The sequence below is a fragment of the Elephas maximus genome, chromosome 23, assembly GCF_024166365.1.
Source record: "Elephas maximus indicus isolate mEleMax1 chromosome 23, mEleMax1 primary haplotype, whole genome shotgun sequence".
Classification (NCBI taxonomy): domain Eukaryota; kingdom Metazoa; phylum Chordata; class Mammalia; order Proboscidea; family Elephantidae; genus Elephas; species Elephas maximus.
Window position 1 is genome coordinate 20,258,627 of NC_064841.1, and position 72,089 is coordinate 20,330,715.

The 72,089-nt window shown below is 43.7% G+C and overlaps 1 protein-coding gene across 1 annotated transcript; it reads left to right on the forward strand.

Moving 5' to 3' along the window:
* Positions 1 to 224: 224 nt before the first annotated feature.
* RBP2 (retinol binding protein 2) lies at positions 225 to 24,686 on the forward strand. Its single transcript, XM_049867408.1, has 4 exons — positions 225 to 297; positions 16,505 to 16,683; positions 22,965 to 23,066; positions 24,636 to 24,686. Exons 1-4 carry the CDS (start codon positions 225 to 227, stop codon positions 24,684 to 24,686), a joined length of 405 nt encoding a protein of 134 aa, XP_049723365.1.
* Positions 24,687 to 72,089: the final 47,403 nt, after the last annotated feature.

Sequence of the window (72,089 nt, forward strand, 5' to 3'; positions counted from 1 at the left end):
GCCAGCCACTGCAGGACTTTGTGCCTGGGCTTCCTGTTGTCCTGCTGAATTTTGCATAGGAAAGCAAAGTGTCTTTGAGTTGTGCTTATGACCTTTGAAGCTGTTATCTTCAGAGTCATAAACCTGGTCCAACAGTCTATAAAAGCAGCTCATTCCCACAATTCTTCATGTAGCCTGTTCCTTGAAGTCCTCCACGCAGTCAGGCTGAACCAGAGGCTGCCACCATGACGAGGGACCAGAGTGGAACCTGGGAGATGGAGAGTAACAACAACTTTGATGGCTACTTGAAGGCCCTGGGTGAGTGCGGGGAGAGGGGCACAGGGGCAGAGGCGGCTTTGGAAGGACTGCAGTCTGGCCCCCGGAAAGGGCCACTATGGAGTTCATCAGACCCCTGGGAAAATCCTCACTTTCACTTATTAGCTGTGGAATATTGGGCAGATCATACAAATTCTCTGAGGTTCAAGTTTCTCATTTGTAAATTGGGAATAATAATAAATGAGACTGTGTCTAGCATCTGCAGCCCGCTGGCACAGTGGTTAAGAGTTACGGCTGCTAACCAAAATATCAGCAGTTTGAATCCACCAGCCACATCTGGAAAACCCAATGGAGTAGTTCTACTCTGTCCTATAAGGTCGCTATGAGTTGGAGCCGACTCAATGGCAGTGGGTTTGGGTTTTTTATGTCTAGAATGTCCTTAGCACAGCGCCTAGAAAACACTTACTAAATGAAGGACACACACATGCATACACACACATGCACGCAGAGTAAAACCAAACTTGAAAAAATAATGCAGCCGCCTTCAGTGCCTTATGATCGCTATCTCTTTGGCACCAGTCGAACCTGATATTATCCATGAATGACCCCTGCATTGCCTTTTGTCAGTCTTGTAATGGGGAAGCAGAAAAGGAGGTGGCCAACAAACCTCAGCCTAGAAAAAATAAGGCCCACAGCAGGCTGAGAGAGGCTTTGGTCATATAGATCAGACAACCTACTGCTGACCTGACTTCTGAGCTGGGCTCCAGGCCAAGGGCTACTGAACAGCATGCATCCTGAGTTGGCTGCTGGGTGTGTCTCTTGTGGGGCTGGCAAAAAACACAGGCCCCTGCCCTCCAGCCTGCAAGCTTTACATAAAACAAGAGGAAGGGGGCCAATAGAGGAATGTTCACAATTGTTAGGCAGCTCCTGTGTGCCAGGCGCTGGGCAAGGAGCTTTGGCATCTGTCCTTGTTTTATCCCTACAACAGCCTCAGGACTGTGCCCATTTTGGAGATGAAGAAAATGTCTCCTTATCACCTTTTCCAACTTGAAAGTTCTCCACGTGTGGCGTTACCTCGCTGGGACTTACCCTTGCACAGCACAAGAAAAATGGCTGCAGGAGGGATCAGAGGCCCAATCATCTGGATAGGACGGTGGGTGTTCTCTCCAAGAGTGGGAATCACGGGCTTTTCTATGAATTAATTTCTAGAATAATATTTCTACCATGACAGTGAACAAGGAGAGCTGTGACATGTTTCCCAACTTACGGAGTTTGGAGCTTTCCTCATGTGCCTTAGACATGTTTTCAATACTGAATAGCTTTCTTATTCCTCCTGGCTTTCAGAATGTTACCTCAATATACTTGGCGGGGAAGGGGAAGGGAGCAGTTCCTACCCTCCAACCATATTGCCCCTAAGCTTTCCAATACCATGGTGGTCAATAGAAATGGGGTTCTGGTTCTATACATGGGCAAATGGTTTGGAGCATAGCTCAGAACTGTAATTCTGAACAAGATTATACAGGTGAGGAAACCAAACCAGAGGGGCCAACATAGCCTGAACCAAAGCCCAGGGCTTGCTGTATGACGTTAAAAAAAAATTTTTTTTTTTTTTTTAACTTTTTGACTCTCAGTTTCCTCATCAGCCAAATAGGGTTAATAGCATCAGGCTCACATGTTTCTCTGGATGACGTTAGACATAGTTGTCATTGTGAACAATTGAAAGCACCTTAACAAGGGTTATTTGGTGGTTTCAAAGAATCAGCTGTATGCCAAATAAGCCTGTCTCATGGAATATAACCGGAGAGCAATTGCATCTTTAGCTGCTGCTTGAAAATTTTATGACTCCCAAGAATACTTAGGAGCCCTGGCGGCGCAGTGGTTAAGAGCTATGGCTGGTAACCAAAAGGTCAGCAGTTCGAATGCACCAGGTATTCCTTGGAAACCCTGTGGGGCAGTTCTATTCCATCCTATAGGGTCACTGACTTGGAATGGACTCAATGACAATGAGTTTGGTGACTTTAGGTATTCCTGAGTGGTGAAAATGGTTAAACACACAGCTACTAACCATAGCCAAAAGGTTGGGTTGGTGGCTTGAACCCATCCAGAGGTGCCTTAGAAGACAGGCCTGTTGATCTGCTTCCAAAAGGTCACAGCCATGAAAACCGTATGAAGTGTAGTCCTACTCTGCACACACGGGGCTACCATGAGTTGGAATTGACTCAGCAGCAAGTGGACTAGTGACTTCGAGGTGTAGAATCCAGTCTCAGTTCAGTTTACAATTCTGTATGCACCCCTGTAACCACCTTCCATCTTTGGGGGGATGGTGGGATGCAGGGCGTACCTTTAGCTCTAAGAAGTCCTCTCTCCAAAAACAGCCTTTCATTAGACTCTTTCACATCTCTGTGCATCCTCAGTGTCTGTAGGGGACTCACGAGTTGTGAATGCAATGTTTGGTATCTCCTTTATGAGGTTTTGGAGTGATCGTTCCAATTCTCCTTGGCGTTGGATACCTGTTGTCTCTTAGAGCTTCAATAGAAACTTCTAATTTAACATATTACACATTGACTTCCCTTTAATGATTTCCGTTTGACCTCTTTGTACCAGTGTTTCTGCAATGTAGCGGGAGTGGGTTGACATTTCCTTGATTAAGATTAATACTCTAGGTGGTACTTCTAGCTTAATTCAGAGTGTGAATGTGCTTGAGTGCCTCAGTCTACCCAACTGATAACAGCCCATAGCACCTCAGGGCCCCAGGAACTTGCCCCAGCTCCAGGCCAGACTGTGCAGACATGCCGCAGCCAGAGTAGTTTTCCTGTCATTGAGACAGGACACTTGACCCCTCTCACCTGCACTTGGGGCATGGGTGGGGCAGGGACGGGCAGTGATTGAAGACAAGTCTCCAGGAGCTCAGCCAGAAGAGGCTGAGGTGGGGCTGCCTACTCGATGTAACCTGCTAACAGCAACCCAGCAGATCTATGGATTTTCCCCACACTTTGGCCACTAGGAAGGGGATGTTGACCCCAAGTTGAGAAGTCAATGAAGCTCGCCTCCCTTGCCCTTTTGAGTACTGAGACCCTTGGCATTTGGGAAGAAATGTGAGGAGACTTTTGCAAATTCTTAGATATGTAAATACTACTGAGTATAACTCCATTCTCTGCCCAAGAACCCTCACTTTCTTAGACCTTTTCACTTTAATCACCAGCACTGGGGAGTTGGCATTCTCTGTGGACCCACCTCTCGGTTCAGTAGGGAAGGAGAGACTCCTATTGAGATGCAGGTCTGGGTGGCATAATGGCTTTGTCACTAGCTAAGAGACTCACACCTTACACTGGCCTCCCACATGACTCAGCTGCCAGCCTCACCAGAGTAACACATCATGGCAACCTTTGGATTTGCCCCAGATCATCCAAGTTATTAAGTATGCAAACTGCAAGTGCCAAAGGTTAATGGCACCTCCTTTCCCGCTACTTGGACACCTACTGTTTCTAGAGGTCCTAGGCTCTTTCTTGGCAGCAAGGAAAGCAGCTGGTGAACTATTTTGCCCTGAGAAATGTGTTGTGTCCTGAGGTCCTCGTTCAGTGTGATCGGGGGATGCGTAGTGGGAGCGGTGGTCTTCATTTTAAAAGGGAAGCCTGACAAGCGTAGGTGTGAGCATGAGGTCCCAGTCCTGAGACAGGATGCTGGGGGATAGGTTGGGACAGGGTGAAGCCAGTGCTGCATGTAGATGGGGGATCATTCAAGTTCACTAACAAAGCTTTAGAGTTGCCCACAGAGACCAGGGACTGTGGCCTCTGAGGCAGAACCAAACCTCGTCTCTGTTCTCAAGGAATTCACAGACTGGGCAGAGATAGTCCAGTCCAGCTATCGTCGTGGGTAAGTGGTGTTTTAGTTTCTATTACTGTTTAACAAAAACACAGTGGCTTGAAACAACAATAGTTGTTTTATTATTCCCTCTCACATCCTGGGGGTTGACTGGTGTCATGGATTGAAGCCAAAAACTAAACCCATTGCCGTCGAGTTGATTCTGACTCATAGCGACCCTGTAGGACAGAGTAAAACTGCCCCCATATGGCTTCCAAGGAGCAGCTGGTGCATTCAAACTGTTGATCTTTTGGTTAGTAGCTCAGCTCTCAACCATTGGGCCACCAGGGCTCCTTGGTTAGAATCCCATTTGGGAATGGGTTGTCTTTGTTTTGCTAATGAAACAACATTAGCCTACAGTGTATCTTGAGTCAATTTCTTTTGAGATATGAAAGAGGTTAAACAAGCAAACGAGAAGCAGAGGTGGGGGAAGAAGGATGCCAAGCCATATGAAGACTGCCCAAAAGCAGATCAAAAGAGACAAGAACCTTCCTCCAGAGCCAAAAGGGAGAGAAAGCTTCCCTCTAGAGCTGGTGCCCTGAATTTGAACTTCTAGCCTCCTAAACTGTGAGAAAATAAATTTGTTTGTTAAAGCCACAGATCTGTGGTATTTCTGTTATATAGTGCTAAGATAACTGGGCTCAGCTGTGTGGTTCTTGCTCAGAGGTTCTCATTTGGTTGCAGTTGGACAGCGGCTGGAGGTGGTGGAGTCTCAAAAGCTTCCTCACACACATGTCTGATTGTAGATACTGGCTGTTAGCTGGGACCTCAGCTGGGTTGTCAATCAAAACATCTGCATGTGATCTCTCCATGTGGCCTGGGTTTCCTCAAAGGCATACTGGCCACGTTGTGAGAGAAGAGGTGGAAGCTGAATGGCCCTTTATGACCAGCCTTAGAAATAACAGCATCCTTCCACTGTGTTCTATTGGTCAAAACAGTCACAAGCCCTCCCACATTCATAGGGTGGCAACATAGACCCCACCTCTCAATGGGGGGAGTGTCAAAAGTACATTGTAAGGAAGTTATGTAGGACGAGAGGTGTTGCTGCAGGCATTTAAGGAAATATGATCTGCCACAATAGGCATGGTGGGTGACTCTATCCCATGGAGTGGAAAAGGCTATAAAAACAATAGTAAGATGTGTGCACAGGGTGGTAGAGGGAGTTACAATAGGGGTCCGTGAAGGCCCCCTAAGTACTCTGGGTGGGGTTTTGAAGGAAGGAGAAGAGTTCTACATGTAGAGATGGAGTCAGGGATGGCACCATCGGCATGTGCAAAGATCCAGGCCAGTAAGAACACGGTGCAGAGGGAGACTACAGGGGTTGGTATTGTCAGAGGATGAAGAGCAAGCAGGAGGTGAAAGAAGGGTTTATAAAAGCAACAGAGATGGATTCTGAAGGTTTGTGTACCAAGGTGGACTTCATCCTGCAAGGAAAGGGTCCCGGGAGGAATTGTATGCTGAGAAGAGAGTCATCATTAGAATGCTCAATCTGACAGCCACAGGTGAATAGATCGACAGAGACTGCCAGAGAACCATAGAGGTAGTTGCAATGGCCCTGGGAAGATGGGAAAAGCAGCACTGAGCAGGGGTGGAAGAAATAGACTTGGTGACTGGGTAGGAAAGAGTAGTGATGAGTCACCCTGGAAAATAAAAAACCGATATGTAGCTTTAATTGGTGAAAATAGGGACGTATCATAGAAGGTGTGTGCCCTAAAGTTACTTGAATAATGTTAAATTTAGACCATCTTGTAGTAAATCTTCCTTCCACAAATTGTAAATCTTTGGAAAACCCCATTTCTTTCCTTAAATTACAAAAGAAGGTGAGGAGCACATACTGTAAAGACTATCTTTCTAATTTAAATGAGCAAGCACAGATTTAAAAGTGCAGTGGCCCCTACAGAAAGGCCTAGTGGATCTCCAGGCAGTTCCACCAGGCAGGTGGTACCTTGGAGGCTAATGTCAGGCAGCTCCCACCTGGGTAGTCTCTGCCAGAAAATATTTCCCGGACACCTGCATTGTTCACAACACTGTCCTAGCTGTCTCAGAGCTCACAGTGTAGAACCAGAGGTGAACATGCACACAAACGACTCTCATACCATTATGGGCATCATGCTAGAGCTTTATATACATTGTCTCCCCTAATTAATTCAGTTTTCAACAAGTGTATTGAGCACCCATAACATGTCGGGCAGTGTTCTTAACATTGGCAATGTAGTGGTGCCCTTGCTGAGTATCCCTGCTAGTTGGAGAGACAGACAATCAATGAACACACTGAGATTATTTCAGGTTCTGGTAAGTTCTTTAAGGAAATTAAAAAGTGTAATGGGGTAGAGAGTGGTTAGTGGTCAGGGAAGGCTGTCGAGGAGGTGACATTTGAGCTGAGGCTTGAATGCTGAGAAGTGTTGTTCTGGGCACAGGGGGCAGCAAGTGCAAAAGCTTTGAGCATGTTTGAGAAACACAAGAAAGCTGATGTGTGTTGACTGGTGAATAGAGGAAGGAGAGGGAGGGGATGAGGGTGGAAATGTAGGCCAAGGTCAGACCATACAGGGCTTTATGACGGGAAGACTTAGTCTATCTTATATATATTCTCTAAGGATAAAAAAAAAAAAAAAAATTTCTTTTAAGGATCACCAGGGCTATGGAGGGAGCACTGGTGGTGCAGTGGTTAAGAGCTATGGTTGCTAACGAAAAGGTTGGCAGCTGGAATCCACCAGTCGCTCCTTGAAAAACCTATGGAGCTGTTCTACTCTGTCTTATAGGGTCACTAAGAGTCGGAACCGACTCGACAGCACCTAACAACAACAGCAGCAAGGCTGTGGAGTTGAGAATGAATCATGGGAAGGCAAGACTGGAAGCAGGGAGGCGCATCAGGAGGCTGCTGTGTTGTCTAGGCAAGAAATGGTAGTGGTTTGGGCTAGGGTGGTACTTATGGAGCTGGAGAAGAGAGGATGGATTCAGCATATGTTTTGAACATAAAGCCAACAGAGCTTGCAGATGAATTAAATATGAAGCAAGAGGAAATGGAGGACTCAAAGATGGCTCCTAGGTGTTATCCTGAATAACCCAGAAGATGGTGGTCACATTGGCTGAAACCGAGAAGATATGGGGAGGAGTGAGTTTGGGAGGAGGTGGACACTGAGCAGGGGGGAGTGAATCAAGAAATGTGTTTTGCATATTTTGGTTTCAGATGCCCATTGCATATCCAAGTAGAGGATTAAAATTGGCACGTTGCTGTAAGATCTAGAGCTTAGGGGGTAGTAAGGGATGAATACAGTAGGAATCTTTCCATTTTAAGGGATGAGGAATCTGAAGCCAAGAGAAGCAGAAGGGCTTGCTTGGGATCACTTGTGACTGGGAAATGGTGGAAACCACACAGGAGCTTAGTCTGTCTGCTTCTAACACCCAAGCTCTTTCCACAGCACTATTCTAGGTAGGGGTAGGAAACCTGGAGCTTCGTTCTCAGCAAGGTTTGTTAGGATGAGGGCATCCAAAGTAGACAGGTAGGACCCTCAGAAAGAAAGAAAGAAAAATAAATAAACAAATAATTGCCTGATGACCCGAGGAGGAATTGGATTCACAAAATTTGGATTCCTGCTGATGTTCACGTGCCTATGAAGTTATGCACATAGCCAAAGCCAAATTCATTACTTGAATCTTGTGGTGCTTGATTGGACTTTTGAAAGGGGAAAGTGCTGCAGGGTGGAAGCTGACCAGGTGAAGACAGGTGTCATCCCTTCCCATGGGTCTCGCCTTCCACGCATTGTCAGCACCTCCACCCTGACCCCCAGTGGTGGGTCCTAGACTATGGGGTGGGGAGGCAAAATAGTGCAAGTGGAGTAGGGCAGCACCCTGGGTCTCCAGCCTGCCTCTGGTGGCTAGGGAAAGTTTTAAACCTAATTGGGGACATCCATTAGGGAATGAGAGGAGGAGGCGGGCAGGGGCCAGTCTAATTCCTCTCTCACTGTGTAATCTGGAGAAAGAAATGGCATGGAAAAAAGGAGAAGATTGCTCTTCCACTCTGCTTCTCACAATGGCCTAAGAGCACTGACAATTTGAAAATTAAGGAGTCCATGTTCAAAGCCCATCAGAGCTGCACTTGGAGTGGATCTCAGATTTTTTATAATGAATACATGTGCATCTCTGCTCTTTAATTTACAAACAGCGCCTGCCCTTTGTGCCTGCAACTTTAGCTTTTTTCACAAGCACATTACAAAGCATTTTAATATTGGGTAGCATACTCATATTTCAACTTTATGGCTTGTATTGTTCAAAATGCAGTTACGGAAAGTAAGTTTTCATAAAGTCACTTCAGTGTTGTTCTCCCCCGCCGCCCACCCCGCATCAGCTACAAGCTGTATATATCATTCAGAAATAGTTTGCCTTTGGACCCTTTTATCTAAGATAGAAATTCATTTCACCTGGCTATAAATCAGGCTTGGAAATACCCTTAATTCAGAAAAGCAGATAAAACATACTTGATAACCCTGGAGTTAAAATATCCTGTCAGGAAAATAATTTTCTCTGTAAAGTACAAAGAGGAAATATTTTTGTAATGTGTGTGTGTGTGTTCTGCAGCTGCAGTTAAACCCTTCCTTTTGATTAGAAATATCACGAATCTACCAACAGAACATTTGGCTCCCTTCCCTGGGGTGGAGCAGAGGCGACATGATTAACTAGCCTGTGCAAGCACGAAAAGGTGACCAAGAGGCCAAGCCATTTTTCAATCCAGAGGATAAGCGACGCTTGACCCATTTGCATAGAGCTCCTAATAAGATCCTCCCAGCACTGGTCAGAAAGATTGACTCGGGCTGGCATTTCCAGGCTAAGCCAGTTCTTTCAGCAATACACATTTTAAGCTGTGATCTACGTTTCTATGCAACCAGGGACAAGCAGGGCTTTGTATTAGGAGAACCTTAGCTGTGAATGACAGACAGAATGTATGCGTAGAGAAATTGTTGGGAGCCCTCCCTAGCTGGGTGACTGAATCCACTACTTAACTTCTCTGGGCCTCGATTTCCACATCTGTAGAGTGAACATAGACTTGCTCTCTGAGGGACGCTTGAGTTCTAATTTCTCTGTTATTTCCAGTTCTGCCTTAGTAGTGTTGCCTTCGCTTCATCTGGTTAATAGATGTCCTATGGTTTCCTTAGGGGCAGTGGTGGTTCGGTGGTAAAATTCTTGCCTCCCATGCAGGAGACTAGGGTTGGATTCCCAGCCAACGCGCCTCGTGTGCAGCCACCACGCATCTGTTAGCGGGGACTTGGGTGTTGCTATAAAGTGGGACAGATTTCAGTGGAACTCCCTAAGATGGACTAGGAAGAAGGATCTGGCGATCTACTTCTGAAAATCAGTCAATGGCCCAATTTTCCACCCATCATGGGAATGGCGCAGGATCAGGCAGAGGTTCATTCCATCGTGCATGTGGTCGCCATGAATCAGAGACGTACCCAATGACAACTAACAACAACGTGAGTTTCTTATCCCACCCCCTGTGATTCCAGTAGCATGGCTTAGCACAGCATAGGGCTCAGCACAGAAGGCTGTAGCAGGAGCCAATGTTGTTTCTACCCATCAGCCAATCTGCAGAATGAAGAAGCAAGTCAATGCAGAGAAATGTTCCCCCAGGCGGGATAAAACACCCATGTGACCAGCCAAGACCTTGAGAGTGAGGGAGTGGGTCAGCTGCCATTCTGACTGTTCCTTCAGTGTCCGGGCCCCTTGGACTGCATGGAGTGACAGATGGCTAGAGAGATGTGTAAATATGACCTGAATAGTTCACCTGGGCTGGATGCTGTTTGACTCAAACAATCGAGGCCAGCCAAGAGGTAGAGACCAAAGTGCGTTGAATACCCACAAGGTCCTTGGCACCGTGTAAAGCATTTACAACCATTGTCACCCAAACCTCACTATAAATAACCCTATGAAGTGAGCATTTTTTTCCTGATTATACCATGAGAAAACAGGTTCAGAAAAGGGAAGTGACTTTTCTGAAGTCACATAGCTGGAAAATTCAGAGGCAAGATTTATACCCGGGTCTGCCCCTTACCCTCATGCCTTTATTCTAGCAATTCTAAACCTTAGTGTGTACAGAGTCAAGAGGAAGTCTTGTAAAAACAAGCAGGACTCTGCCCCCAGAGCTTCTGATTCTGTAGGTCTGGAGGGGGCCCCAGAATTTGCATTTCTAGCAGGTTCCCAGGTACTGCTGATGCTGCTGGTCCAGGAACCCCACCTTGAAAGAAACTGTTCTAGACCACGCTGCCTCCAACAACCAATCCATACATATTTCTCAGCACCTACTGTGTGCCCAGCCTTGGGCCTGGTTCTACGGGGGTCACAGAGCAAGGAAGCAGCATTGTCCTTGTCCTCATAGAAGTAAGACTATAGAGGAAAGAACAACCCTGTGAAAAAGTTAGAGGAAAAGGCCAGATGTGTCTTCTGCAGTCTGGATAGCTGGTGAGGAAGGAGGCAAGGCCGGAGCTGGGCCTTATGAGATTTGGAGAGCTGGGATGAGAGGGGCATGGATTCAGAGAACCAACAACGTACAGGGAGTACCTGAGGAAATGCAAAGTATTCCAAGGAAAGTCGCCTGCGAGATCAGGGAGCATAATGACGATGACGATGTTGAAGATGGCAGCTACCATTTACCCAGCGATTACCAAAAGCCACTGGCCACTGGGCAAAGCTCTATACAAACACCATCAAATGTAATCCTCACAACAACCTGATGTGGTTAACAATAGCTCCACTTAAGGCCGATGGTCTCTGCTGCTTCTAGATCTAAATCTGAGGGGCCAGTGAAAGGACTGAAGTTAGGCTCACACACGTCACCTGACTCGCTAGTCTGTGTCCCTGCAGTGGAAGGATGGAAATAATTCAAGATGAAATGTTTCATGTCAGCTTCTTTCTAGCTACTCTGCCTGCCACAGGCATGAGTTTATAGTAGACTCAGAATAGGGAAGGCATTCATTGGTGGCTTTTGGTGCAGCGATGAAGAGCTCGGCTGCTGACCAAAAGATCCGCAGTTTGAATCCACCAGCTATTCCATGGAAACCCTAGGGGGCAATTCTACTCTGTCTTATAGGTCGCTATGGTTGGAATTGACTCAATAGAAACAGGTTTAGTCTATTCAGGTAGGTGGCACAAACGGTTTGTGCTCTACTACCAACCTAAAAGTTGATGGTTCAAACTGAACAAGCTGTACAGTGGAAGATAGGCCTGGCAATCTGTTCTCACAAAGATTACAGCCAGGAAAACCCCATGGAGCTTTTCTACTCTGTAACACATGGGTTTGCCATGAATCGGAATCGACTCCATACCAGCTAACAACAATAGCAATTTTAGGGAAAGATCCATTTTAAGTCAGAAATACTTGACCACATGGTTCTGTCTAATCTTTTGCCTTCCAAATAGGCCAGCAGTTGCCTGAGGGGAAAAAGATGACTCAGCGAACATTTCCATGATTGCAGGCTCAAGGTGGCTATATGATCAAAGCCTCAGAAGTGGGCCCATCAGCCTTTCCAGACAGTGTTTGGTGAAAGACTCAGCCAGCCGGGTGTCCCATCACAAAAGGAGTTCTGGAGACACATAAGACTGGGAAAAGCCGCATCTTATATGCCCCTCTTGGAGTTACAAAACATCTTTCCTATGTCCAAGGCTCTGTGAAGTTCTTCAGGCCAGAAACCAGCTTTTCTTAGTTATAATTCCACATTTCCGAAGATTAGTTGATCATGAGCCTGTTGTTTTTTTGGACCATCAAACAGCCTATGGAGCTGGAGTCTTATGGCAAACAGAGTGGGGAACCCGAGGCTCTGTGAACACTGGCTGAGAAGCCTAGAATTGTTCACGGCACAAAGGGCAGCAGAGAGAGAATTGATTTCACTCTCTGTCCCATGACCTGCAGGCTGGGTGGCTTGGGTGTGCTCCATAAGCCAGGGAGGTAAAGCTAAATAAGCTGTCAAAGAATATAAAGGGTTGGAGTGATTGCTCCAGCCCTGACTTATTATATAGAGCCCAAGGCCTAGAAAACAATTGCTGTTTGGTGGAGGCAGTTCGCAGAAGCAACATAAACTGCCCCAAAAGAGGAAGGCTCATCCAACTGGATCCACAAGCCTCTGTGGCTCCAGGGGAAATGTAAAAAAGAGTCAGAAGTTGCTAGTATCTCAGGCAGCCGTGGAAAGTGCACAAACTGAGGCAGTCTGACATTCTGAAGAGAGGGGCCAGCCCAGAGCTGGTGGAACACCACCCTGGCCCAGGGTTCAAACTCCATCTCCACCGCTGCCTCACTGTATAACTCAGGACAAACGGCAAGACTTTTCCAAGCCACTTTCCTCATTGATAAACTGGAGATAATATAATATTTACCTTGTGGGTTTGTTGGGGAAACCCTGGTGGCGTAGTGGTTAAGTGCTATGGCTGCTAATCAAGAGGTCGGAAGTTCGAATCCTCCAGGCGCTCCTGGGAAACTCTATCGGGCAGTTCTGCTCTGTCCTATATGGTCGCTATGAGTCGGAATCGACTCGACGGCAGTGGGTTTGGGTTTGGGTTTTGGGTTTGTTGGGAGAATGAAGTGAGCAACATTTCCCAGTGGAGGCTCCACCATGGGGCACCATTCCTGGCTGGTTCTGAGGAGTGACTTAATTGTCACCCCAAATATTATTAAGGGTCCCCCAGATTCGCTTTACCTAAAACTCAGCTCACTACCTTCCCCCTAAAATTAGTTCTGTCTTTCTTTTTTTTTTTTTTTTTTTTAATTAGTGCTTCCTTTTACTCCCCTTTTTCTTACATGGGTCAAGCAAGCTCAAAACCACTGTTAGCTCCTCCCAAATGATCCATCTAATTACCAAACCTTTGTGATTGCTGCTTCAGCTGTGTGTGCTTAGATAAGTCACTTAGCCTCTCTGGGCCTCCCTTTCATCACCTATGCAACGAAAAGTAGGTGCTTAAACAGTGATTTTTCAATTTTTTTAAACCGTGGAACTCTTTCTACAAACAGCCCCCTTAAGAGAAAGTCCAAGACCTAAATCCACTGGGCTCTACCACCCACAGACTCTGGGTCTGGGTTAGGGCCTAGGAACCTGTAGTTCCAACATCTCCCCAGGTGGCCCTGATGGGCAGCCAGCTTTGGGACCCATTGGTGAATCCTTACATGGCAGGTATTCAACAAATAAGTGAGCAAGGCACTGTCATTCACACATCAGCTGCTAACAGCTCTAACCCATTTCTCTTTTCAATTTAGGATAAAGGCATGTAATCCTTGTACCTTCTGGGCTAGCTAATGTTACTTAAAATTATTCTTCTATGCTCAAAACTGACTTTATACAGTTTAGGGTCCAAAACACCAGCCAGGACCCTTTGCCATGAGGACATGATTCTGTTGTAGGTTCCCAGCTATGGCCAAACCACTGGTCCAAAGCAAGGTTCAAGTGGCCAGCTCAGGCCCCTCCTCAATCCTTTGAGAGAAGGAAAGTGATAGTGACCAAGGAGAGATTGAGAAGGAATTTGGACGGAAAGGAAGTGTGGAAGGAGGGTGAAGGCAACAGAAGAGGTGTAACACAGGCAGCAAGGTGTTAACTTGAACTTTGACATCAGCCAGTATCCTTCATGGACTCAATAGTATGTATCCCCACCAGACAGCACACTGCGAAGTTTAGTTACCTACCATAGAGAAGGGACTGGAATTCTCAGAGAAACAGCACTCAATGAATTTGACCCATTCTTGCTCTTGAGGTCATTATCATCCTTTGGATTGTAATAGAAACAATCTCAATGTTTGAAAGCAACTGGCATTACCAGATGGATTTTTTGAAGAAAATGTAAAGCTTCAGGCTGGCATCCAAAGTTAGCTGGAGAATTCATGGGCATAAAGGTGGGCAAATATAATTTAGCTAAATACCTAGCGCTTAATGCTGTTCCTAGTAAGACAATAGAAAATTAACAACTCTAGAATTATCCTGTTTCTAGATCTATTCCAGAGGACCTTGACTTTTTGGCTTGGGAGATATTTCAGGCACAATCACAAGTCAGCAAGTAAGTGAGCTCAGCACTTAGCTTCTTGTTGCAAAATGCAAAGCTTAGGAAATGAAATGCAGCTGTTAGAGGGAATGCTTTCTCGTCCTTAGTGCTAGTCTCTACGAGGAACCCTGGTGGTGCAGTGGCTAAGAGCTGAGCGACTCCTTAGAATCCCTATGGAGCAAGAGTTCTATCCTGTCTTATAGGGTCAGTCTGAGTTTGAATCAACTCAAAGGCAATAGGTTTGGTTCTTTTTTGTTTGTTCAGTCTCTAAGAAATGAGTAAGATTTACTTTAAAAAATCAAGGCAAAGAAAAGATGTAAATAGAGTAAATTGTGGCAAATCTTGTAACTACTGAATCTGGATGAAGGGTATGTGGGGTCCATAGCACCCTTCTCTCTACTTTTGTTTGTTTGAAAACTTTCATAATAACAACAAGCAATTATTAACCTTTTCCTTGGAGACAACAAAAGAAATCACTAAGCAGGTGTTTATGAAGGCCCTAGAATATCTTGAAAACCGTATTGACGGCTGTAACTGAGGCAGAACAGTCCAGCTAAGTAAGCCCCCAATCTGCTTTAGAAATGGAAGTTAGTAATTATTCTTCCCTGCTGTGGTCATTCACAAAACTTTCATCTTTACTTATGACCTAGACTGGTGGTTTCCAAAGTCTTTTTTCTTTTAAACCACAAAATTTTTTGTTGTATGCAAAAGGACAAATACTGTATAAGACCACTATTATAAGTTCTTGAGAAATAGTATAAACTGAGAAGAACACATTCTTTTGTGGTTACGAGAGGGGGAAGGGAGGGAGGGTAGGAGAGGGTTATTTACTGATTAGTTAATAGATAAGAACTACTTTAGGTGAAGGGAAGGACAATACTCAATACAGGGAAGGTCAGCTCAACTGGACTGGACCAAAAGCAAAGAAGTTTCCGGGATAAACTGAATGCTTCGAAGGCCAGTGGAGCAAGGGCAGGGGTTTGGGGACTATGGCTTAAGAGGACTTCTAAGTCAATTGGCATAATAAACTCTATTATGAAAACATTCTGCATCCCACTTTGAAATGTGGCGTCTGGGGTCTTAAATGCTAACAAGCAGCCATCTAAGATGCATCAATTGGTCTCAACCCACCTGGATCAAAGGAGAATGAAGAACACCAAGGTCACACGATAACTAAAAGCCCGAGACAGAAAGGGCCACATGAACTAGAGACTTACATCATCCTGAGACCAGAAGAACTAGATGGTGCCCGGCCACAACCAATGACTGCCCTGACAGGGAACACAACAGAGAACTCCTGAGGGAGCAGGAGAACAGTGGGATGCAGACCCCAAATTCTCATAAAAAGACCAGAATTAATGGTCTGAGACTAGAAGAATCCCAGCGGTCATGGTCCCCAAACCTTCTGTTGGCCCAGGACAGGAACCATTCCCGGAGACTACTCATCAGACATGGAAGGGACTGGACAATGGGCTGGAGAGAGATGCTGATGAAGAGTGAGCTACTTGTATCAGGTGGACACTTGAGACTGTATTGGCATCTCCTGTCTGGAGGGGAGATGGGAGGGTAGAGAGGGTTAGAAACTGGCAAAATGGTCAGGAAAGGAGAGACTGGAAGAAGGGAGATGGCTGACTCATTAGGGGGAGAGCAAATAGGAGTATGGAGTAAGGTGTATATAAGCTTATATGTGACAGACTGACTTGATTTGTAAACTTTCACTTAAAGCACAATAAAAATTATTAAAAAAATTTGTTTTTGTTGTATGAAATCGTAGGAAGAAGTCCAATATGTCAAATAGATAGAACAGAGCTGCTGTGGTGGAAGTGTGTATATGTATATAAGTGTGAGTCTGAGTATGTATCTGTGTGTGAGTATGAGTCTGTGTGAATTTGAGTGTGTCTGCGAGTGTGTGTGTATGTATATTTGTGTCTGTGGGTGTGGGTGTATGTGTGTAAGTATGAGTACATGCGTGTGTGTGTGTGAGTGTTTATGTGATATAGGTGCGTTTGCTTATGTGTGCCTGTGTATATAAGTATATATGTCTGCATATGTATCTATGTGTGTATGTGTGTCTATGTAAGTGTCTGGTGTGTGTGTATGTGTGTGTGTGATGGGGAGGTGCAGCCCAGGACTGAGCCTTGCCCACTACCTTCCCCTCCCACTGGGACTCCTGGAGAGGGTCCTGGAGACTCCTAGGGTTCCAGGCAATTGGTGGAGATGACCCAATCAGCCATATGTAAGACGATCCTTGTCTCCCACTCGAGCAAAGTGGCCTGCCCATGATCTGTGTCAGTGGTCCTGAGTGTTTGGCCTTGTTAAAGAAATGAATGAGTCTGGCTGAGCACATCATAACCTCCACAACTCCCTCTGCCAACAGATTTTGATCTTGCCATCTGCAAGATTGCAGTATGTCTGACCCAGACGAAGATCATTGATCAAAATGGTGATAACTTTAAGACAAAAACCATCAGCATGTTCCGCAGCTATGATGTGGATTTCACTGTCGGAGTGGAGTTTGAGGAGCACACGAAGTGCCTGGACAACAGGCACGTGAAGGTATTGATCTGGGCTGGCGCTGTCACTTGTACACTCTTTGTGCAGGTGCAGCTATTTGGCTTCACACGGAAAAAAAATGACAGAAACAACAAGAGAGGGGTTGGGGAGGGGGGCCAAAACGGACCTGGGAGGGGTCAGGAGAGGGGAGCCAAAATGGACTTAATAATGTTGGCAGCAAGCAATTATTGAAGGTTTAGTACAAAGAAGCCAACTGGCTTCTGTACTAAGCTTATAAGCAAAAAAAGTAGGGATGAAAAGAGACCTGGAGCTTTTTAGGCCCTCGGGCCAACGAAAACTAAAACCAAACCCTTTGCCATCAAGTCGATTCTTACTCATAGCAACTCTGTAGCACAGAGTAGAGCTGCCCCATAGGATTTCCAAAGCAGTAATCTTTACGGGAACAGATTGCCACATGTTTCTCCCATGGAACAGGTGGTGGATTCGAACCATCTACCTTTAGATTAGCAGCCGAGAGTTTAACCAGTGCACCACCAGGGCTCCTGGGATCTAAGGCAGGGGCCCAAATTCCTGTGCTGACATGGGCCAAGCCGGCCAGGTGAGGAGTTCAGGGTGTAACACTATAGGGAGTGCTGGGGTCTGTGGTGAAGCCAGGAGAGCTTCATTTAAAGGAGATACTGCTTCTCAGCTCTAGCCAAGCATCGTTATGGAGGAAAGAGGGCCTCAGAGGGCTGGAGTTTTTTCTTTTCAAAAGAAGTTGAGAATTCAGATATTTTTATATGAAATAGCTCAATTTTAGATGATGTCAACTGATTTAATTTTTTTTTAAGTGCTATATAAACCAAACAAAAAAGTCAGTAGACTGAATGAAACCAGTTAGCATTGAGTCGACTCCTTAGGGTTTGCAGTGGCTGTTTTTTGTTTTTTTTTTTTTTTTGGCGGGGGGAGAAGTAAATTACTGGGCCCTTCTTCCACTCTGGGTGGACTCAAACCTCCAATCTTTTGGTTAGCAGCCAAGCTCATTAACTCTTTGTACCCCCCCCCCCAGGGACTCCAGAATAAATGAAGTCAGGATTTATCAAGTTCTGGTAACTCGGACAGATGCCTGAGTGACACAAGCAGTTAGCAATCAGCTGCTAACCTAAAGGTTGATGGTTTGAGCCTACCCAGCTGCTCTGTGAAAGAAAGGCCTGGCAAACTGCTTCTCTAAAGACTACAGCCAAGAAAACTCCATGGAGCAGTTCTACTCTGTAACACACGGGGTCGCCATGAGTCAGGGGCCGACATGATGGCAGTCATATTTAAGGATCGTCACCCTTAGCATCACACAAGAACACCATATGTGTTCCTAACTTCCTACCGTGACTTGCTCCTAGCAGGGTTTAACGCCTCTTTCAAAATATACATAACCAAAAACCCATTGCCGTCAAGTTGATTCTGACTCATGGTAACTCCATGTATGTCAGAGTAGAACTGTTCACAGGGTTTTCAAAATACACAAACTACCCCAAAGTGAAGTAGAAAGAAGTAATTGATATCCACACGGTAGAATATTATCCACCAATAAAAAGAAATGAAATACCGATTCATGCTACAACATGGATGAACCTCGTACATATTATGCTAAGTAGAAGAAGCCAGACACAAAAAGGCCACACACTGTAGGATTCCATTTATATGAAAGGTTCAGAGTAAGCAAATCCACAGAGACGGAAAGCAGATCAGTGGTTGCCAGGGGAAAATGGGCTGTGGCTGCTAATGGGCACGGGGTTTCTTTCTGGGGTGATGAAAATGTTCTAGAATTAGAGAGTAGTGATGGTTGTGCAGTCCTGTGAATACAGGAAAAACTACTGAACTGTACACTTTACAAGGGTGAACTTTATGGTACCTGAATTACATCTCAATTTACAAAATAAGTCACTGAAATGGGATTAGAGAGCAAGAGCAGGAAAAAGCAGATACAGATGATGGCAGTTAGAGCCAAAAATCCAGTGTGGTGTCCCGAAGAGATGCGGGGACCCAGAGGAGGCTGCCAGGTAGTCAGGGGAGACTGCCAGGAGGAGAAGCCATTCAGGGATTGCTGGAGGAGAGGGCGGGGCACTGCATGCAGGAGGATAAGTCCTGCCTGAGCGCAGGCGCTCACTGAGGAGGCACGCTAATAGCATTCTCCAAGGAGCCCTGGTGGCGCAGTGGTTAAAGTACTCGGCTGCTCACCGAAAGGTAGTTGGTCCAAACCCACCAGCCACTCCACGGGAGAAAGATGTGGCAGTCTGCTTCCATAAAGATGACAGCCTTGGAAACCCAATGGGACAGTCCTACTCTGTCCTATAGGGTCACTATGAGTCAGAATTGACTTGGCAAAGAGTAATAGCGCCCTCCAATGCTCTTAAAGGACTGTTATCTTCCTTAAAAAAAAAAAAAATCTTATTTGGGAGTGATTCCAAATTTATAGAAATGTTGCAAGCATATAACAAAGACTACCCATATACCTTTTACCCAGAGTAGCCTGTTGCTAACATTTTACACTATTTGTTTCTCATTTGCACGTGCGTTCTCTCCCTCTAATACACACGTATAAATTTTTATTTTCTGAACGATTTGGTGCTTTACCCCCTAAATAATTTAGAATGCATTTCCTAAGAATTAGGATGTTTTATTCTACCACCACAGCGTAGTTATCAACTTCTATAAATTTAACACCAATACAACACTTGCATCTGATTTACCACAAAGGGCTGTGTTTTAATCACAGTCACTTTGGACACTGGCTAGGGGAGAGAAAGATTTCCTGGTGCCCCACAAGTCAGTGTGGGCGCACCTTCCTCCTTTGACTCTGTGCAAGCCCATTTGTCCTTGGAACGCACTCCCTCTTCATCCCCTGACTAAGAAGTCATGGCTTCCCCACTTAAATCCATATCTTCAACCTCAGGATCTTTTAAGGCAATTGAGCCTCTTTAAAGCTTCCTCTGATAAAGGGATGAAAGGCGCCAACGAAGAGCAAATTGAATTGCGCAAGTCTAGTTCATTCACCCACTCTCTTTGCTCCTCACTGTCTGTTTTATGGAGGAGTCAGGCTATGACACGGTAGGTATTACCATGATTCATTGATAACCAATTTACTCTAGGGTCAGAATAACTTTTAATCTTGCTACCCAATATAGATTATTAAAATAAAATATTAGGACAGACCCCAGTGCACTAACATTTTTCTCCTTCCATAAAAGTTACTAAGCCCCTACTACATGCCAGGTCAGTGCCAGGAGCTAGAGAGAAAATGATAAATCAGATGGCCACGTAGATGGACAATGATCACATAGTGTCCACATAGACAGACATGTGTGCACTCTGGAGATACCACAGGAATGAAGGCAAGGAGTCTGGCTGCACTGTCAGCAACTATCATTACTGAAAGGAGCCCTGGTGGCACAGTGGTTCAAGTGCTAACCAAAAGGTCAGCAGTTCAAACCCATCAGCCTCTCTGCAGGAGAAAGACAGACCACTTCTACTTTGTCCTATAGGGTCGCTAATGAGTTGGAATCTACCCAAGGGCAGTGAGTTTGGATTTTTTTTGTTTCTCATCATTATCGAAGAATATGCATGCTTAGTTCTTCCTTTCTGTGGATTTACCTTAAGATTCTGTGCCATCCAATCATCCAATCATGGATGCATTCAGCAACACTCCGTATGTGCTGGACACTGGTATGTGCTGGACACTGGGCTGAGTCTGGGGATACAGGATGGATAGCTGACCTGGCCTCTTCTTCCATGGAGCTTATTGTCTATTGGGGGAATCAGACATTAATTCAGTCAACATGTTCGGTGCCCATGATGTGTAAGGCAACATGGAGTGGGAGGGGGTAGAAGTCCTTGCCTTCCGGGCTTTCTCATTTATTTGCGAGGGAACTTAGAGACCAATGTCGATGTCGGGCAACAGCAAGGGAACATTCCAGACAACTTCTCCCTCCCAGAAGAGCAAGAATGTCCTTTGAATTGAGCTTCTTAGAGGCTTTCAAAGATAGGAGGCTTCGAATGGCCCTGAAGGAGGAGGAGGCTTATTTTTTCTTTAGAAAACATGTAGAATTTTATTTTTAAATTAATTTAGGGAATAGTAATACATGCAACCACAACCTGTCTGTCAGTTTGTCTTACTGTAGCAGCTTGCGTGTTACTATGATTCCGGAAGCTATGCCACCAGTACTTCAAATACAGGTAGTCTCCAATTTACGAGGCATTCAAATTCTGACAAACCGCACTTAGGACCGTCTGTTGGTTTTTTTTTTTTTTTTTTTTTTGTACATCTTATCGTTAGTAATACATATTAAAAACAATGTTGGAGTGTGTAATTTACTGATATTATCATTCTCATATGTTGACTCACAGATGTTCAAAGATTGGATTTATAAAGATACTGATAATAAAAGGCAATAATAATGAAAACTAAAAAAAAAAGTTATTTGACTTATGTCAGAAGCAACTTACAATGGAGTTGTCAAAATGGACCCCTGTCATAGGCCGGGGACTACCTGTGGTAGACAAGTTTTAGTGGAGCTTCCAGACAGGCTAGTGATCTATTTCAGAAAACTTAGCCAGTGGAAAATCCTATGGATCACAACAGAATATTGTTCAGTATAGTGCTGGAAGATGAGCCCCCTAGGGTGGAAGGCAATAATGAACTCAAGCATGCTGATGACCGTGAGGACCGTGTGAAACAGGGCACCATTTTAAATGTTCTGTTCTACATGGGGTCACCATGAGTTGGAGCCAACTGGACAACAACAATAATATATACAAATGGTTTAAAAAATTAAAACAGTAAAACGTTAAGTTTCCTTCCCATCCTCGCCCCTAGCCCCTCAGTTCCCCCTCTGGAGACCGTCGCTGTTAAGGGTTTCTCTTGCCTCCTTGCAGGGAGCATGTACAAACGTATGTGTGCCACCTCCTCCCCCACCCCCCATCTGTTCTGTGCACATGGCTCTGCCCCGTGTTGTTTTAACTTAAACAGTACACCATGGAGACTGGTCTTCTCCGTAAGTGGAGAGCTGTCGCCGCCTTTCAGTGGCTGCCTAGCAAGGATGACTGCACCGTATTTAACCAGCCACCCACTGACAGAATTTATGAGGCTTCCAGTCCTCTGCTGTAACAAACAATGCTGGGATGCATCAGGGAGTAAAACGAGGAGGAATAAAATTGTACATAAAATATATAACATGGTCAAGGTCAAATATTATTGTAGAAATGAGTAGACTTAACAATCTGTAGAAAACAGACTTGTGCCAAAAAAAAAACAGACCCAAAACTACAAGGACAGTGAAGAAAACACATAGGCCAGTTTATCACCAGCTGGGTTTCCAAGATCTAGAGGAAAGCAAACGTCTGGCCCGTAGCAGAGCATTGTTCATAGAGGCAGAATGTGGTCTGCACAGACCTGGAAGAAAACCAACCAGCAGCAGGGTCAGGACCAAGGAAGGATGGCACAAACAGAAAGTCACTCCCTGGATGAGAATGACCTGGCCACCTCAGGTGGTGGCTGTGCAGGTCTAATTTGGCACAGGGTAGGTAACCCTGCAGGGCCACCTGGAGAGAGTGCAGGTTATACCAACGCAGGTACTAACCAGCTGCTCGCAGGTCAGTCCGACTCACAGCCACTCCAGGTGTGTCAGAGTACAGCTGCGCTCCATAGAGTTTTCAATGGCTGTTTTTTTTGAAGTAGATTGCCAGGCCTTTCATTTGAGACACCTCTGGGTGGTTCCAAACGTCTAACCTTTTGGCCAGCAGCTGAGCACATTAACTGTATCATCCAGGGACTCCAAGGTAGGCATTAAATCCATTGCGGTCTAGTCCATTCTGACTCGTGACGATCCCAAGTGTTATAGGGTAGAATTGCTCCATAGGGTTTGCTCGGTTGTAATCTTTATAGAAGCAGATCACCAGGTCTTTCTTCCGTGGTGCTGCTGGGTAGGTTCAAACCCCCAACCTTTAGATTAGTAGTCTACCGTAAACTGTTTGCGCCACCCAGGGACCTTAGGCAGGTACTAAAAAAGGTGAGAACGGAAGGAGAAGGAGATTGGGGAATTGTAGAATTTATAAATGCATGCACACGGATTTGAGTCAACAGACCACAATAAACTGGTTTGGCTGGAATGGATGGTGCACCGAAGGTGGAAGTGAAATTGGGAAGACCATGGCCTAGCCTAGGCTGAGAGTTCTGCCCCATGGGCAAGCAGGAGTCCTGGCATGGCTCCAGGAATTGCAGCTGTGTTATTTGGGTCTGTTCAATGCCTCAAAACCATACGTTTGATTTGCCTGTGATTCTGTCACTACAGAGCCTGGTGACCTGGGAAGGCGACATCCTCGTGTGTGTGCAGAAAGGGGAGAAAGAGAACCGAGGCTGGAGGCAGTGGGTTGAGGGGGACAAGTTGTACCTGGTAAGTCTCGGTGTCCACTCAGGTCCCATCTACTGGGCTCAAAGAAACTACCATATTACCTAGCCAGGCGCTTTGACAAGAAAAATGGCCCTGCTCTCTTCCGCTGAGCTCCAGCCAAATGCATGTGGTCATATAGTCAGAAAGCCATTCTAATCTGGCTCAGGGGACTCCAGGAAGAAATCTATAGGGCTGTTTCTGTGAATAGCTGCAATTAAAAAGAAAGTTCAAAATGCTGAGTTAGGAAGCTGAGATCCAAGAAGAAATGCAGGGAACCTGCTAAAGACCAGCTGGGGAGAAATATGAGCCCAGAGCTAAAATGCCTTAGAGAAAGGAGCAACCAGGTCTTCCCACAACTGTGGGAGCCTGGACAAGATAGGAGGTGGGGCAAGGAGGGGGCAGTTGGGTCTGGGAACTGCCTGTAGATCACAGGCATTGACTTCTCGTCATAAAATATGTCCACATGACTCCAAAATAGTTTAGGTTAATTTGGTAGTAACACACAGCAGTAGGAACAGTTGCTGATATCCTTAAATAAATTACGTCTGGTTAGACTGCTTAATTTTTCCTTCTTCAATCTTTAAGGCAAATTATGAGCCCGGCATTCAAATCATGAAAAATCATTCGTTCAGGTGTACATTCAGTTTCTTTTCCATTTAATGAATGGCTCCTTCATGAATGGATCTTCATTCATTCATTCATTCATTCATTCACTCATTCACTCATTCACTCATTCACCTGTGGAGTCAGACTCCAGTGTCAGTATTCAGGTCACCATGGTGTCCTTCAGAGCCAGCCTGGCACCACCTGAGATCTCTATTTTCAGAGGCAATATCAACTGGTGATAAATGTGAGACATTCACTGTTTTTCCACTGACGGTTTTCCCTACCTCCTCTGGTTGGGATGATGGATTTTTTTTAATTGCAGCACAAACCCCAGTGGTCCCTGTGGCTAAGACAATGGATTCGTTGTCAACTGCAAAGATCATGGTGATCGTCCCCACCCTCGTGTTTGTCGCTCTTCCTTCAAAGGGTAACTGAGGTGCAGATAAGACAGGAGGCTCCCTCTATCTGAGTAAGACTCGGCATGTGTCACATCACAGGCGGGCCTGGGGAGCCCTTCTGCAGCTCACACCCTGTCTTTGTGGCACAGCCACCAATAATCCCTGGAGGCCAGAAAGCCCATAGGGTAGAGGACAGCTCACCAGTCAGCATCTTCCCAGGCCTTTGATTTCCAAATGCTTCTCCCCTCTAGACCCTCCCTTTCTTCATGGCTTTTTTTTTTTTTTTTAATCACAGAAGTAGGTGAAATCCCACCCAAGAGGGTAATTCCCTCGCATTTTTCATTTTTATAGTTGTTCAAGCTCAATTCAAGTGTCAAAATCAAATTACTGCTACATGCAGGCGATGCCAGCTGATAGGGTCTGTGAGACGCACTTTGCTCAGAATAACTAAGCATCCTCTAACCCAGCTACCCCCAGCAGCCCACTCACAGACACCACGAGGGGCAGGGGGCTGGGCAAAAGGAAGGCCCGGCTCATTACCTACTCACCCACTTTCTTGACATTGCAGGAGCTGACCTGCAGTGACGAGGTGTGTCATCAAGTGTTCAAGAGGAAGTGATGTTGCACTGGAAGCCGGCTGACCACACGCTCCTGCTGCCCACTCAGGGTTCTACATTGGCTTCCAGAAGGAGCCATGGGGACCCTCCCACTGCTGACAGGGCCCCATTCCAGCATCTGGATGGGTTTTTAACATAGATGTGTATGTAACTAGGAAAACATAGTCTTTCTTTGAAACGTGGCATTAAATTAAATAAAAAGCAAAAACTACTCCCATCCTCTGAAGCCCTTTGTACCTGTTGTTGTGTGCCATCGAGTCCTTTTGAACTCATATTGACCCCACGTGACCGAGTAGAGCTGCTCCATAGGGCTTTCTTGGCACTAATCTTTCCAGGAGTGGCCTGCCAAGTCTTTCTCCTGCAGATCCACTGGGTGGGTTCGAACTGCAGCCACACATAACCGTTGGCACCACCAGGGCTCCCTTCTTTGTATCTAATCTCCCTTCATTTCTAGAGCTGAATGTCAGCTCCACCCACAGGCCGAAGAGGGGATTGCCTGCGTGGTGGCCTTGTATGTAGCTTCTTCGTTGTTTATTTAGTTTGGTTTGATTTTGTTTTGTTTGTGTTTCGTTAGTATGCTTGTTTGAGAGGCTGTTTTACCTAGAAACATTCTCTGTCCTACACAGCATCCACCGCTGATTCTTGAACATTTCCCACTTGAGATTTATTCCTTTGGGTAACTCATTCATTTCTCTAAGATTGTCCTTTAAGATGCAGATGCCTTAGAGTGGAAACCCTGGTGGTGTAGTGGTTAAGTGCTACGGCTGCTAACCAAAGGCACGGCAGTTTGAATCTGCCAGGCGCTCCTTGGAAACTCTATGGGGCAGTTCTACTCTGTCCTATAGGGTCGCTGTGAGCTGGAATCGACTCCACGGCACTGGGTTCGGCTTTTTGGTTTTTATGCCTTAGAGTTTGCACTTGCCTTAAGGAGCATGGGAAAACCTTCCCCTGAAGGCCTTTGGTGGGGCTGCAGTGTCAGCAGCTCTTGACCCAGGCCAGCCTTCTGCCATTGAGCACTGGGCACACTGGTGCCCTGCAGAGGGGGTCCCTGAGCACACGTCTTCTCAGCCTTGGTGCGCTTTCTCAGCCACTGCCCCATGCAGACTGCTGCAGGCTCTGGGGCCAGGTGGCCTGAGTTCAAGTCCTGCCACTCTACTTCTTAGCTGTGTGACCAAGGGCAAGTCATTTGGCTTCCCTGTCCTAGCTTCCCTCTTCTATAAAACGGGGAAAACAGAACTAGCATCTTCTCCACTCGGTCATTGTGAGAATTTAACAAGATAATACAAAATAAAGTGCTTGGAACAGGGCCTGGTACGTGGTAAGGGCTGAAGACCAGTTAGCTCTGGTTATTATGCTGAGTTGCTCCCTTCAGACGCAGGGATCCAGGTGAGCAGATGCGAAGTGGTGGTAGGTTAATGCCTCCAAGGCCTCCTGGTGCTTTCAGAACGTTAGGTTTGTTATTCGTAACAGAATTGTATTTCCTGCTGGATACACAAATGGGATAGTGCGCCTAGAAGGGGAGAGTACTTAATGGGGACGGATTTATGGTGGAGCATTTATGGGGTCCTGGGAAGACACTGCAAGTCAGAGCCGTCTCCGTCATTCCTCTGCAGGGGGCCTGGAATCCCCTCATTAGGCAAGCATCACCTTCACACAGCAGCTTTATCCGGAGAAGGGTGGCACGTGGTATTAGCACACGTTGGTATGAAAGGATTGATCTGATGCTTTCATTGATCCTGAATGGGATTAGGGGATGACAGAAGGGCTGCAATCCAGCCATGTGACCCAGGGCCAGCCTGGGCTCAAGTCCCTCTGACCAGGAGGCCATGCTGTGGGCCGCCTGGCGAGCTGTGCCCCTCAACAGCCATGCTGGTCTTTCTGCAGCAAGAAAGCCAGGGAGATGCCTGGCTGGAGACTCGTGCTGGCTGGAGAGCTAGGGGACGTGTGTGGTCATCCCTGTTTCCCGAACACAGCCCTTCTAGTCAAGTCAGTGAGAGGCACTGGGGAGGAAGCGAAGCCTCCTGAGGAGGTGCTGCCCGTCTCCTGAGGCAAACTGGGCACTGAGCCAAGGAATTGATGAAGGGGACCATTTGTCCCGCCTTCTCCCAAAGCTGCCCCAGGAGCCCCATGTCCTCCTCCTGCTGCTTCTGCCAGGCCTGCCCTTGCTCACCACAGTCTCAAATGACCCTCTCCTTCGTCCCGCAAGAAAACACTGTGAAATGAGATCATGTCTGAAAGCCTTCAGGGATCTAGCTGTAAAGTGCTTTGCCTAGGTAACGTGTTAGTATTTATTAGTACTTCTGGATCCTGGGCTTTGCAAAGTGTATTCTAGGAGATGGTATTCCCTTGAGATTTTGTGTAAAGGTGCATGGCCCAATGAACTTGGAAAATGCTCAGAATTGTAGCTTCTTCTTAGAAACTCACAATGAGAATTGATGTTTTTAAAGCTCTGAAAAGTCCTGCAGCAAGGAAGCTTGGTCTTAAACCACAAGCCCCCCCTCACCCAGCAGGCGTTCATGTCTACAAAGTTTCAGAAACACTGCACTCGTTCCTTACCTGCATCGAGTGTTTCTCCAACTACAGACCAATAGTGTAATTTAAGACTCCCATTTTTCAAGTAGGACGTTCTTAGTATATTTTTTTCACAAAATGGTTGGTGGAGCCCTGGGGTCGTAGTGGTTAATAGCTCAGCTGCTAACCAAAAGGTCAGCAGTTCGAGTCTACCAGCTGCTCCTTGGAAACCCTATGCAGCAGTTCTACTCTGTCCTACAGGGTCGCTATCAGTTGGAATCAACTCAACAGCAATGGGTTTGGTTTTTTGGAGGGGGTCCTGTGAAAACACAGATTCACAAATAGGCAGCATTACAGAATGGCTCAAGCAGGGACTTTTGTATCAGCCCTGGGTTCAAATCCTGACCCACTACTCTTCAGTCGTATTACTACGTGGCAGTTACTTCCCCTCTCTGAGCCTCCATTTCCTTATCTGTATAAATAGGACTACAGAACCTACTTCATAGGCGGTGTGGTTGTTGTTATTTGCTGTCAGGTTGATTCTAACTCATGGGGACCCCATGCGTAGAGAGCAGAACCGCTCCATAGGGCTTTCAAGGCTGTGACCTTTGAGAAGCAGATCACCACACCTGTCTTCTGAGGAGCCTCTGGGTGGGTTCATAAAAAAAACCCACTGCCATCGAGTCGGTTCTGACTCATAGCAACCTTATAGGACAGAGTAGAACTGCCCCATAGAGTTTCCAAGGAGGGCCTGGCGGATTTGAACTGCCGACCCTTTGGTTAGCAGCCGTAGCACTTAACCACATACCACCAACCTTTTGGCTAGTAGTTGTGCACTTAATCATTTATGACACCCAGGGACTCCAAGACCACCAGGAGGACTTGTTAAAATACAGATTTCTGTGCACACATCTCCCACTACCCCCGAGGTTCTGATTCTGGGGTTGGGAACAGGCCCGGGAATCTGCATTGTTCCAAGTTCCGGAGGTGATTCTTTGCTGGTGTTGGAAAGCTCACTGACAAATTCCACCTCCTTTGTTGGAAGTGTGATTCATTGTAAGCATGTATTTACTCATAACCTCAACAACTCTCAAGCAAAGCCTCAAATCCATCTCCACAGCTGGGTAAGCCAGGTTAGCAGGCAGTCAAGAGTTTTGGGACCCCCGCTCCATCCCCCACCCACACACACATCTTTCCGGCTAGTGCTGTATCAGGGTCCCTGCCTGTGTCTGATAAGCAATGAAGATATAAGTACAGAGGCAAGGCCAAGGCAGGTCATCCGAAGTGACATCCCACCTAGACCCTGGAGGGGTAGGGTGATGGGAAGACAGTCTAGTGGGAGGAGCAGATGGCGACTATGTCTGACTAACTAGGGTATGCAGACCATAGCCAGAGCAAAGCAGCTAAGACAGACCCCAGGGGCTTTCTCAATTTTTTTTTTTCTCCCAAAGCACAAAAATCAAAACCACACCAAGCCCATTGCCGTTGAGTCAATTCTGACTCATAGCAACCCAATAGGACAGAGTAGAGCTGCCCCATAGGGTTTCCAAAGAGCAGCTGGCTGGTGGGGTCAAACTGCTGACCTTTTGATTAGCAGCCTAGCTCTTAACCACTGTGCCACTAGGGCTCCAAAGCACAAAAAGGTATGTTTAAATGCAACTAGGCAAGCAAAGGCAGAAAAAGTGCAGCCACAGGCATTGGAGGAGGCTAGGCCTGAGCCCTTATCTCACGTTCAGGCAAAGAACAGATCCAGGTAATAGACCTAACTCTGTGTTAAGCACTTCCTCTGTCCTTACATGAGCTCTTTCTATTCTCACAGCACTGTTACATAGGTGCCCATTTTATAGATGAGGAAACTGAGGCTCAGACTGGGTCACTCACTCACTCAAAACCCCAGAGCTGGTAAGTAACAGAAGCCAAATTTGAGGCCATGTGGGTCTGCCTCCAGAGGCTGAGCCCCTGCACAGAGCAGGTGGCCCCTGACAGGGACAGGGCAGCCCTCCCCTTTCTGGATACACAGACCTGCCCTGCAGGCTCCAGACCACTGGCACATGCAGAAGACCTCTGACCCATTCCTTCCCAATCCTTTGACGTCAGTCTTTATTCTTGTCCAGTCAACATTCACTAGAAGTCTCCTTCAAGACTCATTCCCCTGCAGACAGGACGTCATCAGAAGTGACTTGTTTGCATTCTCCTTGCTGGGGGCTTCAGGTCCTGCCTCTGTGGAGACCCTGTAGACCAGATGGACAAAGCTGGCCTCCTGGGGCTGATTTTAACTCTTGAGCCTACTCTTTTCACTCATGATTTGTGATTAATTAGAAGGACAGAGGTTGGGGATACTTAATTTTGGCTCTCTGATTACACTTGTTACGGAGACAGATACAATTAGAAGCTGGGGCTTGAGAACATGAAATAGAACTGAACTAGACAAATTCTCCCAAGTTTTCTGGGACTGGCTCTCCTGCTAGTTACCCCTCGTGCTCTTGGATTGCTGTGGTTATGAAAAGTGAGGAGGGACTGAGGACAGGCCTGGAAAAGGGGGACAAAATTCCACCTTTTTCGGAATATTAGAATCCAAAATGCTCTTAGCCAACAAGATTTTCCCAAGATACTGCTCTGGCTTAGTTGCTGTCTTGGGCTGGGAACACAGAGGACATCAGTCTGAGTCTTGTTAGGGAAGAGAAACCATGCTAGGCATTTCACATGGAGGAAATTTAATACAGGGAATTGGGTGCACAGAAGATAAAAAAAGCTGAGAAGCCAAATAGGAGACAGTGAAGCAGCTCAGAGCTTACAAAGACAGAAGCCTGCCAGGGCCACTGGGGATAGAGGGACACAGAGAGGAAGTGGCGTTATCAGAGCCCAGAAGCCAGTGCTGCCACGCAGGGCTGGACCATGGAGGGAGAAGCCATCAGAGGAGACACGCCACTGCCAAAGTACACCCCAAAACAGAAAAGGGAGGGAGGGGCAGACCAACACCTTGGCTTCTCCCTCCCACTTTCAATCCCTAATCCCCATTGGTGGAACACAGCCAGAAGCCTGTTGCCAGGAAGCCTGGGAAATGTAGTTCCCTGCAACGCAGAGCAGAACAGGAAGGGAGGGCAGTGGTCTGAGGGCGAACAGCACTGAGGACACACAGACAGTGGCTCAGAACCTGGCAGGGCCTGGCTTTGAATGCCAGTCTCTTGCTGGTGTTCCCCAGTGCAAGTGGCTGCCTTTCCGTATTTGTCCATCAGTCATTGGGCAAATGTGACCTTTTCCAAAAGCAGACAAACGTTAGACCAAATCTTAAAGGACAACGAAGTTAATAAAAGCAAGCACTTATTGAATTGGAACAAAACAGGCTCATTTACTAGCCTAATTGCTTTTAACTCCTATTGAGTGTTAAAAAGCCCAGTAGAAATGTTTTCTTTTATTAAAGTTCATTGTTTTAAACTTAAAAGGCAATAAAAGCGCTGTAATTCTTCTCCAGAGCATAGGTCTTTGGACTAACCACAAACTCAGAGGCCAGAGTGCTGCTGGGCAGGTGGTCTCCTCTGACCGTAGCTGGTTGTGTGTATATGACTGTGCGTATGAGTGAGTGTGTATATGTGTGAGTGTGGGTTCGTGTATGTGTGCGCATGCACACGTGTGAGCATGAGCAAGTTGGTGACTCTGAACCACTGCTTTGTGGTATTTTTCACACTTGCAATCATCTAATGACTTGTGGTTATTGCTAATTGTTGTTCCCATCCTCCTGGATCATAAACTCCACAAGGCCAGAGATGGTTCTATTTTGCATCCAGTTCTCTGTAGCATCCGTGCCTGCAGATGTCTCTCTCTTGTGCCTGTCTGCATCACAGACACAGTCAGCCAGCAAGTATTTACCGAGCACGTAATTGGCGCCAGTGCCTGTGCTCAATGCCAGACATATTGCTTCATCAACCTGTTCGTCCAAGGAGCGTTTATTGATCATCTGCTATGAACCAGGTCCAGTGGCCAGGCATCGAGGGTACAGTGGTAAGCAAAGCAGGCACGATCCTTGTCTTCACAGATCTTGTTTCCAAGCCTCACAGCCTTGCAAAGCAGGTACATTTTCTTCATTTTACAAGTGGGAAGAATGGGGTTCAAAAATGCTAACGAGCATGTCTAAAAGCCTACCCACATGAAGTGGCAAAGCTGTCATGATTTTTCCTGCCTGACACTGCTTCTACTCCTTGTTGGATGGGCAGGAAGTAGAGGGAGAACCTGCAAATTAACTAGAGAAATTGGAAGACACTTGCAGCTTGTTTTATGTGTTCCTGATAATAAAAGAAGAAAACAGGAGCTCCTTGTAATGCACTAACCCAGTGCCGTCGAGTCGATTCCGACTCATAGCGACCCTGTAGGACAGAGTAGAACTGCCCCATAGCCACAAATAAACAAGATCCTGTCTAAAATACCCTTAGCCCAGTGCCTGGCATGTAACAGTCACAGAAGAAATAGTGGCTAAAACAACAATAGTCAACTGCTGATTTTTTTAATTTGTTTAACCAAAATGGGCCCATATCACTCTAATGCAGTGATTCTCAACTGGGGCGATTTTGTACCCCAGGGCGCATTCCACATGCCTGGAGGTATTTTTGGTTGTCTTGACTAGGGGATGGGGTGCTGCTGGCATCTAGTGGGTGGAGGACAGGGATGCTGCTAAACATCCTACAAGACACAGGACAGCCCCCCACAACAAAGAAATAACCTGGCCCAAAATGGCAATAGCACCAAGGTTGAGAAACTGAGTCATTTCTTACACTTTTACAAAATTATTTTCAGTGGATACAGAGTCATTGACCACACGGTAGATGATTTCCAACAATAAATTGGAAGACTTTTTAAAAATATATAGGTATAGGATTAATCTGCTTTAAGATAGCACTTCAAAACAGTTGCAATTGCCTGTGAGGTTTCCTTTGCAGAATGGCTTTAGGATGTTGTCACTGTTTTGCTCTTCCCACTCCCAGCCTCCCACCCTGGAAGCATGGAAGAGTTGGACAAAGCCTGCTTCTTTGCACAAAAGGTCAGGGTTCTGTATTAGGAAAGATACTACTAATATTTTTAAATGATCACCCCCTCCAAGCTCCTCCTCTCCCACACCACAGGCTTGGGCTCCCCTTCTCAGCCCTACCATGATCTTTGTTGTTGTTGATGTTAGGTGCCGTCAAGTCAGTTCAGACTCATAGTGACCCTATATATAGGACAGAGTAGAACTGACCCATAGGGTTTCCAAGGAGCAGCTGGTGGATTTGAACTGCCGACCTTTTGGTTAGCAGCCAAGCTCTTAACCGCTACGTCACCAGGGCTCTTTGAAGAGTGTCAATGCTCTTTCAGCTAACAGGAATCCTGGGAGACAGTGTCATGTGACATGGCCTCAGCCAGCTTAGAACCATTTCAAAGCCCTTCAGACTTAAGGAACAATGGCCTTGACAGAAATGCCAGGAAGATTAGAAAAAATAGTGCCGCTTTCACGGATCAGGGTGGGGTTCTGAGGATCACAAATGAATCGATTGGGAAGCAGCTACATTTTCTCTAAAGCATGAGGCTACACAGGACTTACAGAAGTCAAGACTCCAGTTCCTGTTATTCCATCTTAGCTGGAAGCAGAAGTCACTCAGCCTATTATATATCAATCATACTTTAATTTTTTTTTTTGAAGTCAATACTCTACAATGGGGATCTGGTCATCTCTGGCTACAGGATTAAGGAGTTCAATAAAATTCACAGGACTGGAAAAGAAGAGCCTTAGGTACCCCTGGTACTCCTCCCCACTGCTAGGAGCTAGGAAGGGACTTGCTAAGATCACTTAGTGATGGAGGAAGCTGAGACTCAAATTTGGATTGTCCCAACTTCCACTCCAGAATGTTTTCCAATTATAAGAGGGCAAGAAAGTGGCCACTTCATTGTAAGCTACACTGCCCCCTCCCCAGCTCTTACTTCCACACAGGGAGCCATTACAAAGCACAGCACTGGACTAGGGGTTAGTTGCATTTTATTCATTTATTTAAATTAATATTTTTATTGTGTTTAAGGTGAAAGTTTACTCAGCAAATTAGGTTCCCATTCAACAATTTCCACACAAACTATTCAGTGATATTGGTTACATTTTCCACAGCGTGTCATTATTCTCATTCATTTCATTCTGCTTGTACCATGTCCAGTACTCTAGTTTCCCTGCCCGCTTACGTTCTCTTCACTTTAAAGTAATTTTTGACCATCTGGTCTCCTATAGATATTTTTTTTTTCTTAAAGAATCTCATTACTTATGGGTGATATTCTTTATTTTATGAGCCAGTCTGTTATTTAGCTAAAAGGTGACCTCAAGGGATAATTTTGGTTTAAGGTTTAAAGAGTATCTCAGGACGATAGTCTCGGGACATCCTATAGTCTCAATCGGTTCAGTAAGTCTGGATTATTTAAAAATTTGAATTCTGTTCCACATTTCTCTCCAGGTCTATAAAGATCCACCTATTGTGGCCCTGATCTGAACAGTTAGTAGTAGTAGCCGGGCACTATCTAGTTCTTCTGGTCTCAGGGTAGATGAGGCTGTGACTTGTGTCAACTGTTAGTCCTGTAGACTACTTCCTTCTCTGAATCTTTGGTTTCCTTCTTTTTCTTTGGTTCCAGATGAGTAGAGACCAATAGTTGTATCTTAGATGGCCACTCACAACTTTTTAAGACCCCAGACACTACTCACCATATTGGGATGCAGAACTTTCACTTTATGAACTACATTACGCCAATTGGCTGAGTTGTCCCACAAAACTATGGTCCTAAGTCTTCAAACCCAGAAAATCAACTTTGTGAGGTGTTTGGTTATGTCTAAGAAGTATCCGTACCTGTGTCCCCTATGTGATTTATTATGTATATGGATATACATGCATGCACACACATACCTCTATGTACAAATGCCTATAGATACTTCTATCTAAGCACACATATGTCCCACATATTCATACTCATATATTTATATGTCCATATACATATATGTATAACCACACATCTATTTTTTGGTTGTTGTTGGTGTTGTTGCAAAATTATGTTTGTCATAGTCTTTACCAAAGACATACTTCGGTCAAGCTGTGTGCACTTCACCCACATTCAATGCTTTCTTTCCCATCACTGAAAAGAACAAGTGTCTATTGTCTCAAGAGTGCTTCCCCTTCTCCTCTCTCCACTCATCCCTGGTAACCACCAATGAGTGCTGGTCTGGGTATATATGTCTATTTTTGTTTTCTAATAAAAGTACGATCATGCAATATTTGTCCTTTTGTGCCTGACTTATTTCATTCGGCATACTATCCTGTGGATTCATCCATGTTATAAGATGTTTTAAGGATTTATCATTATTCTTTATGTCTGCGTAGTATCCCGTTGTGTGTATGTACCACATTTGTTTATGCATTCATCTGTTGATGGGCACTAAGGTTGTTTCCATCTTTTTACTTTTGTGAATAATGCAATGAACATAGATGTGCATATGTCTATTCGTGTCACTGAAATTAGATCTCTAGGGTATATGCCTAGGAGTGGGATTCCTGTATCATAAGCATTTCAATTTCTAGCTTTTTGAGGAAGTGCCATAGCATTTTTCATACAGTTGTACCATTTTACAATTCCTCCAATCCCCCCACAACCTCACCAGCATTTGTTGTTTTCTGTTTGTTTGTTTTAATCAGTGCCATTTTTGCAGGGGTGAGATGGTGTCTCATTGTAGCTTTGATTTGCATCTCTGTAATGGTTAATGATCGTGAGCATCTTTTCACGTGTTTGTTGTCCACTTGAATGTCCTCTTTGGTAAAATGTCTGGTCATGTCTTTTGCCCATTTTTTAATTGGATTGTTTGTCTTTTTCTTGTTGAGTTGTTGAAGTTTTCTATATATTCTGGAGATTGGACCCTTATCAGATATGTTGTTTCTGGAGATTTGTTCCCTGTATGTAGGCTCTCTTTTTACTCTTTTGATAAGGCCTTTTGATGAGCATAAGTGTTTAATTTTTAGGAGGGCCATTATCTAATTTGTCTTCTGCTGTTTGTGCATTTGTATGTTTGATAATATATTTCTGAAAAAAAAAATGAGGTCCCATAGTTTTGTCCCTATGTTATCTTCCAGGAACTTTACAGTTTCAGCTTTAACCATTTATGTCTTTGATCCATTTTGAATTCGTTTTTGTGTGTGGTGTGAGGTACAGCTCCTGTTCCATTTTGCTGCAAATGAATATCCAATTTTGCCAGGACCATTTGTTAAATAGTTTCTTCCCCATTGAATGGACTTTGACCCCTTGTTGAAAATTTGTTGCCCATAGATGGATTTACTTCTTGGTTCTCAAATCTGTTCCATTGGTCTCTGTGTCTGTCATTGAACCAGTACCAGGCCATTTTGATTACTATGGCTATATAGTATGTTTTGAGATCTGGAAGCATGAGTTCTTCTACTTTGTTCTTCTTAACTGCATTTTAGTAAAAGAAATATCTTACATTTATGAAGCACCTTTCAATTTTTATGGCACTTTCCTACTTGTTATCTTCTGCAATCTTCATAAGAACCAGGAAGGAAGGGCAGCTTTTATTAAAATCCCACTGGCAGATGAGAAAACTGAGTCACGAAGAGGTTAACTGATTCCCCCAACATCATCTGGGTAGCTAATGGCAGAGCTGGGACTCCATCACAGTTCTCCTAACCTGTGTCCTAGAGCTCCCCTCACCCCTTTGTCTTACATTTATTGCAGACTTTGGAATTCCAAAAGGCATGAGAAGCCCTTGGTGTCCAGAAACCGCTGGTGGTGCCAACTCAAGTTTAGGAGACTTGTTTAAAAAAAAAAAGAGAGAGAGAGAGAGAGCAGGAGCCCTGGAAAAAAGCAAAAGCCTCAGCCAGACCCTGATGCCTCCTCAGACTCAGTGGCCAGAGAAGCCCACAGCCTCTTGCTGGCACCTGGGAAGGGAAGACTCCTTGTCAAAAGCAGGAGGGGTAGAAAGGATTTTCCTTGACTCTAGTTCTTTCATCAGAATAGGAAGTAGAAAGAGAAAAAGACCATGCCCTTCCATGAGCTAAGGTTAAGTCCCTGGGTGGTGCAAACGGTTAAGTGCTTAATTACTAGCCGAAAGGTTGGTGGTTTGAACCCACCCAGAGGTGGAAGACAAGCCTGGCAACATGCTTCTGAAAGGTCACAGCCTTGAAAATCCTATGGAGCAGTCCTACTCAGCATACATGAAATCTGAGTCAGAATCAACTCAATGGCAACTAAAAACAGCAAACAAATGGACTCTGCCCCTTGGCTGCTTTGAAAATAAGCTAATTAGATGTATCGTTTCCAATTTTTTACTTTGTGCCAAAAGTCACCAGGGAAATTGCTTGGAAGGAAATGGACAGATCAATGTGTTTCTCTTAAATGAGATGAATCTCTCTCAGCCAACGCCTGGCCCACTCCACCCAGATATGCTCAGGTGGGCTTCAATGCCATGTTGGCTTGGGAAGAGTTGCCCCTCCTCTCTGCACAAATGTGTCCTCCCTCTCTCCCCCTCCCTGCCTGTCATGCCCACACTGGGAGGACTTCCTGATTGACCGGGATCAGTGGGGAGCCTTGGGATAAAGGTCACTCAGAGGTGGGGAGGGAAAAGGTGAGAAAGCAGGGCCTGTGGACAGGAAGCAGGGACAGTGAGAGGTAAAAGCTAGTGTGCCAGGCAGCAGTGGGTTGTCTGGCTAAGGACAAGGGACGGAGAGGAGTCAGCCAGCAAAGTTCTAGGATGCCCATATTCTAGGCTGTTCCTGTGAGAATACCTATGTAATGATTATATACAGAACAAACAAAAGCATCAATCACGGCCAGCCTCTCTAGACATCCATAGGATACTAGACCTTTACCTCAGGCTCTGAGGGGCAGGCAGGTAAAAGAAAGAGGCTACTGCTGCTTCTCCACCTGTATGACCTTGAGCCAGGTTCTTAATCTCTCTAGACCCTTTTCTGTCAAGTGGGTAAACTGCTAATCCTTGTCTATTTCACAAGATTGCCTTGGGTCTTCATAGAGTTAAAGGATGTCATAGCCAGAAAAGCCTGGGAGTGTTTACTATGTACCAGTGTGAGATGTGTATTTGTCAGGACGGTGTTGGCAGGCTACTAGCTTACCTGACCCATATTTCTCCCTGCCCCCTTTCCAATGAAGTCGCAAATTTGTTCTGGGATCCACCCAGTTCCAGGGGGGTACTATGGCATTCCCTGACAATTGCTAAGGGTCTGGAGTGCCCTCAAATGGCCAAGACAACCATTTCATGGTTGGAGGAAAGGTCTCTCGTGCTCTCTCCCATCCCTGCCCACAAGGAAGTGGGTACTCACCATTCTTCCTGGCAGCCATCTTGATGCTCTGAAAAAAATCGACCTCAAGAGAATGTCCACTGCAAGGATGACAGAGCTGAGACACAAGAGCCTGCATTCTTGACGACATTGTTGAGCCACTGATAGTCCCTCACCTGAGTTTGCCTTACCTCTGGACTTCTAAGAGCTGTGAGGAAACAAATTTCCCTATTTTTCAAGCCTGTTTGAATTGGTGTTTCTGTTACTTGCAACCAAAAGCGTCCTAACTGCCAACAGTGAGGGCTTCTCCCACAAGCCAGCCTCTGAAGCCATCATGGGTGCTGGTGGAGCCCACCACACCTTCTGCACACACTCTAGGAGATAAGGCAGCTGAACAATGGGACAGAGGGCAGTCAATGTCCCACTTTCACCCCAGGATCAACAGCCACTTCTGCCTCTTTCAGCCTTAGGTTGTGCATTGATGGCCCCATTTCTGTTTCCATTCTGTTCCTGAGTCTTCCCTGGAGTGAACCCGGGACCCTGATACATGCAGATCCCCAGACCCTCTCCCTGATGGACAGGACTTTCAGTTGGGCATAACCACTTTGCCTCTGCTCAGACCTCCAGTGATAGCTGGCTCTGAGAATACCAAGCCCAACCCAGAACTTCAGACTCCGAGGGACCCTCTTGTCATACAAGAAGCCCAGGCTGTGTTCTATGGTCAGTGGTAGTCGCTGAGGTTTTAAGTGGTACAGAACATATGCCTTAGAGCTACATTTTCAGAAAGACTCTACTGGAGGCCATATGGAGAGTAGATCATAAAGTTGGCCCAGTCAGCCTACATCTCAGCATTCAGGCTCCAGGATCTGCATTCAAGGATGAGACTTCATGGGTTCTCTAAGGAGCCTCTTCTGGCTTTGACACTGAGTCTCTTTTTTGAAAGGAATAATGGGTCATGAGTAAATATATATATAACCCTCTTCTGGTTTTGATACTGTCTCTTTTTTGAAAGGAATAATAGGTCATGAGTAAATATATAAGGGCTACCGTTTTTGAGTACTTAACATGTGCCAGGCACAGTAATAGGCCCCTGTCATGCATTTGCTCATTTAATCCTCACAATAACTTAATGGTGTAGGTGTTGTTTTATTCCCCTTTTATAGACAAGGCTCCCTAATGCTCAGCCTGTTTCAGTAACTGGTCCAAGTTCTCCCAGCTAGGAAGCAGCAGAGCCTGCAGTCAACCCCAGATCCAAAAGCCCCCTAGCTGTTAAGTACAGTGCAGGCTTGTGCCCTATAATATGGCCGTTAAAGGCACCCCATTTCATTAGGCAGCAGAGCAGAAGTGCTGGCTGACAGGGCTGTCACAGGAACCCATGTCAGACAAACTTGCCTTGTTAAGTGCTCATAAGGTACAGAGCCCTCCCCACACTTCCCCGCTCCCCTCCCCCCACCCCTCCCCACACACACTGGCTCTGGTATCAGAGCAGCCCACAAGGCAGACGCCTGTCTGGGTCAAAGCCCCAGTGCAAACAGTATTTACAAATACCTAAAAACAAACCCCCTGCCATTGAGTCAATTCCAACTCATAGCAACACTACAGGACAAGTGGAACTGTCCCATAGGGTTTCCAAGGCTGTAATCTTTACACAGGCAGACTGCCACATCTTTCTCCTGTGAAGTGGCTTGTGGGTTCAAACCACTGATCTTTTGGTTAGCAGCCAAGCACTTTAATCATTGCAACACCAGGGCTCCTTACCTACAAATTCATCCCTCAGAAATCCTGATTCCCTTCAGCCCCTTCTTCCTGAGCTCCAAAAAAAGGAAAACAAACAAACCAAACCCATTGCAGTCAAGTCAATTCTGACTTATAGCGACCCTATAGGATAGAATAGAACTGCCCCATAAGGTTTCTAAGGAGCGCTTGGTAGGTTTGAACTGCTGACCTCCTCTTGGTTAGCAGCTGTAGCTTTTAACCTCTATGCCACCAGGGTTTCCTTCCTGAGCTCAGGGATGTGAAAATGATACATGTGGGAAGAGCAGTCCCCATTGTGCTCAAGTCTGGGTTCTCTCTATGGGTGGGCAGTGGGAGGGCATAACGCCAACAGAGAACAATGCCAAAGAAAACTGAGGTCCTTGTGTGTCCTGGAGATGGGCCCTGGGTAGGCGAGTGGGTCAGTCCATGAGAACAGACACTTGGAAACGAAGAGGTGGAAGAAGAACGTGTAGGTTCTGTTCCCATCTCAGTTTTCTGGATGCCAGTAGGAAACGTTGGTAGGGATCTAGCCGGGCCAGTCAGTAATACTGCCGGAAACTGCCGTTTTGCTCACGTTCACTTGTCTCTCACTTTTGCCTGTACACCACCCTGCTTTTAAAAGAGACCTTTAGCTGGTTACATGATAACGACCCTGCTGGGCCAATCTCTCCATCCCTGCTCTGCCTTCCCCCTGTAACATTTCCTCAGGTTCAGGAGTCAAACGGACTGTCCTCAAGCCTGAGATATTGCTGAGAAGGGAGTCTGGCTGAGCCCCCACCACAACACTGTCCCTCCTTGGTTTTAACTTGGTTAATTAAGAAAGCAGATTGGAGTTTGGTCTGAAGGCGGCTATTGTGCCCTGCCTCTTAAAAGCAGCAGGCACCTCTCTAAGAACCAGTTGGCATGGAGACTGAGCCAGGAGGGCGCTTTCAAAATGGGCAATTTAATTTAAAACAATCATTGCGTTTTTAACTGAATGTCACATTCACATAATTGTGAGGACAGCTAATTGGGCAATTGTTTAGAATCTTTTATTTCTGTTCTCTGCTTCCACTTAATGTCTGTGCACGCACACGCACACACACACACAGTCCCTCACAAGATGGGCAAGTTACTAATGCCATGGTTTCCAGCGACCAAAATTATAAGGAGCTTGACCTCAGCACAGGGTCATTTGGTGATTGCTGATTCATCAGCATCATTACTTCTAATTGTGTTCAACACAAGATGCAGCCTCTAGAAGCTTCCCCATTCCCCTGCGCCCACACAGAGGATGTTTATGATGGCTGAGATATTGTCAAGCCCCTGTGCTGATACTTGGCCACACTGACAGATGCAAGACATCCCTGGTCAGGAGACCCTGACTTGGGAAAGTTATGATTCTAAATTCCAAAGTCTCTGGCCTAACCATGCATCTAGGATTTCTTGTATATCCTTCTATTTTAAACATTAACCTCCACGTGAAAATGGCTGATGGGAACAAGGCAGGGCTTTGAACCTATTTGAAGCGGCTCAGTCATGGCCAATGGAAGTGAGGGCAGTGTCATGGATTGAATTGTGTTCCCCCAAAATATGTCAACATGGCTAAACCATGGGTGATTGTCCACCATTTTGTAATTTGATGTAATTTTCCCGTGTGTTGTAGATCCTACCTCTAAGATGTTAATGAGGCAGGATCAGAGACAGTTACGTTAATAAGGCAGGACTCAATCTACAAGATTAATTGTGTCTTAAGTCAGTCTCTTCTAAGATACAAAAGAGAGAAGCGAGCAAAGAGACAGTGGGACCTCATTACTCCAAACAAGAAGAGCCAGGAGCACGTGTCCTTTGGACCCAGAGTCCCTGTGCTAAAAATCTCCTAGACCAGGAAAAGGTTGATGACAAGGACCTTCCCCCAGTGCCGACAGAGACAGAAAGCCTCTCCTTGGAGCTGGCACCCTGAATATGGACTTCTAGCCTCCTAAACTGTGAGAGAATAAATTGCTATTTGTTAAAGCCATCCACTGGTGGTATTTCTGTTATAGCAGCACTAGATAACTAAGACAGGTGGATTGGCACAATAGCCATGATGGACTTGAGCATGCCAGCAATTATAAAGATGATGCAGGGCCAGGCAACATTTTGTTCTGTGTACATAAGGTCATCATGAGTCAGAGCTGATTGGACGGCAGCTGTCTGTCTGTCTAATTGACATATATACAACACCAAAACCAGCCTTAACAAAATTCAAATAATTTCCTTGTGCACATGCCCAAATCAACTATATGCTGGGCCTAAAAGAAAGCCTCAAAAATTTTTCAAGAGATTAAAATTATTCAAAGTATAAGCCTATGACTGCATTGGGATCTAGCTAGAAATCACCTGGGATCTATATGTTGGAACTGGTTGGAAATGCAAATTCTCAGGCCTCAACTTAGACCTGCCAAATCAAGAACTCTGGGGGTGGGGCCCAGTCATCTGTTTCAATAAGGCTTCTAGGTGATTCTGACGCATACTCAAGTTTGAGAACAACCATGAGCTAAGAGAATTTAAAATGGTATAGTCCCAGTACCCACTGCCGTCGAGTCGATTCTGACTCATAACATATTAATTGATCTTCCTTTATGCACCAAGTTGGAAATAATGCAAATCCCTCAAATAAAAATCTTATGATCTGCATTGTTTCAAAGCTGGTAGGCTGAATGAATTTTGAATAGTTCCTACAGTCTATCCACTCACTTGGGGGGGGGCCTTTTTAGCCAGTATCCATTGTGATGCTTTGGCAGCCAATTACAGAAGATCCTGATTGAAGTTGGCTTCAGAAATAGGGAGATGTGTTAGTTCATATGACAACAAATCCACAGGTGGGTGCACATGGAAACAGTCCATCAGGGGTGCTTGGCTGCCCTGTGATTCTCTCCATTCTCACACTTCTATGTGTTGGTTTATCCTCAGGCTAGGGGCACAATGGCTGCAGCAGGTCTAGGAATCACACCCAGGCTTAACAACACCATGAGGAAGAAGCCTATTTTTTGTGTCTCTTTCTTTAGAAGCCAGAAAGCCTGGCCCATGAGGCCCAGGGAGCCCCATGCCCACTCCTAAACCAGTGACCAGCTAGGAGAGTGGGCAGAAGATAATGGGCTTACATCAATTTCTATGGCGGAATGGATGATGGAGAGTCAATTGCCATGACCACTATATCTACCTTTGAGGTATGAAGGCCATACTAATATCTCCACTACTACATCCAACTAAAATGTAAGAAATAGGAACCCAAAGACCTAGGTTTAAGCTATATCCCTGACTAGCTATGTGATCTTGGGGAAATCACTTAAGTTCTCTGAACCACTAAACTGTGAAGTCTGCTATTGACCTATGAGATGGGATATCAATTATTAGCATGGAAGTATTCAAAGATATTCCCCCTCTCCCAGCCAACCAAAGAGAAATTTGCCCAATTTTCCATCTTCTTCCATTCTCTTCCTACCTCCCCCCTCCCTACCCTGACCCTACAATCAGAAGAATATGAGTCTTTGCAGAACTAATTGGGTGGAGAAAGACAAGGCAATAGAGAAGAGGGGAGGAAGAGAAGACTTAGCCCCTAGGGAGAGAGGTCAGTCTGCAAAACAGAGTTGAAGAGAAAGAAGAGAGGAGGTTAAAAAAAAAATTTTTTTTAAATATTGAGAAAGCTGAGGGTAGAGAGAATGGCTTTGGTTAGTGAGGGGCTTCAGAGAGTGGAGTTTAAGAGAATTTGAAAGAAGAGAAAATAGAAAATATATTTCCACGGAGTTTTGCCAGGGATTATAAATCAGATTCCCCTTGATGTTTTCGACAGATTCTAGAAAGGAATGGAACTCTTAAGCTCTGGGTAGAGAATCAAGTTTGATCACAAACTCACCCTCCTGGAATACTTAATGAAAACAAAACAAAATTAAAAACAGCCTTTCTTGCCTCCAACCCTCCCCCTTCCTTCCCTCCCCTCACACAAACTAGCAGCAGCCAATCAAGAAAAGGGGTACAAATTCATGCTATAAACTCCTGAAAGTGAAGGTCAAGGAATGAAACAGAGAAACCTGGCCTGACTTGCCATGACTCCTAAATTTCCCCCCGTGAGTGATTCCAATGGAGAAAGGAGAGCAAGAATTCACTCTACGTCTCAATCTGGAGGGAAAGGGACTGAGGGAGAGTTTCTAGCTAAAATACAGGGCACCTAGCCCTGGTGGCACAGTGGTTAAGAGTTTGGCTGCTAACCAAAAGGTTGGCAGTTCGGATCTACCAGCTGCTCCTTGAAAACCTTATGGGGCAGTTCTACTCTGTCCTATAGGATCACTATGAGTCCGAATTGACTTGACAGCAATGGGTTTGAGGTAAATCTGAATTTCAAATAAACAATGAATATATATATATATATATATGGAAAACCTGGTGGCATAGTGGTTAAGTGCTATGGCTTCTAACCAAAGGGCCAGCAGTTCAAATCCTCCAGGCACTCCTTGGAAACTCTATGGGGCAGTTCTACTCTGTCCTATAGGGTCGCTATGAGTCGGAATTGACTCGATGGCACTGGGCATGTATATATATATATAGTAAAAGTATATCTTGTGGAATATTTGTGGTAAATTTTGTACAAAAGTTCTTTCACTATTTATCTTGATTCCAAATGTTTCTGGTATACAGTCTTCTTTCTTTCTTTTTTGTTTTCTAAATCTGGCAACCCTAGGTTGAGGGAAAGAGCTAGAATTCTGCAGAAAATCTAAAAAAGAAGAAAAAAAACTTAAAGTAAAAGCTCCTAACTACTCTAGAAATGTCTCATTGAAAATAGTACTCACCATTCTTTGGGCTTCTTTTTGAATTGAGGTACCGTTCTACAGTCTGAGAGGAGCTGCCTGCAGACTTTAACAAAATCCTAGAAGAGAGAAAATCAAAGTCGTCTAGGTTTCACATAACTTATAAATGTGCTCCCCTTCTCCCTCCAGCACCCCCTCAGGCTATAGAAAATTGGATAGTCTTGAATTACCCCAATCCCTAGAGCTTGGAAAAGAAGACAAACAAGCATTGGGTACAGTAGAATGGAAGTCATGAAAAAGTTTCTTCAGAGCTACCTACATTTTAATAAGCAAAATGAAAAGGAATACTTCACAACCATGAAAGCAAGCAATGCGTAGAAGGCAAAGAATAGATGAAGAACCCAGCCTAGAAGAAAAACCAAGGAATAAAAGAAAATTCCCTCTGGCCATTCTGAGGTAGCTGTTTTTGTTTAGCTGGCTATTTACCAGATGTTTTATAGCAAAGGTGGTGAAAGAAAAAGCCTTAGATCTTTGATTAACTCTCTACTTCTGGGAATTAATGATTAAGGAGATAATCACAGAAGTGTAAAAAAAACAAACAATATATATTCAAGGATATTAATTCTACTGTTATTTATACTAGCAAACAAACAAAATTATCTAAACATTCGGCAGTTGGTTGAATGAGTGGTAGAAATTCATAAAGTGGAATATCGCATAAGGTTAGGAATAAAGATTTAGATCCGCATTTTCTATTTCTTAGTGAAAATAATTACGGATCAGCATGTAAAGGAAAATCCCTTTGATGTTGATCTGCTTACCTGTGATCCTGTGCTGTGTTCAGACACATGCTGCAGAGAATGTTTCCAAGATGTTATCGATGGCTGTCTCCGGTGATGGGATTTCTAAATTTTCACCCTTCTCTGCATTTCTCTGTGTTGAGCTAACTTTTTTCTTTTACATCAAATATGTATTGCTTTTATTTGTTATAAAAAAAAAAAAGGGAGAGAGAGAGAAGAAGAAGCTTTGGGCTATAAAGAAAAAAAGAAAACAGTGTGTACCCATCTGTCTTCTTTGGGCTCAGGATATGTGAGGCATCTGAAACCCTCTGGGATGAGGTAGAACAGGTAGGAAAGATGCTTGGCCGTGTTTGCTTCATGTTGAGCAACCAAGCACCTTGCCTTGCCTTAGGACAGTTTCCTCAGCCCAAGCCCCATGAAGTCTCAACAACAGCTGCTTGGCCTGAAGCTACCCATGACCAGCCAGGCAGGCAGCTAATGGGACCTTGGAGTTGTGGCATTTGAATTGTTTTTGAAAAGCAGAAAAGGGCACGCAAGAGTAAGAACCCAGCAACTTATTGGCCAATTTTGAGCAATTATTTCTCCTCTCTAGCCTCAGTTTCTTTGTCCATAAAATGGAGTTAACGGAACCTACATCATAAAACCATTGTAGGGATCAAATTAAAAAAATATACCTGAAAGATATCCAATAAGTGTCAGTTCCCTCCTCAAAGTCTTTCCATTGTGCTGTTAAAATTGGATTTTAATTTTATTGATGATGGAACCTTGGGGTTGATGGTAAATTTATCTGGAAATATTTGTGGCAGGATGAATGCTTCCCTGCCCACCAATCGATACCCACACACCTAGTCTTCAACCCACTTCAAGTTTTCGCTACTGTGGGTGGGAGTCTTATAGCTTAGTTAGCTGTTTCCAGAACTTGATTTCCCTGTGCATTATCTTATTTGCTATGTGGGAAACAAGAAAATTTATGTAATTTCTATGAATAGGACATGATTAAACAGTTCTCAGGAAATCAGAATGAAAGGGAATCTTTCGCACAGAAAACACTTACAATCAGCAATGAAAGGTCAAAACGGCTGCTGTCATCAGAGATGGAAATAAGGTCTCCTGTTCCCTTTCTAGGTAATAGACCCCGGGTTCCCAGGTTTCACCTCTGGGTTTCAACCCAATTAAACAGCAGAGTCAGCCTGCCTGAAACACAAGTTGAGCACTATGATGATCAAAGTTATATGTCACCTTGGCTAGATTCTCAGTTGTTTGGCAGGCATTGGACTGATTGCTCTTCAATAATGTGTCATTTTGTCATAGTGTGGTGGCTTGTGTGTTGCTGTGATATGGACGTTTTGGCACCGGTATTTCAAATACCAGCCTGGTCACTCTTGGTGGACAGGTTTCAGAGGAGCTTACAGACAAAGACAGACTAGGGAGGAGAGCCTGGTGGTCTACTTCTGAAAAAATTGGGCAGTGAAAACCTTATGAATAGCAGCAGGACATTGTCTATTATAGTGCCAGAAGATGAGCTCCTTGGGTTGGAAGGCACTCAAAATAAAACTGGGGAAGAGATGCCTCCTCAAAGTAGAGTCGACCTTAAAGATGTGGATGGAGTCAAGCTTTTGGAACCTTCATTTGCTGATGTGGCACAACTCAAAATAAGAAGAAACAGCTACAAACATCCATTAATAATCAGAACATGGAATGCACAAAGTATGACTCTAAGAAAATTGGAAGTTGTCAAAAATGAAATAGAATGCATAAACATGGATCCTAGGCATTAGTGAGCTGAAATGGACTGGTATTGGCCATTTTGAATCACACAATCATATGGTCTATTATGCCTGTAATGACAAATTAAAGAGGAATGATGTCACGTTTCATTATCAAAGAGAACATTTCAAGATGTATCCTGAAGGATGGGATAATATCCATACACCTACTAGGAAGACCAGTTAATACAACTATTCTTCAAATTTACACACCAACCACTAATGCCAAATATGAAGAAATTGAAGATTTTTACCAACTTCTGCAGTCTGAAATTGATCAAACATCCAATCAAGTTGCATTGATAATTACTGGCAATTGCAACACGAAAGCTGGAATCAAAGAAGAAGGATTTGTAGTTAGAAAATTTGGCCTTGGTGATAGAAATGAAGATGGAGACCACATGAAAGAATTTTGCAAGACCAACGACTTCTTCATTGTAAATACCTCCTTTCACTACCATAAACGGTGACTATACACATAGATCTCCCCAGACAGAATACATAGGAATGAAATCGACTACATCTGTGGAAAGAGATGATGGAAAAGTTCATTATCATCAGTCAGAACAAGGCCAGGGGATGACTGTGGAACAGACCATCAATCCCTCATATGCAAGTTCAAGTTGAAGTTGAAGAAAATTAGAACAAGCCCAAAAGATCCAAAGTACGATCATGCATATATCCTACCTGAATTTAGAGACCATCTCAAGAATGAATTTGACGCATTGAACCCTAATGACCAAAGACCAGATGAGTTGTGGAATGACATCAAGGACAGCATACATGAAAAAAGCAACAGGTCATTAAAGAGACAGGAAAGAAAGGAAAGACCAAAATGGATGTTAGAAGAGATTGAAACTTCCTCTTGAATGTAGAGTAGCTAAAGCAAATGGAAGAAATGATGAAGTAAAAGAGCTGAACATGAGATTTCAAAGAATGGCTTGAGAAGATAAAATAAAATATGCAAAGACCTGGAGATAGAAAACCAAAAGGGAAGAATATACCCAGCATTTCTCAAGCTGAAAGAACTGAAGAAAAAACTCAAGCCTCAAGTTGCAAGGATGTAAGATTCTATGGGTAAAATATTAAAAAACACAGGACACATTCAAAGAAGACGGAAGGAATACACAGAGTCACTGTACCAAAAAGAATTGGTTGATGTTCAACCATTTCAGGAGGTAGCATATGATCAAGAACCAATGGTACTGAAGGAAGAAGTCCAAGCTGCACTGAAGGCATTGGCAAAAAACAAGGCTCCAGGAATTGACAGAACACCAATTGAGATGTTTCAACAAATGGATGCAGCACTGGAACCTCTCACTTGTCTATGTCAAGAAATTTGGAAGACAGCTGCCTGGCCAACCAATTGGAAGAGATTCATATTTGTATCCATTCCAAAGAAAAGTGAGTCAACAGAATGTGGGAATTATTGAACAATATCATTAATATCACACACAAGTAAAACTTTTGCTGAAGATTATTCAAAAGTAGTTACAACATGAACCCTGACAGAGAACTGCCAGCAATTCAAGGTAGATTCAGAAGAGAATGTGGAATGAGGGACGTCATTGCCGATGTCAATAGATATTGGCTGAAATCAGAGAATACCAAAAAGATGTTTACCTGTCTTTTATTGACTATGAAAAGGTATTTGACTGTGTAGATCATAACAATTTATGGATAACATTGGGAAGAATGGGAATTCCAGAACACTTAAGTGTGCTCCTGAGGAACCTGTACTTAAACCAAAAGGCAGTCGTTCAAAGAGAACTGCGTGGTTTAAAACAAAAAAGGTGTGCATGAAGGTTGTGTCCTTTCACCATACTTATTCAATCTGTATGCTGAGCAAATAATCCAAGAACCTGTACTATATGAAGAAAGAATGCTGCATCAGGATTGGTTGAAGACTCATGAACAACCTGCGATATACAAATGACACAGCCTTGCTTGCTGAAAGCAAAGAGGACTTGAAGCACTTACTGATGAAGATCAAAGACCACAGCCTTCAGTGTGGATTACACCTCAACAAAAAGAAAACAAAAATCCTCACAACTGGACAAATAAGCAACATCATAATAAACAGAGAAAAGACTGAAGTTGTCAAGGATTTCATTTTACCTGGATCCACAATCAATGCCCATGGAAGCAGCAGTCAAGAAATCAAAAGATGCACTGCATTGGGAAAATCTGCTGCAAAAGATCCCTTTAAAATGTTAAAAAAAAGATGAGATTTTAAGGACTAAGGTGTTCCTGACCCAAACCATGGTGTTTTCAATGGCCTCATTTGCATGGGAAAGCTGGACAATGATTAAAGAATCAAAAGAATAATTGATGTCTTTGAATTATGGTGTTGGTGAAGAATATTGAATATACCATGGACTGCCAGAATGAACAAATCCGTCTTGAAAGAAGTACAGCCCAAATGCTCATTAGAAGCAAAGATGGTAAGACTTCATCTCACATACTTTGGACATGTTATCAGGAATGAACAATCCCTGGTATAGGACAAAATGCTTGGTAGGAGGTCATCAAAAAAGAGGAAGACCCTCGATAAGAGGGACTTACACAGTGGCTGCAACAATGGTCTCAAGCACAACAATTGTGATGCTGGTGCAAGACTGGGCAGTGTTTCGTTCTGTCATACATAGGGTCACTGTGAGTTGGAACTGACTTGACAGTACCTAACAAGGACAATGTAATATAATGACTTCCATGATGAGATCTGGTATAATGTAATCACTTCCGTGATGAGATCTGCTATGAGCAGCCAATCAGTTGAAAGGGAAGTTTCTATGGAGGTGTGGCCTGCCTCCAGTATATAAATGGATGTTCCAGCAAGGCTCAACCCAGCTCTGGATCCTGCATCCAACTTGTCATCATCCATCCTCTGGTTCTTGGGATGTGAGCCAGCAACCTGCTGCCTGACCCGCGGATTTTGGGATTCACCAGCTGCTGCAGCCCCATGAGCCAGAAGCCTGCTGTCCCACCTCCCACTTTTGGGTTCATCAGTCCCTGCAACCATGTGAGTCAGGAGAAGCCTCCAGTCTGACATCTGACCCACGGATTTGGGAATTGTCAGTCTCCACAACTGTGTGAGCCGTTTCCTCAAATTAAATTATTATATATTTATATATGTATATGTTTCACTGGTTTTGCTCCTCTGGAGAACCCAGCCTCTAGGCACATTCAGTTACTTCCAGTTTATTCAGAGAAGCAATTTGGATTTTAAAAAATCATTAAGATGAGTTAACCAGTCTTCCTTGCTGTCTTTGAGGGGGATAATCTGTCCTTGGGGCAGAATTCTGAGGTTCACCGCTTACATGGGCTTCTCTGACTGAAATCAGTCATTCCTCAGCCCTCAGCATGATGACGGTTAATAAAAAGGCTTCCTTGGCTCTTTTCTTCCAGGCTGCTCAGCCTCACTAATTGAAGAACCAGTTGCAGAGACAGATGTCTCAAGGCTAACGTTGTACGCTGCCTGGTTCCCCAGCCACATAATGGGTGGTGCTGGTCAGTGCCCAGCTGCAGGATGACGTGAAAGCCTGTGAGCCAACCATACTCCAAGTATCTTGGGCTTGCTCTGCCCTTCGCTGCCACACAAATAGGGGCTGGAGCCTCCATCTTCACTGCAGAGACCAAGGCCTTCCCTGCCCTGAAGCCTGGCAGAGAGGAGGAGAGGAAATGTGGAAGGCAGATCCTGTCTGTGTGTCTGGTGGGTTCCAGAATCTGAAACACTCCCTAAATGGGCAGTTTATCCCCACACGAAATGTCTTAATCTTCACAAGAATACAGATAAGGAAGGAGCCAAGTCTACGCTGGATTCCCCATTCGGCAAAAAAAGTCTGAAATGTACAGCTTCCCAAAGAGTCATCTAGGGAGTTAGTTTGTTCTGTTTTTTCACTTCTTTGGCAGCTGAGCTGATGGAAATGACAGGGCATTAGTCTTTAAAAGCCAGAAACTTAGGAAGATGGAATGGTGCCAAGTGCCATTGTTCACTGGAAGCTATTGACGGGGCTGATGTGCCCGTGGGAGAGAGGAAGTCGGTTTGTCTGATTCAGAACACCCGGGCACCTCGTCCTGAGAAATGGTGTCCCTTCAAAAAAAAAAAAAAAAAAAAACAGTGCCCCCCTCCACCATCACACAACATTTCACGGGTGGGGTGTTATGTGGGAGAAGCAATGGGAACCACACCGAATTCACCATCTTCTCCTCCTGACAGTCTCCTCCCTAAGCTGCCCTTTCCTCTTATGGCTGGACCACAAGTCCAGGGCCTCAGAGAGTCTGACTCGTCCCCTCAGCTTTCATGTACAACCACTTCTTGACTTCTGCCATTTTTCATTCCTGGAGTGATGGAGCTGAAATTGGAGCCCATAGCAGTCATCTGACTCAAGACCTTCACTTTGAAGAAGATGCCCAGAGAAGGAGGTTGATTTTCCCAAGTTCACAAAGGTCCAAATAGTCTTGCAACAGATATTTATTGAGCAACTTTTATGTTCGGGCACCTGCTAGGTATTAGGGATACGCAGTGAACAAGACTTCCGTCCCCTTGGAGCTTATATTCAGCCATTAGCATCTTGGTATGTATTAGTTGGTTCACTTCATTTCTTACAGTAGCCACATATCACGGTTCTAAGGAGAGGTCAGTTTTAATGAGTGAAAAGAGAGGAGTCTAGGCTTGAATCACAGAGCAGACATCATTTGGAGAAGGCAAGTTTGCATAAGGACTTCTGGAAGGCCCAGGAACTGAACGCAGCTCTGAGACAAACAGAATGGGGCACTAGGAGACAATACAGCTCCTACCTTGGGTGTGAAGGCCAGCTAAGAGTTGAATGCACCTTTTTTAAGGTCTTAATTAAACCTGAAATAATAACAAGAACCAACACCTGGGTAGCACTAACTATATAACGGGCAGTGTTCTCATAAATTTGTGTGATAACTCATTTAACCCTCAAAACAACCCTGTGAGGTAAGGTACTATTATTATCTCCTTTTACAGATGAGGAAACCGAGGCACAGAGAGTTTAAGAAACTTGCCGGTATATGATGGAGCTGGGCTATGGATCAGGGCAGTTTGTCTCAAAATTCTGGGCACCTAAAATCCATGCTCTGCTCCTCTCCCTGAGCTGACTGAGAACACCTTAGCATATGGAAAGAAGGAGGACACTACAGAGCCAGGACCAAGGCCCCATCTCTGGATGTGAAGAAGCAGAGAGAAACGGAATTTTGTTTTGTATGAGTGCCTACTATGTGTTGGGCATCATACCCAGTATTTTCCATGTATGAGTCATTTAAAATTCATACTTCTAAGTTTCTATTATTCCCATTTTACAGATGAGGAAGTTGAAGCTTAGAAAGATTAAATATTTCACCCAAGTTAACACAGCTAGAAATAGGCAGAGGCAGGGTTCAAACCCAGAGCCCAAGAGCCCAGGCACTAATTATTCTGCCTCTCTTGCTAAAGCTATCTTTTATCAGTGAAGACCCAAGCTTGCCATGGACACCATTTGGCTGATTTGTGGAAAGCTTTGGACTTGGCTGCCGTCTTAGTTATCGAGTACCGTTATACAGAAATACCGCAAGTGGGTGGCTTTAACAAACAGAAATTTATGTTCTCACAGTTTAGGAGGCTAGAAGTCCGAATTCAGAGCACCAGCTCATGGGGAAGGCTTTCTCCCTCTGTTGGCTCTGGCGGAAGGTCCGTGTTGATCAGGACAGTCTCTTCTCAGCTGTGTCCACAGACAGGCCTTACTCCGGCCCTCAGCCCCTCAGTTCAGCCTCTGCCCTGCTGGGGTGAATGTTACAAAGCTCTTTAGCTCCACCTGTAAGTGCCCAGAGGCACCCCACTCCACCATCGAGTGGATTCCGACTCATAATGACCCTATAGGACAGAGTAGAACTGCCCCCTAGGTTTCCAAGGCTGTAAGTCTTTGCGGAAGCAGACTGTCACATCTTTCTACTGTGGAGCACTGGGTGGGTTTGACGCAGCTGAGCGCTTTAACCACTGCACCACCAGGGCTCCTAAACCACAGGCATACAGCTTAGTATTTACAACATCACAAAAAGAAAGACAACCACACAATACTGGGAATCATGGCCTAGTCAAGTTGATACAAAATTTTTTTTGGGGGGGGGGGCACAATTCAATCCATAGCAGCTGCTATCAGTCTCATCCCTGGCCTAGCACAAAATAAGGGCTCTCTCTCTCCCTTCCTTTCACACACTGAAGTTAATTATTTAATGCCCGTAATATATATCTTCAGGATGGCATTTTGCAGCTCTGAGCTTTAAACAGTGCATGTTTAAATACATTTAATCCAATGAATATTTCAAGGTAATTAATCTCCACAGGGTGAGAGAATGTGCAGGTTTCCCAGCACATCATAATACATCGGAATCATGATTTGCACACTCTGCGGTCGGCTGAGGAGGAAAGATTCACTTCAAGACTTTAAGAGCTGACTCCCCGTTGTGACTTGCAAAAAGGCTGCTGTTGGGAAGAATTACGGCACCACCTAGTGGTTAAAAGTATTTATGCAAGGAGAAAATAGGGCTAACTATCTACAACGCAAGATGCCTGCATTTTGGGAGGTGGCCTACAAATTCGTGTGTGGGTGTGTGTACACACACATGCACACACACGTGTGTGTATGTATGCTTCACACAAGTTTTACGTATCAAATGCACATCACCATGATACATAGTATCTGTTATGGTATTGCTGTTTTATGAGGGTAGGGACAGGGTAGGGATGAGGATGGGTGAGAATTTGCGTGGGCCCAGAGATGACTATGACTGTTGAAGGCTTAGTTAAGGGCCACAGAACTCCATGGAGTTAGTTAACCGATTTCAATGATTTCCAACCCAGAACATTAGTAGTAATAGCTGTCAGCAACTGAAGGCTTATGGCTCCAGCCACATACACACGCGCACACACGCACATTCCCTCCTAATTCTGTCAGTCCTGTGAGAGATTAATGTCATTATCCTATATTGCAGATGAGAAAAGTGAGGCTCAGAAAAATAAGCAGCTTGCCTAAGTTCATGCAATTGGTCAAGACCTGACCTGCTGACTCCATAGGGTTTCAAAGGAGCTGCTGGTGGATTCAAACTGCTGATCTTTGGGTTAGCAGCCTGAGCCCTTAACCACTGTGCCAACAGGGGTCCACACTGGCTCTTGAACCCATTTCTTAACCATCATATTACACTGCCTTTGTGTCATTTGCCTTGCACTCGTAGGAACTCTATGGGCAGTTCTACTCTGTCCTATAAGGTTACTATGAGTTGGACTCGACACGACAGCCATGGGTTTAATGGGCTGTGGTAACAGCATCAACTCAGTATTTATTATGTACCTACTGCATGCGTGGTACTATGCTTGGTACTATTAGGAGAACATATATTTTAAAAAAGTGGTACTAATCCTTAAGACTTTAATGGTTTATTAGATAACACATAAAGACCTAAACAGTTAAGTAACAATAAACTATTTAAGCTGACAGAACAACCTTAGAAGATGGGGCAATAGAAAGTGCCTGTTTAATTGTCAAATAATACAGACAAGAATTGCCATAAGGGAAGCCAATTCCGGGAGATCTGGGCTGGGTTTTCAAAGCCGAGTAGAATTACTTGAGTTAGGGGGGAAAGTAGGGCCTTCCCGGGCAGGAGTAGCTGGGGAGCTGCCTGAGAAAGCCATGAAACATGGCAAAGTAGCCATGGAACCTGGCAAAGTAGCCAAGAAACATGGACAGTGAGGGCCTGGAGACCAGGAAATTCAGTCACTGACTTGCTGAGGACATTTAGACAAGGCATTCTCCTCTCTTTGTGCCTCAGTTTCCCCATCTGTAAAATGAGGGGGTTGGCCCCTTTAAGAACCTTTTTGATTGAAAATTCTATCATTCCTTATATCTGGCAATACAAACCAAGTCATATTTCATAAGGGGCTACAGAGTGTTAAAAACCAAACCTGTTGCTGTTGAGTCTATTCTGACTCATAATTGACCCTGTAGGACGGGGGTGGAACTGCCCCACAGGGTTTCCAAGGACTGGCTGATGGCTGGTGGATTCAAACTGCCCACACTTTTTGTTAGCAGCCAAGCTCTTAACCACTGCGCCTGTAGGGAGTTTTATTGGTGGTAGAATGGGTGAGCTGTCATTTCAACCTTCTCATCACCCAGAGAAGGAAGAGGCAAGTCTTTCCACCCACGCTCAGAGTTAATGCCAGCCCACCCTCTGGCGTGGGCTAGAGAACCAAAAATTTGCAGCACCGTTACCAAGTTGGTGGACGTGGCACATTATAAAAAAAAGTTTTTCCTTGCATATAGTTCATTTACATTCACTGCAGTTACCAATAAGAAGTGGCTTACTTCTGCCGTTTTGTTGGGTTTTGTGTGTCTTAAGCCTTCTTTGTCCTTTACTACTGCTTGCTTTTGTGTTTTGTTGGTTTATTGTAGTGAGTCATTTTGGTTTCCTTCTCCTTTCCTTTTTTGCATGTGTTTTGGATATTTTCTTAGTGGTTACCATGAACATTACGTTTAACCGCTTGTATTTGTAACATCCTAGGGTAAGTTGGTACCAACTTAACTTCAATAACATACAAGAAATGCTATACCTACACCATTCCTCCTACCCCTCTCCCCCACTGTGTTGTAGTTATCACTAATTATGTCTTTATATTTCATATGCCCAGTAACATAATTTTATCCCTTTTATACATTTGTCACTAAAAAGCGTGAAGGACAATTAGAATTACCAACATGAATACCTTACGACTAGTCCTCATACTTGTCCATACACTTCTCTTTACTAGGGAACTTTCTTTTTATGCATGTCTGTGATTTAGTTTCTAGTGTCTTTTCTTTCCATCTACAGAATTCCCATCAGTATTCTTTGTGGGGCTGGTCTGGTGGATATGAATTCTTTCAGCTTCTGTTTGTCTGGGCAAGTTTTAATTTCACCCTCTTTCTTGAAGGACAGTTTCACTGGGTATAATATTCTTCCTTGACAGCCTTTTTGTTTTTCTTTCAGCACTTTAAATATTTCATTCCTTTGTGTTCTGGCCTCCAATGTTTCTGAGGAGAAATTGGTATTTAATCTTACTGAGGATCCTTTATATGTGACTGTTTGCTTCTCTCTCACTGCTCTCAGGATTCTCTCTTTACTTTTTGAGAGCCTAACGATCACGTGTCTTGGTGTATGATCAAATGTCTTTTCATGGCTTTTGCGCATTTTCTGATTGGATTGCTTATTTATTGTTCAGTTTTGAGAGTTCTTTATATATTCTAGACATTTGTCTTTTGTTAGCTATGTTGAGTGTAAATATTTTCTCCCAATTGTAGCTTGTCTTTTCATTTTATTAATAGAGTCTTTTACAGAGCAAAGTTTTTAATTTTGATTAAGTCCAATTTATCAATTTTAACTTTTATGGACTGTGCTTTGGATGTCAAGTCAAAGAACTCTTTGCCTTGCTGCAAAGCCCAAAGATTTTCTGTTTCATTTTTCTAAGTTTTATAATTTTACATTTGTTAAGATTTTGTTAAGGGACTTTGGATCTATACTCATGAGGAATATTGGTCTATAGCTTGTTTTTAGTTCTGCATTGTCTTTACTTGGTTTTGATATCAGGGTACTACTGTCGTTGTTGTTGCTAGGTGTTATTGAGTCAGTTCCCACTCGTAGCAACCCTGTGTACAATAGAATGAAACACTGCGCAGTCCTGCGCCATCCTTACAATCGTTGCCATGTTTGAGCCCATTGTTGCAGTCTTCCCTTCTCTTCTATTTTCTGGAAGAGATTGTGTAGAATTGGTTTAATTCTATAAACATTTAGTAGAATTCTTCAGTGAAATTATCTTGGCCTAGAGATTTCTTTTTTGGAAGTCTTTAAATCACAAATTCAATTTCCTTAATAGTTATAGGGCGATTTAAATTATTTCAAATTGAGCAAGTTGGCGTAGTTTTGTGTTTTTCAAAGAATTGGTCCATTTCATCTAAGTGGTCATACTTATACGTTTAGAGTTGTTCATCCAAAAAAAAAAAAAAACCAACCAAATTCATTGCCGTCAAGTTGATTCCAACTCATAGTGACCCTATAGGACAGAGTAGAACTGCCTTATAGGATTTCCAAGAAGCAGCTGGTGGATTCCAGTTGCTGACCTTTTGGTTAGCTGCCGAGCACTTAACCACTATGCCATCAGGGCTCCTAGAGTTGTTCATAGTATCCCTTTATTAACCTTTTGATGTCTTCAGGGCCTTTAGTGATAGCTCCTATTCATTCCTAATGATAATTTGTTTCCTTTCTTTTTCTGTCCATCTTGCTAGAGGTTTATCTAGTTTACTGATTTTTTTCCCTGAAGAACCAACTCTTCATTCATCAATTCTCATTATTGTTTCTTTGTTGTTTTGTTTTGAATTTTGTTTATTTCTGCTCTTATCTTTTACTTTTTTTTTTTTCCTTCTCTCTTTGAGAAGGAAAACATTGAGTTTTTTCTAGATTCTTGAGGTGGAATGTTAGATTACTGAATTGAGATTTTTCTTCTTTTCTAGTGTATATTAATTGAGTTTTTTTTTCTTAATTGGTAATTTATTGTTTAGTTTCTTTTCATCATGCTTAATAACAGCTGATCATTAGTGACAGAATCAGTGCTTATGTGGCATGCGTTGCAATCAATCCAGACACTGGATACAGGACTTTTTTTTTTTTTTTTAAGTATCAGAGCATGTATTTGAACTTAAAAAAAAAAAAAATTCCCCAAGCATTTTGGAGACAGTTGAATTAAGCTCAGCCATTACTCCCTTTCATCCCATTCCTTGGTCCAAATCCTGAAAGTAAGATATTTAAAAATAAACCAGTTGCCTTTGAGTCAATTCTGACACATGGTGACCCCATGTGTGTCAGAGTAGAAGTGCACTCCATGGGGTTTTCAATAGCTGATTTTTTGGAAATAGATCGCCAGGCCTTTCTTCCAATAATGTATGTATTTAGTGCTCTAAATTTCCCTCTCACCACTGTATTAGCTGCGTTCCACAAATTTTAATGTGCTTCATTTTTATTTTCTTTGTTTTTTGGTTTTGTTTTGTTTTGTTTTTAATGATCCAGGGCATGGTCTTTGTATACATTTCATAGCACTTGAAAAGAGTGTGTATTCTGCTGTTGCTAGGAGGAGTCTTCTATAATGTTGACAAGATCCCGTTGGTTGATGATGTTCTTGAGTTCTTCTCCTTCCTTGCTGATTTTCTGTCTAGCTCTTCTATCTATTGTTGAAAGAGGACTGTTGAAATCCCAAATTATAATTGTGGATTTGTCTATTTCTCTTTCAGTTCTATCAATTCTGGCTCACATATTTTGCAGGTCTATCTTTTTGTGCATACATATTTAGGATTGTTATGTCTTTTGGTGGTTTGACTATTTTATCACTATAAAATGTTCCTCTGTCTGGCAATTTCCTCTGTTCTGAACTTTATTTTATCTGATGGTAATATAGACAATTTTGATTTCTTTGATTAATGTTTGCATGACATATCTTATTCCATCTTTTTACTATCAACTTGACTTTATCGTTATATTCGTAGTTTCTTATAAAAAGCATACAGTTGGGTGACACTTTTTAATCTACTCTGTCAATTTCTGTCTTTTAATTAGTGTATTTAGATCATTTATATTTACTGTAATACTGATTATAGTAATGCTAAGGTTTAAAAAAAAATTTTTTTAAGGTTTAAGTTAGTCATTTTATTTTTTGTTTCTTCTCTCTGTTTTTCATTTCTCTGTTTCATTTTTCCTGTCTTCCTGTGGGTCACTTGAACATTTATCAGAATTCCATTTTGATTTATCAATAGCATTTTTTAGTGTATTTTTCATATAACTTTTTTAATGGTTTCTCTAGGTATTGCACTATATATACACAAATTATCATGGTTTACTGGTGTCATCATTTTATCAGTTTGAGTAATGTGTAGAAAACTTATCTCCCTGTATGTCCCTTTATCCTCCCCTGTGTATAATTATCTTAAATATTTCCTCTACATACATTTAGAACCATACTAGGCAGTAATATAAATTTTGCTTTGACAATCAAATATAATTTTAAAAATCCAAAATTAGAAGGAAAGTCTATTGTACTTACCCATATTTTTGCTTACCATGTTCCTTCTTCCTTCATGATTGTCATGGATTGAATTGTGTCTCCAAAAAGTGTGTGTATCAATTTGGCTGGGTCATAATTCCCAGGATTGTGTGATTGTCCACCATTTTGTCACCCAATGTGATTTTCCTATGTGTTGTAAATCCTGCCTCTATGATGTTAATGAGGGGGACATCATACCACCAAGAAAGCAGTGCTGGGAGCAGAGCACATCCTTTGGACCCACAGCTCCTGTGCAGAGAAAATCCTAGTCCAGGGGAAGGTTAATGAGAAGGCCCTTCCTCCAGAGCTAACAGAGAAAGCCTTTCCCCGGAGCTGATGCCCTGAATTTTGACTTTTAGCCTACTTTCCTGCAAGAAATAAATTTCTCTTTGTTAAAGCCATTCATTTGTGGTTTTCTGTTATAGCAGCACTAGATAACTATGAAAATGATGTTCTAGGTTTCCTTCTTTTATCTTGTCCATTTAGTTTAAAAAAGCTTCCTTTAGCCATTATTTTACAGTAGGTCTGATAGTGATGTTCTCTAAGTTTTCTCCATCTGAAAATGTCTTTATTTCCCCTTTATTCCTGAAGCTTATGTTCAATGGATATAGGATTCTGGGTTGACAGTTCTTTCTTTCAATGCTTGAAAAATGTTGTGCAACTTCCTTCTCCCCTCCAGAAAGAGGAGAAATCAGTTGTATTGGGTTAAAAAGCTTGGAATCAGGAATCAAGCACAATGAGCGCAATTAAGAGACACCACCTAGCACCATGAACACCGTGGGGATTCCAAAGATGGCCACAAACAAAGATGAACAGACCGCCCTCTTTTTCAGCTCTTAAAGAGGGCTAATGTCCTCTGGGCTAAGAGTCAACTGCAAGGTGTCAGAAATAGTTTGGTGACAGTGTTACCTATTCTTAAAGTGCAAGGGAGATCCACAGGGGTGGAAGGAAAGGGAGACAAGTGCTATTAGCTGTTGCCAGGGCTAATTCCCTTGTTCATCTGTGTTTTCCTCCATGGCCACCTGCCACTAAGAGTGGCCACATCAGGTAATGTCAGGAAAAGATATTTTCCTTTGCATGATTGCTAATTGTCCAAGGAGCAAAGCACAGCGGAAATAGCAGGCAGATATGAAACTCCAAATGGTGATGATAACTGTATTTAACCTTTCCTAAAGAAACATTAAAGAGGCATTAATACTGCGGTGCAGAGAACCCCAATGTGTGAAAAAGAAACAACAATTGCTGACAGAGTCACTTTCCACCTGAAGGAACCGTTCCAGAATCAATTTCTAATAGGAGAGAAGGGTAATGAGAGTGCATTGTGGATTACAGTCACATTCTACGTCTCTAAAAGCCTCTCCGGACAGACTGTAAATTACCCTGACCTTAAAGAAAATGTTCACACTAAGGTTTTAGTTTTTATGAACGTTCTACCTAGATAGTCTGACCTGGCTTTAGATAAAATAAGAAATGAGCCAAGAAACCAACTGAGCCGCACAGAGCCAAGGGTCAGTCTTGGTTTGATGATTGATTCTGACTTTTCTTGCTGCCCATGTATCTAGGGAGAAAAGAGCAGTATTTCCTTAAACAATAACCAAACCCAAGTCCAATTTGGAACAGCTACTTGTTGTTCCGCACTGGCTTTGGCTATCATTAAAATGAACATGACACTTGGGGCTTTCCTTCAGGTTTCAAAACCACTGTAGAGAGCACCATAACATCTTTGCTTCTGGGCAGGTTATTGGATACTGTGCTAGGCAGGACTCTTGATTGAAAGCAATAGAAACTGACACTAGGTAGCTGAACTTAAAAGGTATGTATCAGTAGTAAAGTGACTGGGGAGCCAGGCACAGCCATGGTCTCACCACAGGATCTGTCTGCTCAGCACCCTGCTGTGAGCACTGCAGACATCATGGGTGTCACTCACCTGTATCCTCCTCATTGCTGCTGCTGTTCTTCACTGTCCCTAGACATGCCCTCTGTGCTGCAGGACTGTGCCACAAATTATTGCCAGCTGATCAGCCCCTCAAGATTCAGCTCAGCCAGGAGGAACTTTTAGGTTGCACTAAGGCTACATGGCCTTGCTCAAGGCTTAAACTGCCAGCATCCCAAGATTCTCCCATACAGGAAGTACAGGCTGGGTAGCCAAAGAGTGACAGCCACCATGAATGAGTTAAAAAAAAATTGTAGTTCTCCCATATGATATCCAAATTTAGATGATACACTAGATAGGTAGGTAAGTAGGTAGATAGATGATAGATGTAGGTAGGTAGGTAGGTAGGTAAGTAGGTAGGTAGGTAGATAAGTTAGGTAGGTAGGTAGATAGGTTAGGTAGGTAGGTAGATAGGTTAGGTAGGTAGGTTACGTAGGTAGGTAGGTTAGGTAGGTAGGGTGGGTGGGTAGGTACGGTGGGTGGGTAGGTAGGGTGGGTGGGTAGGTAGGTTGGGTAGGTAGGTAGGTTAGGTAGGTAGGTAGGTAGGTTAGGTAGGTAGGTAGGTAGGGTCTTAGTTTCCTTTGGCTACCAGAACAAAATACCACAAAGTAGGTGGCTTTAAAGAACAGAAATTTATTCTCTTGAAGTGCTGGTGTTTTAAAGTCCAAACAAGGGTCTCAGCCATTTCGATTTCTTCTGTGGGCCTGTCTTGGTGCTGCTATAACAGAAATATCACAAGTGGGTGGCTTTAACAAACAGAAATTTATTTTCTCACAGTTTAGGAAGCTAGAAGTCCAAAGTCAGGGCACTGGCTTTAGGGGAAAGGTTTCTTTCTCTGTGGGCTCTGGGAGAAGGTCCTAGTTTCTTTTCAGCCTTTTTTCCTTGGTCCTTTGGTGATCTTCATGTGGCATGACATCTATCTTCCCCTATCCATGCTTCTTTGCTTCTGTGCCTAATCTGCTCTTTCTGTAACTCCAAAGTGATTGGCTTAAGACACACCCTACACAGATATTGTCTCATTAACATAACAAAGAAAACCCTATTCCCAAATGAGATTACAACCCCAAGTGTCAGGGTTAGAATTTATAGCCAGTCATGTGATAATGAGATCACCCCCTCTGCTGTGAGTAGCCAATCAGTTGAAAGGGAGTTTCCTTGGGCATGTGGTCCGGATTGAATATAAGTGGACATCCTGGCAATGCGCATGGGCTTTTACTCGCTCTGGATCCTGCAGCTGGCTCCTGTTCATCTGATCTCCAATCCTTGGGACTTGAGCTAGCAGCTTACCTGCACTCTTGGCTGCTGATCTTGGGATTCATCAACCTTCGCAGCCTGTGAGCAACAGCCCTGCTCTATGACCTGCCAATCTTGGGTTCACCAGCCCCTGTGGCTATGTGAATCAGAACCCTGCAGCCTGACCCACGGACTTGGGACATTCTAGTCTCTACAACTGCATGAGCCATTCCTTGATATAAATCTTTCTCTATATATATTTGAAAACCCTGGTGGTGTAGTGGTTAAATGCTACAGCTGCTAACCAAAAGGTGGGCAGTTTGAATCCACCAGACACTCTTGGGGCAGTTCTCCTCTGTCCTATAGGGTCACTATGAGTTGGAATCGACTTGACAGCAATGGGTTTGGTTTTGGTTTTTATATATATGTTTATATGCTTTACTGGTTTTGCTTCTTTAGAGAACCCAGCCTAAGACAGGGTCACATTCACAAGCCTAGGAATTGGGATTATAACTTATGTTTTGGGAGACACAATTCAATCTATAACAGTATGTGTATATGTATAAAGGCATTTTAATATAAATGTGTTTTCTTGGAAATCAATCAACAAATACTTATAGACAAGGTTGCCATGAGTAGGTTTGGGTTCTGGTGAGACACTATTTTCAACTCCTCAGCAATAGCAGACCACCTAAGAATCTTTACAACAGGATTTGCACTGAGTTCTCTTCCAGACTGACAGGCCCCAGTGATTTGTAATACTTTCTTGCCCTCCATACCTCAACCCCATCCTCCATTACATTTATTTTTGTCCCTTTTATTAAACACTGACTTCTGAATAAGGCACTATGTTGTTTTTGTTAGTTGCTAACAAGTCAATTCCAATTCATGGTGACCTCACATGTGCAGAGTTGAATTGCCCCATAGGGTTTTCAAGGCTGTGATCTTTCAGAAGCAGATCACCAGACCTGTCTTCCGTAGACCCACTGGGTGGGTGCTATACCAAAAACCAAACCCACTGCCATCTAGTCTATTCTGACTCATAGCAACACTATAGGATGGAGTAGAACTGCCCCCATAGGGTTTCCAAAGCTGTAAGTCTTCACAGATGCAGCAGGGGAGGATTAGCCAGTAAGTGAGGTACAGACGGGCTTAATTATGTTTACTTATTAATCTGTAGTGCACAATTTTACATGGGTTTCATCACATGTGTTCATCGCATGGGTTTCATTACATGGGTTTCATCATATCTTTGATGCACAGGTGAAATTGTGCGCTACAGATTCGTAAATAAGCACAAGTAAGCACTTGCGTACCTTGCTTATTGTGTAATCCATTCCTGGGAAGCAGACTGCCACATGTTTTCTCCCCTGGAGTGGCTGGTGAATTTGAACCGCTGACCTTTGGGTTAGCAGCCGAGCACGTTAACCACTGTACCACCAGGGTGCCCTGATGGGTGCTATAAAAAAAAAGAGAGGGGGTACAATATCGAAAGAAGGGAAAGGAACAAACATTTACTGAGTGAGTGCTCATTTTTTTAATGTTCTAGGAACTTACTTAGCTTTATAACACATAAGGCTTTTTACCTTACAATACCCACCTGGATTTGAGGCCCAGCTCTACCATATATTATGACTTTGGGAAAGTTATTTAACCTTGTGACTATCAGATTTCTCACCTATAAAATGGAAATAAGTTCTGGGCTGTTGGATGAAAACCACCAAACTCTGTGATACATGGACAACGCTCATTTAATGATAACTGTTGATACTATCTCCACCTGCTGAAATCTGGGCCGTTTTAAGTGTTCCTTCCTTAATGAAGCTTTCCTCAATCTACTAAAGTAGATGGTATTCCCACTCTCCTCTGTGATTCTTGTCTTTGTCTTGGACCTTCTTTATAGTGCTCAACACAGGCTGTAAAGGTTATTAGGTAGCAAGAATCTTTACCTAACAAAGCCTTGTACACAATAGGTCTTCCATAAAAGACCATTGAGCTGAAATTGCAAAACTGAACCCTTCATGGTAAACTATCCATTTAGCACCCTGTCATGGATTGAACTGTATCTCACAAAAACATCTGTCAACTTGGCTAGGTCATGATTCCCAGTATTGCAAGTCTACCATTTTGCCATTTGATGAGATTTTCCTATGTGTTGTAAATCCTGTCACTATGAGGTAATGAGATGGATTAGCAGCAGTTACGTTGATGAAATTTACGAGATTAGATAGTGTCTTAAGCCAATCTCTTTTGAGATATAAAAGGGAGAATTGAGCAGAGAGACATGAGGACCTTATACCACCAAGAAAGCAGCCCTGGGAGCAGAGCACATCCTTTGCACCTGGGGGTCCATGAGCCTGAGAAACTACTTGACCAGGGGAAGATTGAGGACAAAACCTTCCTCCAGAGGCGACAAAGAGAGAAAGCCTTCTGCTGGAGCTGACAGCCTGAATTCTGACTTATAACCTACTTGTCCCAACGTGTCTGTCAGTTTGTCATACTGTGGGGGCTTGCATGTTGCTGTGATGCTGGAAGCAATGCCACCGGTATTCAGATACCAACAGGGTCACCCATGGAGGACAGGTTTCAGCTGAGCTTCCAGACTAAGACAGACTAGGAAGAAGGACCCGGCAGTCTACTTCTGGAAAATGTTACCCAGTGAACATTGTCTGATATAGTGCTGGAAGATGAGCCCCCCAGGTTGGAAGGCAGTCAAAAGATGACTGGGGAAGAGCTGCCTCCTCAAAGTAGAGTTGACCTTAATGATGTGGATGGAGTAAAGCTTTTGGGACCTTCATTTGCTGATGTGGCATGACTCAAAATGAGAAGAAACAGCTGCAAACATCCATTAATAACTGGAACCTGGAACGTATGGAGTATGAATCTAGGAAAATTGGAAATCATCCAAAATGAAATGGAACTCATAAACATTGATATCCTAGGCATTAGTGAGCTGAAATGGACTGGTATTGGCCATTTTGAATCTGACAATCATATGCTGGGAATGATAACTCGAAGAGGAATGGTGTTGGATTCATCATCAAAAAGAACATTTCAAGATGTATCCTGAAGTACAACGCTGTCAGTGATAGGATGATATCCATATGCCTACAAGGAAGACCAGTTAATATGACTATTATTCAAATTTATGCACCAACCACTAGGGCCAAAGATGAAGAAATAGAAGATTTTTATCAGCTGCTGCAGTCTGAAATTGATCGAACATGCACTCAAGATGCATTGATAATTACTGGTGATTGGAATGCGAAAGCTGGAAACAAAGAAGAAGGATCAATAGTTGGAAAATATGGCCTTGGTGATAGAAACAATATCAGAGATCGAATGATAGAATTTTGCAAGACCAACAACTTCTCCATTGCAAATACTTTCTTTCACCAACATAAACGGCAACTATACACATGGACCTCACCAGATGGACCACACAGAAATCAAATTGACTACATCTGTGGAAAGAGACAATGGAAAAGCTCAATATCATCAGTCAGAACAAGGCCAGGGGCCCACTGTGGAACAGACCATCAATTGCTCATTTGCAAGGTCAAGCTGAAACTGAAGAAAATCAGAGCAAGTCCATGAGAGCCAAAATGTGAACTTAAGTATATCCCACCTGAATTTACAGACCGTCTCAAGAATAGATTTGACGCATTGAACACTAGTGACTGAAGACCAGAGTTGTGGAATGACATCAAGGACATCATACATGAAGAAAGCAAGAGGTCATTGAAAAGACAGGAAAGAAAGAAAAGCCCAAGATGGATGTCAGAGGAGACTCTGAAACTTGCTCTCGAACATCGAGCAGCTAAAGCAAAAGGAAGAATTGATGAAGTTAAAGAACTGAACAGAAGATTTCAAAGGGCGGCTCGAGACGTGTAAAGTATTATAATGACATGTGCAAAGAGCTAGAGATGGAAAACCAAAAGGAAAGAACACGTTTGGCATTTCTCAAGCTGAAAGAACTGAAGAAAAAATTCAAGCCTTGAGTTGCAATAGTGAAGGATTCCATGGGGAAAATATTAAACGACGTAGGAAGCATTAAAAGAAGATGGAAGGAATACACAGAGTCATTATACCAAAAAGAATTAGTCGATATTCAACCATTTCAAGAGGCAGCATATGATCAGGAACCGATGGAAGAAATATAGAAGACAGCTTCCTGGCCAACTGACTGAAAGAGATCCATATTTATGCCTATTCCCAAGAAAGGTGATCCAACTGAATGTGGAAATTATAGAACCATATCATTAATATCACACACAAGCAAAATTTTGCTGAAGATCATTCAAAAATGGCTGCAACAGTGTATCGACAGGGAAATGCCAGAAATTCAGGCCTGTTTCAGAAGAGGACGTGGAACCAGGGATATCATTGCTGATGTCAGATGGATCCTGGCTGAAAGCAGAGAATACCAGAAGGATGTTTACCTGTGTTTTCTTGACTATGCAAAGGCATTTGACTGTGTGGACAATAACAAACTATGGATAACATTGTGAAGAATGGAATTCCAGAACACTCAATTGTGCTCATGAGGAACCTTTACATAGATCAAGAGGCAGTTGTTCTGACAGAACAAGGGGATGCTGATTGGCTTAAAGTCAGGAAAGCTGTGTGTCAGGGTTGTATTCTTTCACCATACCTATTCAATCTGTATGCTAAGCATATAATATGAGAAGCTGGACTATATGAAGAACGGGGCATCAGGACTGGAGGAAGATTCATTAACAACCTTTGTTATGCAGATGACACAACCTTGCTTGCTGAAAGTAAAAAGAACTTGAAGCACTTACTAATGAAGATCAAAGACCACAGCCTTCAGTATGGATTGCACCTCAACATAAAGAAAACAAAAATCCTCACAACTGGGCCAATGAGCAACTTCATGATAAACGGAGAAAAGATTGAAGTTGTCAAGGATTTCATTTTACTTGGATCCACAATCAACAGCCATGGAAGCAGCAGTCAAGAAATCAAAAGACACGTTGCATTGGGTAAATCTGCTGCAAAGGACTTCTTCAAAGTGTTGAAGAGCAAAGATGTCACCTTGAAGACCCAAGCCATGGTATTTTCAATCACATCATATGCATGTGAAAGCTGGACAATGAATAAGGAAGACCGAAGAAGAGTTGACGCCTTTCAATTGTGGTGTTGGCGAAGAATATTGAATATACCACGGACTGCCAAAAGAACGAACAAATCTGTCTTGGAAGAAGTATGGCCAGAATGCTCCTTAGAGGCAAGGATGGCGAGACTGCGTCTTACATACTTTGGACATGTTGTCAGGAGGGATCAGTCCCTGGAGAAGGACATCATGCCTGGCAGAGTACAGGGTCAGCGGAGAAGAGGAAGACCCTCAACAAGGTGGATTGACACAGTGGCTGCAACAATGAGCTCAAGCACAACAACAATTGTAAGGATGGCTCGGGACCAGGCAGTGTTTCATTCTATTGTGCATAGGGCCACTGAGTCGGAACTGACTCAACAGCACCTAACAACAACAACCTGCTTGAGAGAATAAATTTCTCTTCGTTGAAACCATACACTCATGGTATTTCTGTTACAGCAGCACTAGATGACTAAGATACACCCTAAATTTGCTATTTGTCTAAATAGCCCTTCCTCAACAAAAAAGAGACATTTTGCACTTAAAGTAGAGTTACACAAGCAAAATTTGAGTATTACATCTGTCTTAGTTATCTAGTGCTGCTATAAGAGAAATACCGCAAGTGGATATGTAACCGAACGAGGGTTCTTGTCCTGTCCTATTCGCCAGTTGAAATAAGACCGACACCATACCACCAGTTGCAAGGGAAACAGAAAGTGGAAATTTATTGTTTGTGCAAACAAGGAGCAACATGGGGCCTAGCAGCTGAAAGACCATGTGCTTGCTGTCGGGATGGGGGCGGGGATTGGGGAGCTTTTTATCTCCATTGGTGTCTGGGGGTTGGGTTTGGTGCCCAGAACTCTCTGCCCTTAGCACTCCCATGTCCACATTTGGAGTTCTGGATGTTGAATCATGTTGATGATGTTCAGGTCCAAGGACAGATTGAGAACACAGCTCCTCAGGTCCTGCTCATGTTCCAAAATCTTGGTCCACACATGTGCAGGATTCTGGCACCAAATTCAAACTGCAGTTAGAGCCACAGCGTGGTTGGGCCCAACAGCAGTTAGAAGCCATGGCTTGGCAGGCTGCCAGGGAAGGGGGGGACTGCAGCAGAGGGGGGGGGAAGTCTCAGCAGAGGCTTCAGATGGTTTTAACAAAGAGAAATTTATTTTCTCACAGTAAAGTAGGCTAAAAGTCCAATTTCAGGGTGTCAGCTCCAGGGAAAGGCTTTCTGTCCCTGTTCGCTCTGAAGGAAGGTCCCTGTCCTCAATCTTCCCCTGCTCAAGTTACTTCTCAGGTGCAGGGACATCAGGTCCAAAGGATGGGCTCTGCCCCTGGCACTGCTTTCTTGGTGGTAGGAGGTCCCCCTGTCTCTCTGCTCGCGTCTTTCTATCTCAAGAGACTGCCTCAAGACACAATCCAATGTCAGAGATTGAGTCCTGCCTCACTAGCACAACTGCCGCCCACCCTCCCTCATTAACATCATACAGGCAGGCTTTACAACATATAGGAAAATCACGTAATACCAGGAATCATGTCCCAGCCAAACTGATACACACATTTTTGGGGGGGACATTATTCGATCCATGACAACATCTAACGTGTTATGCAAAATCATGACAAAAATAACCCTTAAAAATATTGTTAGGAAAGAGCCATGGTTGAAGACTGACGTATAGTCTTTCACTAATTTCACACAGCCATTTTTCCCCTTGATTATTGTTTCCTGGGTTAAGCACTAGATAACACAGATGGGTTGTATTTAGGGGCACGTGATAGGAAAATGACCTATATTTAAACTCCAGAATATCATTCAGTTAGGCAATAGGTTCATTTATGGGACCTACAAATAAACTGAGGTATCTCGAGGGAACAGCAGGTTCACTTCTTATAACTAGTGTTTATCCCATGATGAAGAACGGCTAATACTGTTTGTTTGTTTGTTTGTTTTGTCTCTTCTAAGCTCAAATAACTGATTTTGTATAAATTTAAATGTATGATGCAATTCCACTATATGGCCACAGGTTAAGGAACTCAGTCAGCTCACTGTGAATTCTGCATACGGTTTTGTTGTGCACGCTAGCTTTTCAGTGAATTACAATTGGGAGTGGAAGGAGATAAGACAATGGGAACATACTTGATTTGTGAAAAATTTTCTAAAACTGCATTAAGAGCCCTCTTCACTGTAGTCTTGACTGCTGGAAGATTTAGCTAAATCGCTAGTCCTTTTGCCTTCTCTTTTAATGCCTAAAGATGAATCAATGCTCTTCCTTATCTTGGGCCCTCAAGTGGCAGTATGCAGCTCACATTTCTCCTTGGCATCCCATAGATGCTGTTTTACCACTGCCATTAGTCCAGCTCCCTATGGGAGCATGGCCTTTACTCACTGTACACGGAGAGAGGCCTCTTGGGCAAGTGTTGCTGACACATGCAGGGTGACCACTACACTTGGTCTTTCATTCTGTATTTGTTTGATCATTTGGTTATAAACCAAAAAAACCAAGCCTGCTGCCATTGAGTGGATTCTGAGTCGTAGTGACCCTATAGGACAGAGTAGAAATGCCTCATAGGGTTTCCAAGGAGCGGCTGCTGGATTCAAACTGCTGACCTTTTGGTTAGCAGCTATAGCTTGCCATAGCTCTTAACCACTGCGCCACCAGGGTTCCACTAAAATCTGTAGCTAGCCCCGCTCTTTTTGCTGCAATTGGAATTAGCAGCTCACTCAATCTTCCTGGTTTTTTAGCAGGAAGAGTGATTTTATAAAGTCTCTTCAAAGAGTAATCATCTTGTATATGCTTGTGAGGACAAAAATTGTTATATTCATAGAATGTTTCTATATTATAATAAGCTCCTTTAGAGTAGGGATGGTATTTTTTTAAATTTCTTTATCCCCATAACCTTATGTGATTCCTACCACAAAGTAGATCATTGGAAAATGTTTATTGAATTTAATTGCATTGTCTACATCATAGGCTTGGTGCTTGGGTTTTCAACATGGGTCCATGAAGCCTTGAAATTGTATGAAAAAGCAAAGCGTGTACTTTTTCTTCCTGGGGAGAAGATCCTGCTATAACCTGGAAATACTGGCAACTGCTGTCCACCTTTTCCTTATATTTTGATCCATATGGTGGAGAAAATGAAGGGAGAAGCTGCAGATGAATGACTGAACAAAGTTTGTTGGGAAGCCAAGGTCGCTGAGAGATGCTGGGAGAAATAAGCATAAAGGGTGGGGGGGATCCTTGTCTAATATGTCAAAATGTCATCCTGTGACATCATCCATAGATGGGGTCAATTTTCAGGGGGCACTGGGAAGGCCTGTCTCACCTCCTTTAAAAATGTAGCTTTGATGTGTGCTACTATTCTGCTATGCAGCTCCTTGCCAGTTCAGCCTAGATCCCTTTTCTCCATTCTAAATCAGAATAACTTATCATCATTATTGTCTTTCATCCTTAAAATGTCTTTATTAAGACTCAATTATAATCTCCCGTGGAGGCTTCTGGTTTCTGGTAATAGTACCCTAAGTTATTTGAATCAACACTCTTGTTGAAAATAACAACAAAAAATACTGATAAAATATATTTAAATAAATATCACTACCTTAAAATAATAAAAAAAAATCTGAAAATGCTTTCTAGATCTTTTGGGTCAATATCTGGAAGAAAACCTGCTACCAAAATGGTAAGAAGACTGTTAGATCATCAGAAACCCAAGCATTTGACAATACTGCTGTGGTCACTAGGGGCTAAAGAGATAGAAGTCAAGGCTTGGGGCCCACAGGAACTGGAAAGAGTTAAAGGACACTCTTACCAAATTAATACACACTTCGATTAAGGATGAAGTCTTAATTTGCTTCCGCTACCTTCACCCCCAGGGGACTGCAGGAAAGCCTGCCTTGGCACTGAACAAAGCAGGAGAAAAAACAAAGAACAAAAAGTCTGTGGTCATTTGTGGCCACGGACCACCCTCTTGTAAACCTGTGGTACAATTAGCCTGGGTAGGCCAGCAACATTTAAGTCCTGAATTTGGTGTGAGGAGATCATACTGTTATTGCCCCAGATGGCTGGCAAAAACAAAACAAAACAGCTCCAGAGGAGGAGACATCAAAACTAGCTTTCACTGTACCCCCACAAACAATTTAAGAACAATAACCAACAATCAAAGATAACCTAGCATCAAAGGCACAAGACCCAGCAAAACAACAGAGAGAAGAAATAGACGTACACAGACTTCAGCTACCAGACTCAGGTTTAAAAACCACTATGCTTGTCATATTAAAAGAAATAAGTGACAAACATGAAAATAATTATAGGAGAGTATAAAAATTTACATACAATTTTTGAAAAAGAACGAAATTTAAAATAAAAACACAGCAACTGAAACTAAAAAATCCATGATGATATTTGCAACATATTGACAATAAGGGAGAAGTAATGAACTGAAAGGTGGGGCAGAAGACATTAAATATAGTACAAAAAAATGGAAAAAATAGACAAAAGAGTATAAGCGATATAGAGAATATGGCACAAAATTCTGGCATTGGTATGATAGGAAGAAATAAGAGAGAGAATAGGGTAGAAATTGAGAATTTTTCAGAACAGACAAAAGACACCAATTCACAGATTGAAGAAATTCAGTGAATCCCCAGCAGAACAAATGGAAAGAAACCCATGCCTAGACCCATCATAACTGCATAAAACCAAGACAAAATCTTAAAGAAGCCAGAGGAAAAAATAAGAGATTCTTCAAAAGATACAGTAGCTATGGAAGCCAGAAGAGTATAGGCTGATATAGCTTTAATGTGTTCATATAAAATTAGTGCAAACTTAGAATTCTATACACACACAAGAAAATACTATTCAAGGATAAAATTAGTCCTATTTCTTAGTCTTTGGCCCCCTCTGTAAGATTCTGGGCAGTCTAGGAGAAGATTGAAAACTCATGTTGGTTGATTGTACTTTAAGACTGAGGGACTATCCAATTGAACATGTGGTAGCAGAAACAAAGAAGGAAAGGAAGTAATAACCAGAGAGAGAGGCGTGTGGCCCCTGGTGGACAGACTGATTAGTACACAATATCTTGCCTGAGTGGCAGTGCCCACTGATGGAC

Bases quoted from the DNA above. Each gene is read 5' to 3' on its own strand.
- RBP2 (XM_049867408.1), top strand. From the start codon at position 225: ATGACGAGGGACCAGAGTGGAACCTGGGAGATGGAGAGTAACAACAAC. The intron at 298-16,504 runs GTGAGTGCGGGG...CTCTGCCAACAG, and splicing joins TGGCTACTTGAAGGCCCTGG to ATTTTGATCTTGCCATCTGC. The intron at 16,684-22,964 runs GTATTGATCTGG...CTGTCACTACAG, and splicing joins TGGACAACAGGCACGTGAAG to AGCCTGGTGACCTGGGAAGG.